General features: G+C 41.3%; 1 protein-coding gene across 1 annotated transcript; it reads right to left on the reverse strand.

The window, feature by feature from the left end:
• Positions 1-15,762: 15,762 nt before the first annotated feature.
• On the reverse strand, positions 15,763-52,907 carry CXADR (CXADR cell adhesion molecule; the record flags this gene model as incomplete). The annotated part of the gene is made up of 8 exons (XM_082336448.1): positions 15,763-15,804; positions 29,336-29,522; positions 29,887-30,025; positions 30,369-30,491; positions 32,639-32,794; positions 33,166-33,370; positions 34,045-34,214; positions 52,847-52,907. The coding sequence occupies 8 exons, from the start codon at positions 52,905-52,907 to the stop codon at positions 15,763-15,765; spliced, it is 1,083 nt and encodes a 360-aa protein (XP_082192574.1).
• Between the last annotated feature and the right edge of the window lie 19,182 nt (positions 52,908-72,089).

Consider the following 72,089-nt stretch of genomic DNA (forward strand, 5'->3'; position numbering starts at 1 on the left):
TAGATGGCGAACTGGAAACTAGATGTAAAGCTGTGACGTCAGAAAACTCCTATGATGTATTGACATTTATGATTACTTCATACGTATCATTAAGCCCAAAGACATTCAGGAGCTCAGGAAACAGAAACTACCTGAGTTGTGTTGGTTTACTTATTCTTACAGGTACAGTTTCCTACCACAGCAAAATATAAGCTGGTCACATTTTCAGCCACAGGAGGAAGCTTGGAGCAGAAAACATGCTTACTTTCAAATTCAATTTCTATGCATATCCCCAGCTCCTGAGCAGCTCTCACTCTAAATTCATTTGCCACTTCCAACGTGGAAACATAACAAGTAAGTTAACACCCAAGGAAAGAAGACGGACAGAGGTAGCCACAGCTTGTATAATTTGCCGTGATCTCACCGAGTTCAGTTCACATCAGCAGAAGATTTATGTTTAATAAGGATAGTGTTAGTGAAGCTAGTAATAAAGTATAAGGCAATATGTCTTTCTATCCTTTCACATAATATGATTATGCATCTTCCTTTGGGGAACATGTTCTACACAAAAAAACCCCTCATCTACAAGATCAAAAATACATGATACCATGAAATCCTTTTTGTCTCTAAGTCAAAAGCTAAGCCACAGACTGTGTTGTTTCTTTGCACGTATATAATATTTACTTTGTCAACCTCAGCCCAGTTATCGCGGAACACTGCAAAAAATCAGCTGTCAGACAAACAGGCATACTGTGGCTGTCTCCTTATTAGGTATTTATCTGTACCCACTACAGGTTTGTCATTCATCATAGCATGTGAATGATGGATTTCACAGAATTGCCTTCTCATTTCACCAACCTATTTGTACCTTTTGGTGCACATATCTAAGGAAGCTGGGAGAAGCTGGAGTCCAGTACAATTGGGTAATGCTCAAAAATTAATCTAATTGCTAGTAGGTTGCCATATACATCAGTGTCTTTTGTACAGATACATATATGTGTGTATGTCTATATATGTATACATATATTTGATTTTTGCTGTTTGTATAGTGAATTAACACATACTTGGGAAAAATCACATGCTGAACTTCAGACATATGATTTCAGTTAAACTGCTCATATGTATAAATCAAACATTTGCTTAGGTACACGGCTATACTGATGCCCAGGCAGCTTGGAATCATTTGCAGGGACAAGAAGATTTTATAAGCAAATCTAGTCACTATTATTATGATAACAAATGATTGCACATGCCAAGTTTAAGGTGCCTTTAGCACCTTGTCATGTCTTGGAGGAATTTTAGAAGAAGCAGATATATTTTATAAGAATCTGGTGTCATCTCTTCCTCTGTCATGTACACATCTACAGGTTTCCAATCTGTCACAGGAGGGAAACTCATTAAGTCTTATTTGTTATTCTTCTGAAGTTTGTTATTAATGTTTTGTAACAATGTTTTCTAAATACAAGCAGGTTAACAACACTCCTAAAGCAACCAAGGAGCTTGGGTCCTGTATCGTATTCCTTCTATCAGTTCTTGCAAGCCTGCATTTCCCTGTCTTTGAATAAGTATTTATTGTATTAAAAAGACAGATTCTGATGTTTGCTTTATGGCAGAAGATCATTGGTATGTTTCCGTAGCAGCACGCTGTAGATGAATGAGAACATATAGAGTAGCATTACAAATATACATAAAAGACAATATGTATTTATACTGCTTATTGCGAAAACATACCTGAACATCTTTGTCACAGCCCCAGTGGATAAAGAGGCTTTCGGTGGAGGTTTTGACCAGGAAGGGTAGAATACATACACGGTGTGGCCAGCCAGAGCCTTATTTTAAAGGAGGATTTCTCCAGCTGATGTAATGCATTTTGCCAAACTTGACCTCATTCCATCCCAGCAGTTTAGAGGTGTAAGTCTCCCTGTCACTTTTCATATTACTTTGTTCATTGCTGAAACTGGTGTCTCACCTAGGACAGTAGGCACCAAGAAAACAACCTTTTTGCCCATTTCAGAAGAAGCTTCAAGAGCGATTGCAATCTTTTCTTCTCACTTACTTCTAGCCTACTGCACAGTCTGAAGAAGAGATCAAGCTGATGATACAGGGGAGGAAACCTCTGACGGCACGATGAGTTTGGGATTGAATCAGAAGCAACCGCCTGACCTTTAACTGGAGCAGGGAGCAAGCTTCCCAGTGCTTGTTCAGGCTTGCTCTAAAACACAGAAACAATAGTGCAAATTTGCCCTTCATCGGTGAATCCCAAAGTTTTATCTTGCTTGCACCTCTCCCCGGTGTGTCAGGGGCAGGGGCAGAGCCAGGACTATGGTCTGGAGCTGTTGCTGTCTAAACAGAGGAGACAATAGCACTGCTGGACCTGGACTGGCCTTAATGTAAAGCTGCCTGGATCTAGAGCTTCAGCACGTGTTTACTTCCATCATCACAACAACTGCTGGCTACTTCTGCTCTTCTTCCTCAGGGATTTTATACTGCCCAGAAAATTCGAGCTTTCCTTGAAAGCCTGCCTTCCTTGCATATCAAAACAGATACCATTTCATACACAGAATATGCACAATTTCCCCCCCTTTTAGTGCACAATGTCCAAGTGAGTGCTTGTCCTTCATTTCTCCCTTTACAGCCCCCCAGAGCCTGGCTCTGGACAGATGGTGATCCTTAAGCCAGCAAGCCAACTTTGTGAGGTGGGCAACGTAGTAATGGTTTTATCTCTATTAATAAATGGCCAGAACCTAGGTCACCAGGGAGGTGGCACACCAATTTATTGTGTAAAATAATGGCCTCACAGCTACAGGCATGATGGAGTAAAACATTAAACGGGACATTGCTGTTTGTATATGAATAGATGATGTTTCTAAGCACCATGTTGCTTATATCATGACAGCCCTACTAAGCTGAAAGGCAGATTAATTTAGCAACATGCACTATCAGTAAAATGGTAATAAAGCTCTTTTTCAAGCATCACAAAAATATGAACGACTTAAACTAGAGAACCAGTGGGACTGAACCCTGGCCAGATAGCGTTGTCTTCTCCCTGTCTCACAAACCAAGCTGTAGGCTGCAATGGACGATTCAAGGCAGAACCTTCAAAGCAGCGTCTAAACCTACATGCAGCTGCTGTCAGCCAAAACGCAGCTTAGGCTGCTCCCTATCACACCTCCTCCCTCTCCCGAAATCTGAATCTGAATTCTCTCAGTGCCAGGAGGCACACAAGGCGCGAACATCGTTCTTCCACTTCAATCGGTCCGCGGCTGCGTGCTCTGGAGTCAAGGGCCACAGCGCAGTCTTCCGTCGGTTTCCCCCTCAGGACACGACCGATCCAGCTCCATCTCCTCCTCCTCACTTCGTTACCGATTTTCTCCATCCCATCGTCGTTTCTGCAACTTTTTATTTTTTTTTTTTCTGGGAGGAGGTAGTTGGCCTCCTGCCCAACCCCCATGACTTAGAGGGCCAGTGGTTTTCTGTCAGGGTGGCCTTCCCTTAGGCTGCGTTGGTTCGCGGCACCTTCTTCATTTTTATCCGGTGCACCCTCCAGAGAGGGATCCCCTATCCACCACCCAGGGGACGCACCTTCTAGCTGTGCAGCCCCAGCCGAAGGCCTCTCCCGAAAGCCTGGCCATTAATTTCCAGTTGCTTAGTAGTGTGTCACATAATCTGTCTTCTAGACACAAACACTGTCAAAATACTGTTAATTAGTGTACGAAAATCCATTTTTATAAAATAATGTTCTTGAAAAAAACCCAAACCACGAAACAAGCAAAGAATTGGCTCATGTTGGAGCTGTCTGCTGCATTACACAAAGTGCCTGCTTCGCTGGACAACTAATCCAAAGTAATCCTCTTCTGAGATCACTGATTCACCATCTGATTTGCACTGGGAATGCCTGCTGCTGCAAATTATTCCAAAGTGGCAGATTACTTTGTTTTTCGCTGCCTACACTTTGATCTCTGGAAACTGAGAGACAGCACAGTCTTTCCAACAGCTGATGAAAGAAAACAGAAAAAAATAAGATCCACACATTTTTATAAAGTCTCCTACTGGAAATAAACCTGTAATAAACATCTTATTTTGGCAGTCATAGCTCAAATATATATGAAGGGAAAATTCATAGGTTAAAAGCTTTGGTTTTCGCTTTTCCATAATCCTATACTCCAGCTTCCAATTTTGTCTTTTTACCTAATGACTTACAATTCTGTCAGTCATTTCAACTAATGCCTAGGTATACTTTCTCTTCTTTTACTTGTACAGCTGGCATTGCTGGAAGAATGCTGATCTGGTGAACGCACTGGACTTTGATAGAGGAAACATGGTTTGGGGTTATCTTTCTGTTGCAGGGCTCCTTTTTGATCTGTGGTATTTCACTTAACCAACCTCTGGCTTGGTCCCCCCTCTGTAAAATAAAGACAACCATCTGCCCACCCCTTCATCTCTCAGCATTTGGTTGCTTTTACTATAAGGTTTTATAAAGTCTATGTGGTAGGATGGGTTTCTTGCTGTTTGCCCGTAGTGTCTAACACAGCGAGGCCAGTCTGGGTCAGAACATTTAGACTCAACCCTACCTAAGTATAGCAGTTGCACATTATTTGCTAGTGGTAAGAGTAAGCATGTTTAACATTTTAACATTTTAACCAAATTAGCACCTGAAAGAAGAATATTAGTAGGTTTATTTTTCACTACATTCCTATTCCTTAACTACATTCCTATTCCTTAACTACATCCCTATTCCTTAACTACATCATAAAGGGTAACAATATTGTACATGTGAATATATGTGTGAGGTTTTTTGTGTATACAATGTTGTGGGGCTTTTTTACTTTTCATACTTGTTTCATATTTTTAATCAAATATTCTCCCAATAAATTGCCCTTTCATTAACTAATTCCAGCAGTGTCCTGGTTTTAGCTGGGATAGCGTTAATTTTCTTCCTAGTAGCTGGTAGAGTGCTGTGTTTTTGATTTAGTATGAGAATAATGTTGATAACACACTGATGTTTTAGTTGTTGCTAAGTAGTGCTTACACTAGTCAGGGACTTTTCAGCTTCTCATGCCAAGCCAGCAAGAAGCTGGGAGGGGGCACAGCCAGGACAGCTGACCCAGACTGGCCAAAGGGCTAGTCCATACCATACAACACCATGCTCAGTATATAAGCTGGGGGAGTTGGCCAGGGGGCAGCGACCGCTGCTCGGGAACGGGCTGGGCATCGGTCAGTGGGTGGTGAGCAATTGCATTGTGCATCACTTATTTTGTATATTCTTTTATCATCATTGTTATTATTATTTTCTCTTCCTTTTCTGTCCCATCAACTGTCTTTATCTCAATCCATGAATTTTACTTTATTTTTCTCGATTTTTTCCCCCATCTCACTGGGGCTGGGTGAGTGAATGAACAGCTGTGTGGTGTTTAGCTGCCTGCCAGGTTAAAGAAAAACAAGCAGGTAGAGGCTAAAGTGGAAAAAATGTGAAATATCATGAGATACAATAAGACTGCAGAAGCTAGCACTTTCTTCATATTTGTATGTGCCATTTCATAATCAGGAATGTAGAACATCAAAATAAATCATTAAGGAGGAAAGTTTTGCCATGTGTTTTTTTTCTCTTCAGTTACACAGATTAAGTTAACATTAACTAAGTCAATAAGATAAATCAGGATTACAAACTGAGAGAGGAGTACAGAGGAGATAAAAGGACAAACGTTTTCAGATTTCAGAAAGCTTTCAGTTCATGGCTATGACACTTTGCCATATCTAGTGAATACACAGAGTGCTGGTCCCCACTTGAGTTTCTGGATGATGTAGAGCAACAATATTAACATTTAAAACACATCGACGTTACTAATTAGCTTGAGGCTAATTTCATGAAGCCTGTCAGGTTTCTTAGATGGCTGTATGATACAGCCAGCAGAACTGAATATTGGCAAGAGGCTATTAACCACATTTCTCTCTTCTGTGTCTGCCAAAATACATTGAAAAGTCAATGGATATTCCCTACAGTAACTTCCAAAGAGCAGCAGTGTTCGAATGCACATAACCAAAGGCAAACCAGCTTCCCATTGCAAGCCTTGCTGCCCCCGTAGTGAATTTCAGTGACCTGACTGAAACTGCTGCGTTTGTGACGCACCCAGGTTAGATCTCAGAATTCGATCAACACAGATTTCCAGAGGCAGCTACAGTACAACCTTTTTATCGCTTCTAATGAAGCTGCAGTTTTCATTCTTAGCTACATCTTGTTGCCTGAGCAACAACGGTTTGGATTTGGCTTGCTTTGTTTTTCAATTCTACTCGATCAAACTAAATGGGGGGGGGGGGGGGGAATCATCATGGAGCTCAGCAAAAAGTGCCGTGCTTTTCTAGCCGCACCTCCCTTTGATTCAGTGCCTACCCTGCCCACAAGCTGTGCCCCAACAGAAATCAAAAAGAAATTAAATGGGTAGTTGCTGCACAAGTTTACAGGCACAGAGCTTCATTAGCAGCATCCATAACTTATGGCATACATTGACTCTAATACTGAAAGTTACTTGACAGGGAAAATTAAAGAAAAGGAGAAAGACAGGAAGGTAAAGAGGGGAAAGGGAAAGTGGCCAGCAGAGCGAGCAGCAACAGGCTCCAGGAGGCTTAGGAGGCTCTCTCCCATGGAACAATTAGCAATGATGAAGATGATGATGCTTTTTTGCCATGCTTTTCCTTTGGTACTATATACCAGTTCTTACTGGCCCAGCACTCGTGACCAACAGTCACGTCGAGGGGCCTGCAGTGGCTGGAAGAAGGGGCCTCTCTGGTGAGGTTACCTGGCCAGCGGGAACCGAAATGAGAGGCACACACAAGCTTCACACAGGTTTCCAAGCAGTCTTCCAGTGGCATCAGCGCTTGCCTTTCATCCGCTTAGACAGAAGTCAAACTGACAAGCTAAAGACAACCACAGTCTTATTTGTGGTTTTGCTTTGTAAATCTTATTTTTCAGGGCTTGTATACCAGAACTATGTTGTCATGCCTGGGATGCTCACGATGAAGACAAGAGCTGAAATCTGAGCAGAATAACTATTTCTAGCTTTATGTTTGTGGATTGCCACATTTTTTTTCTCTCTTTTTTTTTTTTTATTCTTCCAGAGGAGTGAGTTCAAATGCAGATTGTCTGAAAGTGTCTGTTTAAGATTAACATAACATGCTATTTGGAAATTAGGCACTTACATACAAGTGAAAATCTTTCAGAGAAAGCTTTCTACTGAGAAATATGCTAAGCTTGATGTTCCCTTTCCCTTCAGAAGAAATTAATTGTACAGAAAGAAAATCAGCCATACTCAAATGCATGGCTTGTTATATCCTATGAATTTCCACTGTACCTTAAAAACAAGTAACGAACATAAAATGCATTTCCTACAGTGCTCATTGCTGGATAGAATTGATGCCAAGTACAAGGTTACATTAACATCTCTGGGAAAGCATGAATAAAATCAAAGTTGGGAAACACTTTTATTTTGCTAAATATTAGCTCATATCTCAGGAATTTTTAGATGAAGGAAATAACAGTTTGACATCTAGTTGCTGTTACGTTAACTTTAAATATCCAGCCCTATTCTTGTATTATATAAGTGTTGACATTGTACTAAAGCAAAATCATATAACAAAATTGGAAAACCACCTCAGGGAGTGCATATTCTAAAAATATATATGCATATATATATAAAATAAAATATCTAATATAAATATACATAAATGTATATATACTAGCTAAAATCAAAGAATAAACTGTATATCTAAAAACATTTTAAAAAAAGAATGAAGAACAGCAACTTTAGCAAAAATGGTCAGACAAGCAATCATAACTGCTTAAGACTTCAACTTTAGTTTAAAATCCTTTTATTAAAAACAGTTTTCCCTGCTCAGCTATTGGTTTATTATTGATTCTTACCACAAGCCTCTCTTCAGTGACGTACTCTTGAAATCTCACTCTTTGTGAATATGCACATTCCCCATACATGAATCATCTCACAGCAGGACCAACCTAATCCTTATTCTTCTGCATGAAAGCACAGTGCCAAGCCAGTACACACAGGGGACACAATGGAAGAGAAGCTGCCACCAATATCAGCATACAATATATCGTTTATCTTCTTCCATACATTTTCTTGCTTCAGGCAACCCACTGACATGCCAAAATATGGCTTTTTAGTGTAATATAATAGGACAACAATTTACGTGTGTACAATGCATTTTATGAATAGCAATAGCATTATTTTAGGTCCAATAACAGTTGGGCTTACTCTTCAACTAAAGCGATCAGTGGAGCTAGTCCTAGGAGTCAGGGAAAGTGGCTCTGAAACCCCCACTTTCCCCTTGGTCTCCTGGAGCTCCATGCCATGCGAGCCACTTTCCTGCTACTAAAAGGAAAAAGGCAAATCATGAGTTTTCCATTCACCACAGCAGTAGCCAGGGAGTCTGGGAAAGGTAAATAAGCACACTTTTACAGAAGACTTTGCCACCAGAGGACATTCAAAACCCTCTGGCCCATGCCAGCAGGATCCACCCCTGGCCCACGCCACCGGTGTCCCCTCTGGCCTGCGGCCGTGGGCGGCACAGGAGCCCAGCGCACCCGCCTGATGCCTTCCTGCCGCTCCTGGCACCCCCAAAAAGCTCACAATCAACAAGCCAGAAGGAAGATGAGATTGCTAGATCCCAAGCTTATGTGCATACTACTAAGAGAGGGCAAAGGTCCAGTCCCTGGACTACAGCTTGTCCACCTTGATTCCTTTTTATAGCAGAGTTGTCTTGGAGACACCAACTGGAGCATCCAAAATAGCACTAGGGAGTGAGCTTCCTCCCCACCCCAGGCAATCAGAGATCCAGCACTCAAGTTCCTTTCTCTTTTGCTTAGAAGTGTACATGTACCCTGGGCTGCACGGGGGAAGCCATCATCCTCCCTTCCAGTCCCACACTGATTCCTTGTGGATGACCACTTTCGCTTCTTTTCACAAATAATAATAATAACGTGCTGCAGGAGACAAGGCGGCAGCTTTGTTTGGATAGCGTGCTCTGTAGCGTGGGTTTAAGAGCGTGTGCAGCCAGCGACATAGGCTGTCCATAAGGGGCCACATTGCACCAGAAAGATAGAGAGGGTGTTCGTCACACCCATGCTCCCTTAGTCCCCTGCGTGCAGCAAGTACGACTGCTGCATTCTCAAACAAGGTGCTCAGCTGACCTCCGAGTCCCTGAGCCCAAGTGTCCACTGCGACAGATCACACAGCACCTAAGTATCTGCCAGTGGTACAATCAAGCCACTCGGCTGGGATCGAGCCCTGGGCTCGAGCTGCCTGGCACACAAGCGTCAGTGGGATTCTGAAATTAGGGGACTGCCGTTGCAAGCATATGTTAAAAAAATCATGTTCATCATCAAATAAACTGATAAAACCCTACTGAAAGAATTAAGAAGTTTCTTTCTTACATGCTTCAAAACTTTCATAAATGAAGAATAAATTATTACAATTTTCTCTTGTGAGCAGCTATTTAGAAAAGTATGTGTGGCTCTTCGTACAACAAATAGGGATTTTTATATGTTACCATTTCCGTTGCTTACTACTATAGTTTATATAACTAGGCCAGTAGTGGCTCTGCAGAGATGCTGCACAACAGTCATTAGAATTTGTATCGTGACAGCAAGTCAGACCCGCTGCTTACCGCACCTTTGCTCTACGCAGGTGCTTCCCAACGGCACCTCCTCTTCTGGATCTAGGCAGAGCAGAAGAAGATACTACCTACCCACCAGCTCCTTTTTACTGCCAGATAATTCTGCTGGCATAGTAGAAATTGTACACGCACACCAAATTTACTCCAGTGAAAGCCTACCCAAGCTCATTTAATCCATCCTCATTAGCTTATTGCACTGAAGCCAAAGCCGAGGCCCTAGAACAACAAACAACTGTCGGACGGTCAAACACTGGTCATTGAAATACAACACTAAGACATGATAGAAGACTCCTCTTGCTTTAAGAAAAGAAGAAAAAAGCCAAGGAAGGAGAAAAAAAAAAAAATCTTGAGCAAAATATAAGACAGCTGTTATGTCCTAGGAAAGTAACCGGCCCATATCCCCAGCCTTCCGCAGCACATAGTCCAGGGCGAGAGACCAAGGGCTAGGAACTGCCTGTAAACTCAAACTTCTTACAAAAGGCCAAGATTTTGATCTGGGGGAGAGGGAGAAGGGCAGAGAAAAGAAGTCCCCCACCTCAGCTCCGGTCTCCCTGCCCAAGAGCTCTCAAGCCGCCACACCCTCACCTCTGGGACTAAAACCGTCCGGGACAGCAGCCAGCACTGCTAACTACCGGGCATCGGGTCTGTGGTTTGGGATTGCATGCTCGCAGGTAATCCAGGGTACGACTGCTATAGACCAACGCTTTGCATACATAGTGGCGATGACTGCCCATGCTTATTGTTAAAGACAGTCAGTCTAGTAAAATTTTGCTCTAAGGTTTGAAACTAGCCTAGCTTCTTCTAAGCACTCCCATCATGGAAATGTCTAGTTCCCAATTTAAGTTATAAAAAAATATATCAAAATTTGGATTTGAAAGTATGAAACTTTTCTGTCTGTCATAGGACAGGCTTTGGTGTGTTAGTACACTCTTTCCCAGCTTCAGCAACTCACGTATAGCTTCCTTTGAGGAGTCCTACAAGGCTTGCACGCACTTCATTTCCATGTTAGTGCACGATGTAAGATTTATTAGCATTACCACCTTCTTTTCTGTTAACCTCAGGAGTAGGACTATCAGAGCCTTTGGAAAAGTTTGTTTTCCAATAAGAGGACTGCATGGAAAAAGGTTCAAAGCTGAGAAAAACATATGTGAAGGGAACACTATTTTTCTGCAAGGACAGCAAATACTTGTTGCATTAATGATGCCTCAATCATGAGGACAGAGAGAATAGACATTGGCAAGTTAGACGCTCAGAGACGGTAAAATGCAGCATAACCCAGTGTTAATACAGAAGGCAGTAGTTCCACTATTATTTTTTTGTCAGCCAAAACTTTCATGGTTTATGTTGTGATAATTGTAATCAATGCCATTTACTTTGTAACTGGAGAATTAGTTATGAAGAACACAGTACCTACAGTGCATTGTGAACACTTTTGCATATTCAGTATCAGCTCAGGCTCCCGCTCACATCTAGCTGCTTCCTGAACGTTAACACAGCCTGCATTATATTATATAAGGAAGCAATTCAAAATAAATTACTTGAGATTCTTAACGTATCACATTTTCCTGTAAACAATGAAATTCATATGAGGAATACAAATGAACTGGAATAAACCACATTAAAGTCGTAGCTATGTCATGTTAACGGTCACGTTAAAATCCAGTGAGCTGGGCTTCAGGTATGCAGATTTCAGCAAGCAAACTTTGAACACGGCATCAAATTGTAGTGAAAGATGCTGGGGTTTTCTTTGACATAATGGTTTCCCTCTTTACCTTCCATATGTTACGGGAGTTGAGATTGAAGTAAGCTATTCCTCTTCATTTGTATTTGATCCATCTATATTTTGTAAGTAACACAGGGGACCTGGAACCTGCAAAGAGAACTGCAGTGCCAGTGACCCATCTGCACGGCCACTGAAGCCAAAGGTGATTTGCCCACGTGAATGTTTCACAAGCTGCCTTAGGAGAGACTCAGAATTACTTCAGAGTCACATAAAATAACTGCATACATTTTTGCAAGCTCGTAGTTGAAGACAACATCAGCATTATCAACTACCATCTCCTTTAAGTATTGAAAGTGGCAATGGTGTGTTTGGTCCCAACACTGACTGGAGCAGGATGCCCTGGGAACACACTCTGGGTACCTACGGACACTCGTGAAGGTTCATACGTGTGGTAGCCAACGGGATGCACGTGCAATACAACACAAGCTGTGCATCCTATTCAGACTAAAGGGTTTCTGAGCAGGATAGGAGGCTAGAGGTACCTGGAAACATCAGTGTCAAAAGCTGAGGTGTCTGTAGTCTTCCAGCACCTTCAACTTTACACAGCAGCTGAGGATCACCATTTTTTGACACAGAGAGAATTTGGGTATGTGCATCTTTTTCACAGGATCACAGAAGAGCTGAGGTTGGAAAGCACATCTGGAGTTTGCCTGGTCCAACCCCCTGCTCAGGGCAGGGCACTCGAGTGCCTTCAGCCCTTTTAGCACTGCTGCTGAAAGCAGTTGTCTGCCTTTTTTTTGTACTTTAATCCTTGTTTCCACTTTCACACTGCCTCCTTCCCCTGCTGTCAGCACAAATATTGGTGCAGCCGCCTGCTGAACTGAAATGATGAACATACCTGAGTTAAAACTACACTACACCATAGGTAAGCAATTTTAAACTATATCATGTCTCTGATGTGGCTCATGGCAGCTGCACCAATGCTTATGCTGACAAGATAGGAGATAGCCCAAGGCCAGGAAAGAAAAGCCAAGAGCCAGACAGGCTGGGCCAATTCCTTCTGTAGGATGCTGAACTCTGTCATTCACAATGCATATGCTAGAGTCACGGTTTGAGGTTTCTTAATTTTATGCAAATACTTACCAGGATATAAATTCAGGCATGGATACAGCTGTAGCAATGTGAAATTGCCTTGCTCTGGCATAGATTTTCCCATTTCTGAGCCTGTTGCAGCCATACTGCCTGTACGGCAAACTTTGAATCCAAATCAGCCCAGAGACCATGGGAAAGTTCATCTGGTGAACTACCTGGCTCGCCCTAAACCCTAGACAGCGTGCCAGACACCACCGAGGCAGTGTGACCTCACATAACCAACCTCAGTAACAGCTGGCAACGTACATTTTCCAAAGTCTACATCAAACCTAAAGGTCTACATGACTGCAAGGCTTGGTAACCACGAAGATGCTGGTAAGCGCGAGAATGGACAAGCACAGTGCTACTCCTCAGACGTCTGTAATTACAATGGCTTATGAAGAAACAAAACTGAAGTGGTCTGAACTAAATGGAGTAAAGTATCAGCTTGATCTAACAATCCCCATTTGATAGAACAACATATTATGCAGAGATGGTGGGAAAGCACTGCAAGTTAGTTTATCTGTTTTGCAGCAAAGATGCAGGCTACTGAGTATAGGCGACATTTAGACTTTGTCTGACTCCAGGTCCAGGCCAGTTAGCTTGCATATAAAACACCAGATGAGATAATTTTGGGTGTGGACAAGAGCACAGTTACCTAACAAGCACCGGCCTGAACCCTCCTGTGAAAAGCAAGCCCTAACAAGAAGTTAAGGTATGTGAAACGCACTACTTCTCATTGAACAGTGTTGGCACAAGAGCCAGGGTGTTTTCCACTTGCTGACCATGCATGCCCAAGCTATTCTGCATATTAGATACAAAGGATAAACGGTTGAAAAATTCATCTATAACCTAGTAAAAATGCCTCCTGACATCTACAATCAGTCCTAAACAGCCACCTGGTCACAATAATCTATACAGGCATGACCTCCAGGCTTCGTTATTGTCTCTTCCAAGCCCGAGAAAGGTGGCAGAAAGCAGATTGAGAGTCAGACTCAATCTTCAGACTTTCTGTGTGGCATCAGACAAGCTTTCAAACTTGTACCCTGCTTATGCCACAGCACATAAAGTTAACATTTCCTTGGTGACCTCATTAGCGTAGACTTCTGGACTAAATACCCAACACACAGTACCTTTCAAAAGACTCCAGTGTTGGTATCTGGACATCTGGTAAGAACATGTGGATTAGCCAAGCAACTCATTAGACAGATGACAAAGTAGTTGTGCAGCTACTAGTTCCTTGAAGAAAAACTAAATGCAAATTTCTTTGCAAAATGGACACACATTTAACTTCAATTACAGCATTTGTTACATACTTCTTTACTTAAAATATATAAATATTAAAAGTTAATTTAGGTAGGAATTTGAGTACAAAAAATAGTTTATTTCACTTGTTCCTTCAAGAACACACTTTGGTGCATCACGTTATGCAGATTTTTTCTGCAAAAAAGGAGTTCTTTTACAAAACTCAGCTTTTAAACAAAACTATAAGCTTGCACAGTAATTCCTACCTTTCTCCTCCCTTCCTAAAATACTAGCAGTTAAGCACTTAGATGATGGTAATCATTAGGGGGTGAAAAAAAGACACTCATTCATCTTATATGGAGCACACTGTAGCAAAAAAGATAAGTTTTATCTATAAATCATTACCTTACAGAACATACACTAAACAGGTAGTTGCTGCTTCTTGACCAGGCAGCTTTCATACTGGTCCCAATGGAATTTTACCCTGATTGATTACTTGCCAGATTCACTTACAGACAAGTTTAGGCAGCATGGAGTCAAAGAAGAGAATGAGGAATGTAATGTACTGGCATAAAAACAAGTGCTTCTTAAAGGCAAAGTATCTTGTCTGTAATTGTAAGATTGAACTTAAATTAGATTTGGATTGATTTTTTTTTTAAATTGGCTACTGAAACCTGGGACATTTAGAATCCCTCCTCTCATTTTTCTCATGAAGATAATACTGGTTTCTTAGATGGCTTTATTTGTTTTTTCATGCACAGTGGCAAAACCGATTATATAGATCTTTTGGTCAAAAGTTTTGAGTTTTTTCTAGAATTAGCTGCACTCCTCTCAAAAACAGAAGCAAAAATAATTTAGTAAGTAACTTATTTTTTCAGCATTGTAACCACCAGTTTCACCAATAGATTATATGGTTGCCTTCAGACCACAGCATAACAGATATTACTGGATTAAGGTTTAAATTAGTATCTACATATTTACAACAGTAAAAAACCAGCACGTGCACATACACCAGTATTTCTCAAGAGCACAGAGAGATGTAGTTGATCAAAGACAGGTTTAAGTTTGCATATGCTCACTGTTACTTCCTAAATGCTGTGGTGTCCTTCAGTGTGATATGATTTACGTGGACTGTAACAAGATAACGAGTTATCAAAAATGCCTGAGTACCAGTGGGGTACCAGGCTCCGAAAATTAATTACTAAGCTCCCATCCACGGGATCAGTCTACAGTGGTCTCATCCTTACATGGTTAGGTAGATTAATATTTTCATTATGAAATCAATACCCAAAGTCTCCACATCGCAGGAGGCAACAAGGACCCCATAACTAGCCCGGTTTGAAGAGCGCGCTCTTCTTCCCTCTGGTCTCCTGCAGGGTAAGCTGGGGAGCAGAAGGAATGAGGCAGTGTACAGACATGAATTACCACAACACCTGCATTAACAGATTATGCTGAAGCATGTATTAACTGTAACGTTCAAGTACATTTTATTAAGTGTTAAAAAATATATACAATCTTAAAACACAGCGCATTTCACAAACAGGTTGTAAGACCTCATTGGTATCACTACAGCATTGAATAGATGATACACTTCCTATCAAATCAGCAGACCAGAAATCTAGGAAAAACCCAAACTACTCTATTTCAGATTACAATCTCTTTCAACGCCCCACTGCTTAAGGCTATATTTTCTACTACCTGAGTTGATTTTGTTAACCTCACGAGCTTTTGAATCTCCGTGGTGGTGGGGCAGGGAGGAGTGATTGTGCACGCTTTTCAAAACACAGAACTAGCAAGAAAAACATTGGTAGTCACTTTGTAAACTTTGCATTAAAAATATGCAAAAGAAAAAACTTGGTACTTACAAAACCGAATACAGCCTACTTAACAATCTTGAATCTAAAGTGAGAGTAAAAAACCAGCACTTCATTTCATAATGTACTTCAGTTTCACCACACTTGAAAGTCATGCAAAAAATGATGCCTGTTTCTTCATGTTTATACCACTGTTATGTCACCAATCTTGTGTGCGATGTCATACTATAAAAAGAAAGAATATCATTAATCTATATTAACAAGAGGCTAGATACTGTAATATACAGTAATTAAATGCACGATTCCAGTGATCACCCACGTTACGGTCATTCAGGTGAGCGTTTATACCAGTGTCTTGCAGAAAACCAGTGCAGTGATGTAGCAAATTGACTCCATTTATCACTGGACTTTAAACGACTGTAAGCTTAACTTAATAGCAGATTTTCAGTATCTTCACCTAGGTTATTTGAAAATCCTCCTGGACTTCCCAGCGCATACCTACTGCCATCAATTTTTAAGGTATCTGTCAAAGTCTGCTTAGATGTCTCTCTCCTCAGTTTCATACCAGTAACTTGAATTATCGAAGAACCACACATTTTTGTTGTTTACTGCTATAAACACTCAGTTTTCTCAAAGAATCCAGCGACCCATCCCAATCTGGATACTTGGCTGTTTCACCGTTTCCTTAGAAGTCAGTTCTAGTTCCTTGACTATTTTTGTTGAATTTTTCTGGGGATACTTTTTTGCAAAAAGATAGTAAAAAATAATTCTTTATTCCAGTTACAGTTCTTTATCATCTCTGTACTCTTTGACTTAATATTCCAAGACTGATATGGTAAGAAAAACGATAACTAAGCATTTCTGCCACCACTCCGTGCTGCAAAACTGCCTCTTCTATACGCTGCCTGTACTTAAACTCTGCTGACAGTCACCAATATTAATTTTCCAAACATGACATTCTAACAGAAAATAACTCTTCCTAATTAATAATCCAGAAATGTATATGGATAGATTGCATTTACTGGAAACACCTCATTTTCTTACTCCATCATTTCAGCTCCTTACAGGCTTCTGTATTATTATACCAGTCCTCACAGCTTTTTAAAACATGCCTCAATGCCACAACAGTTTCTCTGTAAGACCAGTAATTAAAAACAATTGACTCAGGAGACCTCTGTAACATCTCATTTTCTTCCTTGCAAACTGCCACATTGCAATTAGCATTACACATCAAATAAACTCTTCCAGTTGCACGTGACAGTAAAAATAATTGAGTACCTTCACAAAACCTTGCTTGGAAGCATAACTCACATCAGTACCAAGTACTGCTTGGCATTAAATCACCACATTTGCCTTCTTTGTATTTAAAGCTATTATCTAGCATGAGAATCTGTTTTACAACTTCATTCTGGCTATTGTTTATATACTTATTCTTTTAAGGAATGTAACAGTGTAAAAGTGTATTTTCAGGATCATTTATCTAACATTTTCTCCATTTTGAAAGATTTTGGCAGCATTTTTTTTTTCTCTCCTGGAACTTATTTTCCACCCTAACCTAATACATCTATCCTCAGCTCTAGTATCACAAGAACAAGAACTCTACTATCAGCCTGAAATTGTATTTGATCACATTAAGTAATACTTATATTAACTGGGACTGAACACTGAGGCGAGAAGTGTCCCTTCTGTCTGTATTCCTGTCTTCGCACCACAGCTAAGACAACACTCCTATTTCCAACCTCTTGCATTAATCGTTCTCACACAGATAACTAGTTAATAATTAGTAAGCATATGGCTACTAAATAAAGATTAAGCTGTTCCGCACACAGTTCATCCTATCCCACTCTATTGGAAAAGCCTGAAGAAACAGAGCTCTTACAAGCCAAGACATTTATAAATCTAGCTATTCTCAGGGAAAAGGCAGGCGTGCGAGTAGGGGCTCACCTAACGACAGCTCTCCATCAAGCACGTCCTGTTCGCTCCCTTTCATGAATGAGTCAAGAGACAATTAACATACCCTGCTTATGAAGAAAAACACCTGCTATATGGCACAGAGAGATGAGCTGGGATGGGGTGAGAGCTTTTGATCCCCCGGCTGTTTGGAAAAGCAAAAGTTTTTAAAAATCAGATGCTTAAATGAGCTAGAAGGGCAAAAGGAAACAAATAGAGCATAATCTGTTCTCCTTTGCCTGCACTGTCCTGATACTTTCAGTCTTGATCTTCTTCTTTCCTTCTCATCTAAGTAAATCCCTACCAAAAAAAAAAAAGAAAAATGCAGTCTGGCAAGTGAAACCTAGCACGCAGCTAGAGGTTATTCAGGTTATTCACGCAGCCGTGATAAAGCAAATAAACAAAAAAATCCACCCACCAGTGTTGTAACTTATAAACAATATGGGGTAACTCTTTTGGATTTTGCAAGAAAAAATATCAATTAATGAGAAACTTCTGTCTGCCCGGGTACTTGCAATCATAACCTTATTACATTTAAGCTGGAAAAACAGGGGTCAGTCTGAAATACAAGATATGGTGTATTTAGTTTAAAGTGCCTAATGCTTAAACCAGAGACAAATGAGTGAAACTGGTTAGGAACAAAAACTATGATAGCAAAGATCAGTAAAAGGAATGACCCTCCACAAAAGCATGTTCAGTACCAACGTACTGTACTCAGAAAAGGGAAAAACAGTCTAAAAATCCATCCTGCTTCAGTAGGGAAATAAATCCAGCAATCAGAAATAAAAAGGCAGCATGTAATAGAAAGAGGAAGGTCAGCCACCAATGTAAGTGGGAAGCTGTAGGCAGAGGAAAGTCATAGAAAAAGCCAAACCACAAAGAGTAATTTGCTGCTGACAGGGCCAACGCGACGACGACAAGAAGGAGCTCTGCGTCTCTCTTTATGTATCTCAGCCTGGCAGTGTAAGCATACGTGGCTAGGTACCTCCGATACCAGTAACGAAGAGAAGTACTCAACACATCTTGATTCTGTATTTGCAAAATAAATAGGATGAAGAGCTACCTTATCCCGAGAATGTTTTCCAACGCACTAGTAAGTGAGCAGCAGGGAAAAGGGTGGTGAGGGAGTGTCAAGCCACCCAGCTGCGCGATGAGGGACGCCAGCCCAGGCGAATACTCTCTCCTGCATGCTGCTGAGTGGAAGGAGAGGGAAGCCGCCTCCTTCGGAGGTGATGCCAAGCAGGCATCCCAGCCGGGATCTCTGACAAAGCCTCCGGAGGAAACGCGTTTCCCCTTGCATTGGCAATGGGCTTTGGGGGATCCTTCTCCCTCAAGAAGCTGCCTAATGAGATCTGCCCTACTATCATTTTTACTACAACTTGAAATACCCAGGTAGCGCTGGAAGTACTGGAAGAGTGACTACAGTCAGGACAGAATTACAAAACAGGAAACAGCAGGAGACAGAGACAACCACAGATGTTCTGACCAAGGTAACTGTCTTTCAATACATATACTTGAAAATTCTCTGTGATTACGAAAGAAGTGAAAATAAGCACTAGATGGGCAGCTGGTGAAGACTGAACAGACTCATCAAGGACAGCTTTAAAGAAATGAGAATGTGATGGGAAACTCTAGTTCCAGAAGTCCCTAAAAGTCAACAGAACTATCTCCATTCTAACAGATGTGGAATAAGGAGATGTCAATGTTAAAAAAAAAAAAAAAAAAAAAAAAATCACATGGCTAAGACATGACAAAGCCAGGACATCAACCCTAATCCTCCACTTCGTTAATCAGGCTCCCTTGCCTTGGGATCCTTTTGTTACTGTTGTTATTGCAGGCAAATGAGCTTCTGTTAGCCACGGCCAGCATTAACGATGTCCTAAGCTTCCTTGCATGTTCAGCAATTTCCCCCGTGTGTACAAACCATAAAGCTAGCAGCAAGTTAACTAGTTGCCACAGACACAGAATGTTGTCAGAATAAAATTCACGTGTGTAATATAATAACCCAGTTTTCACTGGCAGCCGGATACCCCACTCGGAGTGCTGATTAAAATCCTAGCTTGCCCAGGTAACACCGGGAGCAGGGAAATTATGCTAATTCAGGCAACAAAGAGGACTGTTGAGCTAAAGGCTCTAACACTCCTTCCAGCTCTTTCATCTAGGAATAAAGGATTTCAGTGGGTTGTCTGAGATTCCTGCCTGCCCACCCAGTTCATTCACTATTAAAAAAATCACATTGATATGCATATATCATATTTAAATAATACACCTAAAATACTTCAAGTAGCAACATAACCTTGCTTTTAAAAACATGTAATTGACGCTTAGAACGTCAATGCCTTTAAAGTACGCAAGTCTAGTGCGATCAGAACTGTACGTTATCTCTACAAGAATCACAGTTTTCCTTGTCTTGCTCCTAAAACAAAACCAACAGATACAATTACAATGTGTTTTTCTCGTGAATGAGCTGCAAATGAAGAAACATCATGGGCGACCTTAACTTCACTCTGAGGAAAACAGACATTTTAATGACTAATTCTAAGGTCTGGTCCATACCAGTCAACCAGGCTTCAGTTACACTTTTTTTTTTTTTTTTTTTGGTAAATAAAAGGGATGTAGAAGTATGTACTTCTAGCCTAGCAATACAGCATCTGTAAAGGAAACAAGAATATAGTGTTACTCACCACAACTGTTAAAACCTATCAAAAACTACATTCACACCTCAGCTGAATGTTTCCTTTAATGATCTCTGTACAGTTTAAAGCTTTTTCTCAGAGCTTATACAGAAAAACAAAATGCCTTATCTGATGCAGATTACAATAACCCTGTTCTTGCCTAAACTATGATCCTGAGTAAGAAATAAGAAAATAACTTTCCAGCACCTAAGACGGTTATTTTGCTTTCTGTTGGAAAACCTAACATTTCTTAGCAAGTCACTGCAAACCACCAGCAGAGCCGTACGGTCGCATTTAGCCGCAGAAAGGGATGCAGGCTGCCCAAGCGCCAGCAGCAAGAGGTGTTCAGTATTCCCAAACACAAAATTTATTCCTTTGTTTCAACACAAAGCACTCACATTTAGCCATAAAAAGTTTTTTTCCAAGTGGGCTGGCAATGGTATGGGAGACCATGGCATTTTTTTTTTTTTTTTTTTTAAAGTTCTGTGTTTTAAACACAGTGAGTTTTCTCACCTTAAATAGGGATACAAGGTAATTAAATTAAATAGGTTACATAAAGAGGTCACCCAAACCACAACTCAGGTCTGAAGTCAGAGAAGAAGACATTGCAATTCTTAAGCAACTTCATATTGAATTACAGAATACAAGGACGAAATCAGGGCAAGACCAAACAGCTCATTTGAAGCCGCATCCTTTTAGTGAGCTGTAATTTTTCTTGTGTACCAACAAGAAACAGGGAGAGATATATTAACGTAATTGCAAGCTTTCTTTTGTATTTTACAGCTCTTACAGCTTGGATGAACTGTTTCTGCTCTTGACAGTTGCAGGATTGGAAGTGACATGGAAGGGCATTTTATTTATCCGGATAAGAAGTTTGGTGCTAGCAGCCACAACATAAGCTTTTTGACATGTTCCACAAACCACCAGCTGTGTCCCAGAGTTGTCATCTTCTTTAGCAGTCACAAGCAATTCAGTAGCTTTATGTATTACCACCGGTTGTCTCTATTTCTGCTCTAAGGGTATCAGTATCCCTCCCACCTGAGCTATTCTACTAGTAAATGGAAATCTTAAGTAGCAATTTTATCTTGATCTCCCACAGTTAAGTAAGGCATAGCACAGGTGTTCTGACTTCAGCAAATATTTTCTTAGAAACAGCACCCGTTCAGATGAGGAGCAAGATGCTGTGAGCCGGTGCCGCTGCTGCTTGCAGAGACCTTAAACACCGAGAATGGATCCTCTGCTGCACACTAACTTCTGTGAAATTTGACTAATCCTGACTGCTGTTTCACAAGTAAAATATTATCAAGTGATATGAAATAAGGAGATTCAGATTCCTGTATGGGATAATAGTTTCAATTACAAATCACGGAGCATTCCAAATAATAAGCACTGAAAAGGTGTTACTTCACTTGTACAGCAGTAACTGGCCACAAGAAACAAAATCTGTTTCTTTCCTATTCACATGGAATGTAATTTGCAAAACTGACATAATGGGAAACTATTATACTAATGGTAGTAGATGAAATTACTTTTATAGCTCTTTACCATCTGATTTACTATTCCTTGATACCACATTCTGAATGAGTTGCTGCCTAACCTCAGTGACCACTGCACCCCTGAGATGTCTGGGCCCAGAGCACCAAGAAACTGTGTTTCACCATGTGCCCTGTGTGGGGTGTTCAGGGGACTTCAGTCTACAGTTTCTGCCTGTTTCTTTACACAGTACTGTGAGCAATAATATAACCAAAACCATCACATACAGAAATTACTTCATGCTAGGAAGAGTACAAGACCCTGCAATTTAAGCAAGGAAGATACACTGGCTACATAAGCAACTCTAAATACAAACAGTTTTCGCAGATTGTCTGCAAACCCCTAAATCAAATGCTGCTGGAAACCCGAGTAGGGAAAGGCTTCAAGAAGTTGGACAGTCCCTTTGCGCTTCCAGAATTCAGGTCCCTCCTGCAAAATTCCCCACAAACTGATCAGACTCGCTGCTTTCCTCTCCCCATTTTGCAATTAGGAAAAGTACTCTGGGGAAAGAGTTCAATACCCTTCAGGTTCAGCACTCTGCTTTCGTCCTGCCTGCCTGCCTGCCTGCAGCTCCCGGAACCACAGCATCCAGCCCCAAGAAGTGGGACAACTGTCATTGCATCACACAGCTTGGTACACTTCCCAGCGGACATACTGCCTCCAGAGGTTTTCCCCCCAAAGAAAAAATTAGATTACTGAAGGTAAAGCGACGTGCTTTCAGATGTTAATGTCTCTTCTAATATTGCTGCGTTTTAAAATTGTTACATAATCAAGTTGTGTAACCAACACGCTCAACTTCTTCATAAAGCTCTCGCCATCTAGCAATCCTGACGTCGCACAGGGTTCCTGTATATCAGTTGCACAACTTTCTTAATGTTTCCTGAATAATATGATAGAATTGCCCTTCATCTGGTCAAGGCTATCTTAAAAAAAAAGGAAATTTCAATGACTCTGCTGATCCACTAAAAATGAGGACTCAGCTAGCAGCTGCTGCCACTAAATCCTATTGACTTTGCATATTCAAAGCAACCTGGGCAGTACTCAACAGCTGAAAGTTGAAGACTTCAAAACTCCAACTTATAAGGGTGACACTAACATTGACATACAACAATAGAAAAAAATCAAAGGATCCTTAAAGGATCCCTATTTTCAGAAACTTGACTTTGAATGGAAGTCAGAAGCAGGGACAATGCAGTCCTCCGGGCCAGTTTTCTGCCAGAGTGGTTATTTTATAAAATTAAAGGTTCATATTCTTCTCCTGATAGCTGAGCCTGTACCCATTCTGCAAAAAGCCTAGAGCAAATTAAAAAAGCAACAGAATCACTGTAACTCAAGTACACAGATTATTTTTATATTAGGATGCAAGTCTTCATGTTGTGAGCAATCACCTACAGTCATCCCACAAGTGAAGGGTAATTTTAGAGTAAACTGAGACTTGGAAAGGTAGGCAACATTCTTCTTTCACTCTACTCTTGCTTTTGCTCCTTGATCAGCTGTTTTCTTCACAAGCTCTTTTGGTTTTCTTTTATGGATTTTACACACAAGAAAGCAAGGCTAAGTTGCTGGCATTACTGTTTTCTAAAACAGTCTAACAATTAATTGCCTATCAGCATTATCATAGAGCTTGAAAGAACTCAAGCTTCTCCATCTGAGAAGTAAATTTGAAATGGTAAGCTCAAAGTACACAGCCAGTCTAAGATGTTCAGAGAAAAAAAACCAGCAAGACAGACCTTTTAAGAAACTTTATCCAAGGCATTACCTAATAACGTAGGTAAGGACCACAAAGGTTTTGTAGAACTAACACACGGTAAGTGCCCGCTATTCTTTCAGGACAGTCTCAGGAAAGCACTATCTTTTGTCGGAATTCCCACAGACAAGCTGGAGGTACTCAGCTTCTCTGATTCACAATCATCTCATCTCCAAATACAAGACCTGGAGCAGCTGAGGTATGGAAGTGCCATCTCTGACAAAACTGCCACCTTAGGAAAGGACCGAAGTCTTAATGTTAAAAGGGTGTAGAAAGGTTTTGTACGGCTCTACAAATAGAGACAAATCTGAACCTTCATTTTCATTAGGTTTCCTTTTGTATTTAAGCACAAATCTTTATTTGAGATAGAAAAATTTCTAAAGGTTTTTCTACTCTTACTCCATTTAACTTCATATGCTTGTGCACACATGTATCAAACAGTTGTTTTTATATATACACAACGAAGTGACTGAAACATCTGGCGTGGCACAGGTACACGTTAACATATGAAGATATACGTTAACATATGAAGATATGCATACATTATGAACAAAAGTAAGCTAATTAGGCCTCCAACAATATAAACATAATACATGCCATTAATGCAAACAGAGTCCATGCCAGACTGTTTCCTAAAACTAAATATGTGCCCAAGACGACACTGGAGAAATTGCATTAATCTTAGGTAAAATTACAAGGACAGTAATCAGTTGGTTTGCAAGGCCAAGGGCTGGGGAGTATCCCAAGTCAACTTAATTTGAATCAAAAAAGATGCATACTAACTGACAATATAAAACCAAGAATTTTATCAACATGCTTTGAATACTGTAAATCTGCTTGTTTGAATTTTAAAAGACAAGAATTTACCAGTTTCAGGAATTTTTGGTTCTACCTATAATAAAGAGGGATGAAATTCAACCTAAAGTTTGTTTCCAGCCTTAGGTTTCGGAACAACTGTTGAGATTGCTCCGGTACATTTTTAAAATTGAACACTACATCTGTGCATCTACAATTAGAAACCACAAATAAGTGCACATTTTAAAATATCTAAAGTTTTACTTCCCTTAGACATTAATGGGGGGGGGGGGGGGGGGGAAAGCAAGCAATAAAATGGTTAATGCCAGCGTGGTATACACAGCCATATTTATTAGTTCACTTCCAATTACATAAAGAGAAAGCTGAAGCAATACACAAGTGCTGCTTTAAAATAAAGACAGACTACTGTTTTCTCCAACAGTTTTATTTCAAAAAGTACACAAGTCTGTCATGGAACTACAGCATTTTAAAATTTTGGATTTTGTTTTTACAAATTCACTCACAATACTTGTATTTTAAAATACCATTCCCCCAAAAGTGTGAATATAAAACCTTATGCTGAAATTCATAACAATATTCAAGTCCATGCTTTGTGCATGAGAAGCGTAACGTAACATCGTAACATTTTGGATTCCAGGAAATATTATTGCTCCAATTTCAATTGAGCTGTGCCTCAATGCTAGAGGACCAATAACCAAAGGGTCCCATAAAGCACCTATCAAGTGTATAAAACAAGGTTTAAGTGACACAAGTAGTATTATGTCTTTAGACTGGAACAAAGATCTAAAGTGATCCAGAATATACACTGTTAAGAATAAAACCAAAAGCCTGTCATGGAAACCAGTAATATACAATATTCAGCATTACAGAAAAACTTGCAATTAAGAAGTCTTACTTGAACTATTAAGCATGAAGCATACATCTAACATGAATGCAACTATCAGAATTGATAAAGATGTATGCATTGTACATTTCTTTCAAAAATCATGTTTTACCCCTCCAACAAGGCATTTCTGTACACTACACAGTTTTGGAAGAAGTATTCATTTTTAGGTAAAGAAGTTTTGCACAAATATCTTTAAACATCCATTTCAGAAAGTTTATGAAAACGCTTGTAATGTATGGACAAGTGTTACGTAAAGCTCTACAGTATTACAAGTCTAACACTTTATTCACACCATGCTAAAATTGAGGGGTTTTTTTCTATATATATAGTAGTCCTCAACAGGCAAGTTTACAGTCATGACATTAACTAGAGGTTTCTTGAGTTCGCTTAGAGTATTTACATAATGGTACCACCCCACCCCTCTCCCCCCGACCCCCCCCCCTTTTTTTTTTCTTTCCATAAAATGAGACATTAAAAATGCCACCTTCTAACTGGTGTATCAGCTGCCATTATTTCCTAGAAGAGTTCTGTTAGCAGAGTTATCTGTAAGATCGGACACCTCATGTGTTTAACCAGCTCATCTCCTACACAGCTAGAAACCATTGCTAAACTATAGTAGCTGCTTTTGAGAATCATAATCCAGTGTAAGTGAACAATCTATTAACTAAAGAAATAACTTATACTAGCAGTATTATGTTTTCATAGTAGCATTGTATCCATTCAAAAAGGCATGATGATACCAACTTGAGGCAAAGTTTACCCCAAGTCAGAGGTTCTTTATTTCAGATAAGGACTATGTCAGATTCTATTTCTTTTATTTTCCATGCAATTACATAAATAGACAGACACTGTCAAGGCTGCTAAGCCTAACAGCTAGGCTCTGAGCGCACATCATGCTGTCCTTCTGTTCTGTCCATTTACTATTTTGTACAAGCTAACAGAGCATTAAGTATGTGTAAACTCTGCTCTGTATGCTTTAGTGAGATAAGTTTCTGTTCTTGAGTGTCCTAGGGCTTACCTGACTGAAAACACAGGGTCTCAGGCCAAACAAAAAAAACCCCAAAACTAAACAAAACCAAAATGACAACAACAAAAAAAACCACAAAAGCAAACAAACAAAAAAACAAACCCCACATCTGATCTCACGTACATCCACAGATGGCTAAGAACCAAATTCAGTAGGTTTGTTGCCTGGTTGCTTAGGTTTATAGCTATCTCTCAGTCTGTGATTCAGTTTAGTTTTGTACTCAACTTGTATTTATAATAACTATACCCTTTTCATGAAGGAAGGCCTTAGTTTCAAGGTAAACAATCAGTGCATGATTAAAATCTCAGCAGTCTCTTCTATCACAATAATTGGATGCAAGAAGATGTCTCCTCATCTATTGTTCTTCATAAGCATATGTTTGGCACAGTTACTAAATCTATTATTTACCACACAAGTAAAAGTCAATCATCTATCTCACTGGTATAACAACAGAACAGTTTTCAGGAATATACACACTTAGATCACAATTAGCAATTGAAGGAGTAACTGACATTTTGAAATGCAGAACAATACAGAGAGAGCCACTGAAGTCACATCCAAAAATAGGCATGAAGAGGTATAAATAGTACATAAGAATCAAGAAATCAGATCACAGTGTCATGTTTTAAGAACTGTACCATCATCTAAGCACCTGTTCAAACAGTAAATTTAGGCACCGGAAATTTCATTAAAACTGAAGTTACAATCAGGCAAAGTTTATTGAAAAGGCACACATGAAAGATAAAAAAACTGATCTCTAACAGTATCAGTTTACAATCTAAAAAAGTCCCAAATGTGTAAAACTAAGTCTAGAATACTTAATAGCCACTCAAGTTTCTAAATTCAGTATGAAGGGTATGTTCTTTATATTAATAGTGTCAGTCAAAAATTGTGCCCCTAACTACAAATAGGACAAACATTTAGTAGTAAGCCAAAGAATTTATCACAGATCTATAAGCAGCTACAAAAAAGCAGACACTAAACCTAGAAGTTTGGAGAAATGTTTTCTCTCACACTGTTGCGACATCCAGATAAACCTAGTATCTTTCAACAGGCTATTCAGATACTTCCTTCATCAACATCAGTGCCACATACTACATGCCTTTAGAGTTATCCAAAATACCTTGCAGTTTAACATCTATAGCTAGAACAAGCTGAAGGGGCTCCCCCCTCCTGCCTCCCAGCACAGGATGAGGAAAGGAAGTAGAATAGGAAAGAAGAAAAAATCCACAAAGATTCAAACTGCACTAAGCTTTAAATCCAGCTTCCACAGGTATATAATATCAGTCATCAGAGGCTATCAGAAGCATGCGTGAAACTAAGATAAGGAATTGTTCTGTTCCTCCTGTAATGCAACGCTACAGGCTTGGGGAAGAGTGGCTGGAGAGCTGCCTGGTGGAAAAGGACCTGGGGGTGTTGGTCGACAGCCAGCTGAATATGAGCCAGCAGTGTGCCCAGGTGGCCAATAGCATCCTGGCTTGCATGAGAAACAGCGTGGCCAGAAGGACTAGGAAAGTGATTGTCCCCTTGTACTCGGCACCGGTGAGGCCGCACCTTGAATACTGTGTTCAGTTTTGGGCCCCTCACTACAAGAAGGACACTGAGGTGCTGGAGCATGTCCAGAGAAGGGCAACGAAGCTGGTGAGGGGTCTAGAGAACAAGTCTTACGAGAAACAGCTGAGAGAGCTGGGGTTGTTTAGTCTGGAGAAGAGGAGGCTGAGGGGAGACCTTGTTGCTCTCTCCAACTACCTGAAAGGAGGTTGTAGCGAGGTGGGGGTCGGTCTCTTCTCCCAAGTAACAAGTGATAAGACGAGCGGAAACGGCCTCAAGCTGCGCCAGGGCAGGTTTAGACTGGATATTAGGAAAAACTTCTTCACTGAAAGGTTAGTCAGGCACTGGAACCGGCTGCCCAGGGAACTGGTTGAGTCCCCATCCCTGGAGACATTTAAAAGACGGGTAGATGTAGTGCTTAGGGACATGGTTTAGTGGTGGACTTGGCAGTGCTAGGTTAACGGTTGGACTTGATGATCTTAAAGGTCTTTTCCAACCTTAACGATTCTGTGATTCTACTCTATGATTTTAAGTTTGTAAAACTGTGAAGAAGGGTTTTTAATCCTGAAACAAGAGATTCATATCACCAATTCTGGATAACTATTTCCTATCAGATTCTGGTAGCATGAAACTCTTGCTCTAAATGTCTGTCAATAAGAATATTTAGGGCTGTTGGAGAAGCAAGGAGAAATGAGCTTTAAACTTGCAAATTCATACAGAAAGATATCAGCATCTTAAGTAAAGGCTAACTACCGCTTACATGTATATGGGAAAAGATGTTTCCAAAGTGATGTTAGAGCAAGAGGGCAGATATCAAGTTCCAGTTACTTAACACCTTTCATTAAAACCCCATGGAGCTTCTAGGTAATCGGTTTGGAAAAAGTAAGAGCACTGCCTTAGAATCTAAATAGGCTTGGGAAAATGTAAGGTATAATTAAGACCTGTATCGAGATAGAAGTCAGAAGAAGTGCTCCAAACAAACATTACCAGGTTAAAGAACTGCATAAATACTCAGAGTTTGAACAGAATTCAAAGTCATCCTCAGTATTTCAGCCCCCTGCAACTACATCACACTTTGGCCAAGTTAAAATATTTCTGTTATTCTAAAATTGAGGATAAAGTTTCAGGAACTCTGAGAAACTTCATGGTCTATGTATGAAATGCTTTTGTTACTTCTCACTTTTGTCTCACTGTTACATATTCAGAACTGCATATCAGCTGACAGCGTCTCTTCAGCAACCTACCAGAGGTCCAAATACCTTCAGTGTCCGATATTTATTTAGGAACTTCAATGCTTTTAGCAAACAGTTCATCTGTCATATGCTAGTAAGTTTAAAATTAAAAATAAGAATTGGTGGCTTTTCAAACTAACTTGTTCATTTTCTTGAAGGAGAATTGCATGCCATTGCTCAAATGAGGGATGGGACACGTAGTTTTCTCTTAATACTTACAATGAACACTTAAAAAACAGCATTTAAATTAATAATATTTTATACTATGGACCCATCTTTGCTTTGTGCTGGAATCATCACAGGAACAGCTCCCATTCTACTTAAATTAGGTGCAGCTACCTTTGAAGGTGCAAAGGTTGGGTTTTGACCAGGAGTACGTTCAAAGTCTTCACTTGGGACTTGGCTATACGGAGTTTTGGTATATCCTTCCATATTGGAGGGAGACATTGAACCCAGAGAAGAACGATTGCTGCCCATGTAGCTGCGGGCTGTTGAACTGCGACTTTTTGGAGGTGGAACATCTTCTCTGAAATAAACAAAAAAACAGTTGCAGAACAAGAGTTCAGTCACTGTCACTATATGGGAGCCTACAAAACAAGTTTTCAGTATGTTTCTTTCTATTCTGACACAGTAGCCAAAATAGGCTCACATATTACTTTAAGTTAAAGAAAAACTCAAGTATTCATTGCCTTTAAAATCTTCACTGAAATTAGACATGACTATCTACACCATATTCAAAACAAAAAGTTCTCTGACAAGCTGTTAGTATGTTAATAAGCTTTCCAGATTAAGAGAGAAATCTCAACTGTTAAGTATCTTACTTGCAGAAATACACATTTAAAAGTTAATCTTCAAATAATACTGCTCAGAAATTAGAAATATGTCATTACCTGATCTCATGATGTACTTCTTTCTCGTATTTCTTCTCTCTATGTTTCTTACAGCAACAGAAGATGAGAAAAGCCAGTACAGAAAGACCCAGCAGAGTTCCTATAATAGCTCCAGCAATTATACCAGCTGTATTTATAGCTAGAATAGATAAATAACAATACTGTTTGTTAAGTGTCAAATTTATACAAACAACTTCTTTTCTCTCAACTCAAAATTAAAAACAGTATGTTTCCACATGATCCAGGTTAACAGTATATCACTGAATCGCAGTGGGTATGCTTCAACCACATGCATTTAAAACAAGAATAAGAGTTACAGCTTTCTGCATAAAAAGAAACATTTTGGGAAGTGAAGACTTGAAGTGGCAACCACTGGTTATACAACAGGGTTGTTGTTTTAACCTTTTAGGAGTTTAGAGAAACAGGATTATTCAGTTTTAATACAGAAAACACTATGTGACCATTACACAGCAAACACTTACGAGGGGTGACATTCAGCTCAACAGAACATTCATCCGTGCCAACTCTGTTTGAGGCAACACAACTGTATGTACCAGAATAGTCTTGAGATGCATTTTTCAAGAGAAGTTCCCCTGTATTTTTATCTACAAACAACAAAAGGTAAAGGTTTACTATTTTCCAAAGTTTAATTCCCTATTCAATACTACAGAATTATTAATCCAGCACACAGATGAAATCTTAACTAAAAAATACCATATTAAAAATAGCCAAATAAAAACAAGTCTATTGCACTGAAAAATACTATTATTTGTAAAAGCCTTTTACCTTGTCAGAAATTTATTCCTCAGTATTTGACTTTAATATTAAGCCTACAGACTAACTGCTCTGTCAACGGAAAGGAACAGATGCTTAAACTGGCAAATTCTCTCATGCTAACATAGAATTCTACAATACAAAAGATTAACTGCATCCCAGAAGTACCTCCTTCTCTTCTCTCTCTAAACCAATTCTACAGAACCAGCTCAGATGCCTGCAGAACCTGTGTTCAATGTGAGGTGGATGTAAGCTAAACACGGCACTCCAATGACTGACCCATTAAGTCTAGCTATGCTGACAGAGTAGGAGGCATGGATTAGTGAAAACAAAAAGAGCATTTCCGCAGGTCTTCCAAAGCCACTGACAGCTACTTTTGTGAGATTCTAATATGTGAACTTCAAATGGGTTGCATGCTTTAATTGCCAAGAGATTTGCCATCAGCACTGCAAAAGACTACATCACGGGAACGAAGCACCACACAAATACTTTGCTCTTCCTGCTGATCAAGAAATTAGGTAGTATCTAGGGTCTTGAGAAGAAGTTCAGTGTCCCCGAACTTCACAAGCCCAAAGCAAACATTGTTTTACGGAGCTACACGCCACTTTTGCATACTTTGTCAGTCATTCTTGTCCAGCACTGATATTGTCAATTGATTTTTTTGTTACCACGAGAGAAATCTGGGATGTGGAGAAAGAAGGGGAGTAACAACAGAAGCTTAAGATCTTGAATGGTACAGAGAAGGACATTAGCGATCAACTGTTCACTGTCAGAACAATAAATAAGAGATATCAACCAGCACTACCAGGAGGCAAGATCAAAATGAAGAACAGTACGAGACTCTTCATACATAGCTGATTTTTAGAGATCTGTGCTCTAAGATATTACAGATTCTAATAGACAACAAAAGTTTAAATGAGAGTGGAGAAGTTCACAGAAGTCAGTTTTTGTTTTAAATCAATCAAACTGAAACCACATGTGAATTTCCTGAGGCATAAGTTAAGGGAAGATAGGAGACCCCTATGAGGAAGAACCACACAAGTTCTTAACTCCCTCTCCCCTAGACATTCACTTTGGCTACTTTTAGACACAGGATACCACTTAGCGCTGTATGTCCTGCACAACCCGAGTTAAAATATATCTATTTGTAAGCAGATTCTTAAACTGCTTAATCTGCAAGGAAAACGCACCATCTCAAGGTTCAAGGTTTTCATACCTACAAAGGAGATCAAAAAGAATTGGTACTGAGCAGTACTTTTAAAAAAAAATATTCTGGAATAACTTTCACAAAGCCAAAACTCACAAATTAACCTTCTACAATTAAGTTCTCAAAATAAAAATCCAATACCACCACTATAATAATTTGGGATCCATCAGTCAAAATTCATAACGTGTAACTCTTTCCTGGATGTCAGCTCTTGTGAGAAGAGGTAAGCCTTCTCTTCTCCTTTACTCTGGACAGCTTTTCTTCTAAAGACTTGTATCCCTTTTTAAGGAAGAAGTTCTGTCACTTGATCAGAAAGTGAAGACCTCAATTCAATCTCTAATAAAATTCAAGCTTTTTATCTCCACTTCCCTGAAAGCAGCTCTAGTCACTGGTCTAGACTCTGTTCTGACTCTTCCCCACTGTCCACCTGAGCACAAAAGCAGCCAATATTCTCAAGCAAGAGAAATCACAACATTCATGGCACAGATGAGTGCGCTTCTGCAGCCCAATAGTAAGGATCTCAACTTAAAGCTTGAAACATTTCCCACTGTGAATTAAAAAACAAACAAACAAACAAAAACCCCAAAACAAAACAGCAAACAACTTGCTTCAAAGTCAGTTTTAGTACCCAGTGAGAGGGTAGAAGTGACACTTATCTTGACTGCTCTATACTAAAATTAAGCATGAGATGCTCACAAGTCAAGATAAACCAAAGATACAAATACAATCTTTCTTAAGCATTTCAGAATAATAAATAAAGTGTGACAGTACTCAGCGTGGAAGTGGCAGGAAGTTCTTGTGTGCCAGATACTCTTCTCCAGTCATAAGACAAAAGTGGGGATCCTTCTTGTGATGCACATTTCAAGATAACGTCTTTTCCAATCTCCTGTGATCCTTCAATGGAACATTTAGTTCTTGCTGGCTTTACTAATAAACAAAATATTATTGAATTAATAATAGTCACAATAAAAATGCTTACTAGTTGTGTTCTAGTAGGTCAGTCCATTCTGCTAAAGACAAAGCTTGTGCAACAAACCATTTCTATGCGTGGGAAGATTTTCTACGAAATATAAGCCACACACAGAATTTTTTTAAATGCCTATTGTTCTTAATATTATTCCCTTCATCTCCCAGAAGAGAATGATGCCCACCCCCCCCAGTGTCTCAATAATGGATCCATGCATCATCATAGATTCAGTACAACTTTGCCCAACAGAAGTTTCCATTTTATATATCAAATATAGAATGGAACAAACACAAACAGTGTCACTGAAAACGGAAGAAAAACATTATCTTACCAAGTACAGTCAACTGTATTTTTTGGCTTTGAACTCCAGGAGCTTTTTTCACTTTGCACTGGTATGTACCAGTGTCTGCTGACTTTAAATTCAGGATATCCAACGAACCATCACCAGATCTGGGATCAGGATTAGTAAACTGCATCCGCCCAGTCATAGCAGCATAATAATGATTATAAATCCTGTCTACAGCATACATAATTATCTATAAAAAAAGAAATATGATTCAGAAATCCACTTGTCATTTAAACAGTCAAAGTAATTTGGTATTTTCAGATCTTTGTCAGTTTCTTTCTACTGTTTTAAATAATCCCAGAGGCATGACATAGCCAAATATCTCAATCTTCAAAATATCACACGCAGCACTCTAAGGAATACTCCAACCAAACACCTGTCCAAGTAGCAGCATGTCAACATTGACTTCTAATTGAAAGAAAACTCTCTAAAATTGCTCTAATCTTTATTCTGTCAAACCTCTCTACTAAAAGGAGTCATCTTTTTGATAAGGCTTCCAAAGAAAGGAAAGAGTTAATAACTAACAAAAAGAGTTAATATATTTAAAAATCAAATTCCCATAAATCAGTTTTCAATCAGGAAAATAATGCAGGTACAAAAGCATAGTTTATTTTCTGCAACTGAAGCCTTTTTAGAGTTCTCATTTAGAAGACAAGTTTACAGTGAGAAACTTCTTCACATTTCACACTTAATCTGCTATTCCAAAACTTCCACTGTATTTCATATGACTGGTGCTTCAAAGTAATTTAAGATCACAAGAATCCCAACCTAAAAAAGTGTTACTGACTTTTTAAACCTCCAAAGTTCATACATTGACCTGCTCAAATAACTGAATTAACACGGTCCAAAAAAGTCTCTACTTACTATTTGTTCCTTCTTTTGATTATCTGCTGGTATCAATACCCACTCAATATCTAGTGGGCCTTCATCTTCCGCTGAGAGTACAAAAGTACATGGCAACGTAACTTTCTCTCCTTGTGCTTTTTCAAACATTGACTGGTCGACTGAAGTTATGCTTAGGCTTCTTGTTAGACCTATAAAAAAATAATTTTGTTTTAGAAACACTTCACATGTAGTTTTCACTGTAAGTGTTCTATTATATATTGGTATATATTCAAATCCATCATATACTTTTCCTGCATAGAAATCATGTCATTAGTCAGACTTGTCACCACTTAAGAGATCCTGTGCAGTATCTTACTGAACACAATGCAAACTCGTGTACTGTTCATTTGGAATCATATCCAACAGGCAGTTACAGCTTTCAAATCATACATTTTTTTTGTACCATTCAAGTCCCATACGAAGCTAAGTAAATCAAAATTTTCAGCAGCAGGTTTTTCAAGTTATTAGAAAATCACCCTACCAGTACTCCCTCATTGGTAAAATGAGAGCATGGAACAGCGATGAAGTCTGCCAAGATGGACAGAATTATTGTGAAGTCTTAGGTTAGATCAAGTCAAGCTACTCTGCCTTGAGGTATAAGGGCTGTTCCATCTACAGGGAGCGAACAGATGAATCCTTTCCAAAAATCTCAACGAGTTTTCAGATTTGTTCACCCTTTCTGTTTGTCTTACTCCTCAAAAAAAGACTGCATGCCTCTAAGCAAAACATGTCTCCGAACAACAAATTTTTCCTCAATTCAACCCTGAAAAAGAATCTATATAGTGACCCAAACAGACTTACTCAAAAGGCCTGAAGTGAGATTCACCCTTTTTTACAATAAACACAGGCTTCCCTCATGAAGCGTACAGACCCGTATATGGCAATCAGGAAGTGGAAAGCTCCATTTGCTCATTACAGAAACAGGTTTGGCATTTGTACATCCACTGTTTTGTCCACCTTGCTAGGTACCAAGCTCAGGTTTTCACAGGCGTTTTATGCGTGTAGGTTGCTGCCTGTCATAGCTAGACAGTCACACAGATGCTACCACGGCCACAACAGATGCAAGGCCACAAGAAGAGTGGCCAGTGTGAAGAAGATAGATCATTTCAGTACATCGGTAGAATCGTAGCCTCAATGAAATAAAATTAAAAAATATTATAAACAGTGCATTTATGCTCTAACTTGCACTTCTATGGTAGCTCAAGTTATTACCTGACTTGCACTTCTCCATATAGTAGAGGAGCTCTAGTGCATTTCTGCGGTAGATCAGACTGCAACAGCTGCATTACTAAAATTTTGTTGCAACAAAGACTGCAACAGCTGCCTTCCTAGAATTTTGCTCTGTATCAAGTCTTTGGATTCTTTTCCTAATGTCAAAACAAAGGGATCTTTAACAGGTATTTAAAAAAAAAAAATCATTCAGAAAGAGAAAGCACCTGACGTACTAAATTCCAAACAAAAGCCTCCAAGACAAGACCTTCACAATTGTTAGTAACAAACACACAGTTACAAATTAGGTAGGATTATTTAGCTTCCTGCCATTCATGGTATTACTTTGCATGGCAATACCTCCATTCGAGAAAAAAAACAAGAAACATCAAGCTGAGGTACAAGAGAGATTTACGTGCAATGTTTCTTACCCACCCACGTACATCTTTTCAAACGTAATTCTAACAGGTTTATATCACCTCTTTTTTTGACCACAGTAAACATATCTGAGCAACTAATTCTCTGCTACTATGTTGAATTAATACTATTTCCTAAATGATACTGATCTTTATGAATACTGGTTGACTTGCCACAGATGCTATCCCCTTCTAAAGGATCCTTTCAGATTTCCATGTGTAAAACTAGCCATTCTAAATCTTTTAAAAAAGGTCATTTGACAAGTGAAATATATTACAGCATAATCCTTAAGCTTGGTCAGCTTTGCATAAACAAAGACAGTATTACTACTAGCCATGATCTCTAGAAATGGGTAGATTTAGAGTACATTCATGTTTCCATAAAGCACAGCATCAAGGAATGCAAATTCCTGATCTGCTTCTCAGTGACTTCCATACTCTTCCATTCCCCTCTCCCTCACTGCCTCATTAGGGAACTGTAATACAATATTCTCAAGTTCACTTCCAAATTGCATTTCTGCATTTTCATTTTACTACATTAAAGGAATGAGATGGGATGTCAAGTACAGTTTAGTGACTGATGATGAAATACATTACGATGTTACTTCCTTAAAAGCCTCAAATCTGTAACCCGGGAAATCAAAAACTTATTCTGAACTAAGAGTTAATCCCTGAAGCAGCACTTCTGCTCTGTGACGGCATATCCAGTATCAGCTACTTTGTCATCTGACGTTCCACAACAGAGGACCACAGAACATACAGTTGCTTTCCCCTCCCATGAGGGGACCTGCTGAGGATTTCGGAAAGTGTTCAGTAATTCAGGAAGAGGAACACAATGACATCTGCCTCTTCACAGTGGGTAGTGGGTAACAGAATTCATATTTTGGAGATGCTACAACACATCTGTACTACTAAAAAGTATAAAACCTCAGATTTTTAGTTGACACCTGCTGAAACACACAATATGGACAAAACAAACTGGACAGATGAGTATTCATGTTGATTTTTTTTTTTGACTACTTTTCTAAACAAACAGGACTTGTACAATCAATGTTTCATTTCTCCCCCTCTTCTATTAATTGTTCATCTCTGACAATTTCAATCAAATACAAAATCAGAAATAACAGTCCAGTGCAACCAGAAGTCCCTGAAGTTATTAATTTGTTCTGACACAGCTAAGAAGCAATTCTTCAATTATCTCTTGCCTCTTCATTGCCAGACAACTCCATGTGAGCATCATTTCAAAGTGGACGTTACACAACCTGTTTCTCCTTCAGATGGCAGAGCACTGAGAAAAGGAACAAGTACACTAGGAATGAGGAAGAAAAATTATGTTAAAAGCTTGAAGTACTACATTTCAGAGATATGCACCTAGGAAACTAGGCTCCAATAGGCCTGCCTATCACTTGGCAGCTTGCTTAAAGTGCTTTAAAAGCCACAAACAGCGAACAGTTCAGTCTGAGCTTCTACTACAGCACTCATTTCTCTGATCCAAAGCACATGAAACAACATCGTGACCGTAAGACAAATAAAAGCAGAACCCGACAGCCTAAAGTGACTTGCCGGGAATTTATCCCACGTAGACGACTTGTACAAAAACTGAAACTCTTGAAGTGCGAGTAGTACGTTCACACACATTGACTGCATATAAACACATCAATGGAAGATGAAGCACGAACCTCAGGATAGCTCTCAACAATCATTCCTGCACATGAAGCTTGCAGCACACGTTAGCTGATATGAGAGGTACCCAAACATTGGTCTGAGTCTTCCAAGTCTCAGAGATTTTTCATAAATCTCAATTCCTTTCTTACTGCACATCTCCCAACACCACATTTTTATTATACTAGTGCTCCACAGTCTCTTTCTTACCTTAAGAACACAAGCATATAAAGCTATTTTCCACTTTTTCTAATTTTTTTTGGTCAATATTAGAATGGCAGGCAGAAGCAGCAAGCACCTCAATTAAGGTAGGTGTCAGAGCTAGCTGGGTTTGAACTAAGCATTAGCAATGCGAGGGAGTAGCAGGCAATACTAGTTGGAGATTCCCTTCTGCAGAGGAGACACACACATCTACTGCCAGATAGGCTGGTGAAGGAGGTTTGGTCTGATTCAGCATGTTAGAGAGATTGCCAAGGGCTCTCTTACCCTTGGACTATCAACTATTAAACTACTACCCCTTATTATTACTACCACTATTGCCTTTTTTTTTTCTTTTTTGTTTCCCTAACTATTACTATTACCTACTCACACAGGCACCCATGCTATTAACAAAGGAGACCTAGAGCAAATCAAGAGTGACTAGAAAACTCCTGTGGCAAAGAAGAACATGGGACCCCAGGTGACGTTTGTTCTCCTTGTCCTTTCACATGAAGGGGAAAAGGCTTGTGGAGACACATCCTGCAAGGATGCAGGACTGGCACTGCAGGCAGTGTATTAATTTTTATGGCCACAAATACCCCTGAGAAATGAGGGCTGCTAAGCTAGAGATGGGATCCACTTGACAAAGCGGGTTAGGAACATCCTCATCAAATCTGGTGACAAGCACTTTAAATGAGAGGTCTATCAGGGAATGGTGATAGAATTTTGCAGCTAAGGGAGGGAATAGAGATTCAGACATGTTAAGTACGTGGGCCAGGTCGGTGGGAGGAAGGGAGACCATGGCAAGGATAGAACATGTTGAAAGGGGAACCACCTCAAGTACCTGTACACAGAACTACGACACCGGAGTAACCGAGACATGTGGGTTAGCTCACATGAACGGAGCTTTGTCATGGATGCACACAGGCTTTTTAAGAAAGCCAGGAAGGAAAGAACAGCAGGTGAATTGCCCTCTACCTGAAGGAGCAGCTGGAACACACAAAGCTGTTCTACGGGACAGACAACAGGTTGGTTAAGAGCTTGTGTGTGGGTCAGGATTAAAGGAGAGGTCCGTATGGGCAACCTCACAGTCAAAGTTCATTACAAATCACCTGATCGGGGCAAGAAAGCAGATGAAGTCTATTTTAGCAATTCCAGAAAGTCTCTAAAATCACAGAGACTGGTTATTGTGGGACACTTTAACCTCCCTGACATCCACTGGGAGGGCAACACAGCAGGACACAAACAATCTAGGAGGCTTCTGGAAGATTTCAAGGAAAAACAGATGCTAAATGGGTCAACCCATTTGATACTTTCTTGGAATTGCTTTCAACAAAAAAAAGGAAGAACTTGCTGGGGATGGGATCAATGGTAGCCTTGACTGTAGTGACCATGGAACAGTGGAGTTTAAAATCCCGAGGAGTGAGGGAGGCACATCCAGTACAGACCCTGCACTTCAGAAGGGTCTACCTACCTTCTCAGTAGGTAGAATTCCATGGGACAGTTCTGAAAGGCAAAAGAGCTCAAGAAAGCTGGCAGGTATTTAACTGCTTCTAACCACAAAAAAAGTACACCCCAGTACTTGGGAAAATAAGCAGATCAATCAGCAGCTCTGCCTAAGGAGGAGGAAGCAAGCACAGTCTACCAAGGGAGGAATACAGAAATATTGCCCAGGCATGCAGCGTCGCTGCTAGGGAAGTCAAAACTAAACCCAAGCTGAAAGAAGGAAGGGACTTAAGCTCAACATGAAAAGCTTCTACTAGTACATGAGCAGTAAAGAATGAAAAAGGAAAATAGGACAGGTGATTTAGTGACAGCTGACACAGACAAGACCAAAGTACTCAGTGTTGACTCTGCTTGGAGCAGAAGGCTGGATGACTGAGGTCACGTCCAACACAAACAATTCTGTAACTGCATTAAAGATCGATATGAAGCCAAATCACATAATGACAAGATGACGTTTTCTCCCAGCTTTCCCAAGTCTCACCTCCTTCAGTTTCCACTCAAATCAGGAAGATTCAATCTCTTTTCACTCCCCTAGTATGCTCCTCAAAACATGAGTGGATCAACTGTGGCATCTAACTGTTAGTATGTAACAGGCAGACATTTTAACAAGCTGAGTGGAGATCTGTAGTTGTTTTGGTTAGCAGGGCTTCATGGATAAAGTTTCAGATCTTTTTCAGACTTGTTTTAACACACCAGAAAGATGAGCATTCCTCAAGTCAGTTATCCTGCTTATTCAAAGATGCTTAGCATTAAAATACTTGATTTTTAATTGCAGCAAACAAATCACTGCAAAGCTTAGACTCAGAAGCATGCCACAGATTCTCAAAAAGCAACTGGAAACCATCAACATACAAGTGCAATTGGTCCAAATGCATGTATGTTGTTCTCCAAATATTTTGCAAGGAGAACATGTGCCATATTCCTTTCCAATTCCAAGAGCATTGCAAACTACATTTGCATGACTGAACAAGTTTTTTTGCATGATTTCTGAAGGGGTGCGAACCAGTATACCATCTTTAGAGAAGCTCTATTTCCTTCTGAATACCTGGACGTACCTTCAAATACTACTCAAGCGGAACATAACTTAGCAAACTACATTATTAATCTTTTTAAGAATAATCTAGGGAAAACAAAATGTTTGCTAGAATTTGATGGAAACTGTTCTCTAGTGTAAAAGAATCTTGAACACAGGAAGCAGACAAAAAGTTAAAATGGAGCAAAGCTTTCTCCATTCCAACACAGATACAAACAGAGCTGTGATATATACTAACAAATAACAGAAAGCAAATTTTCATTAGATGAATTATTTATGCATTTAGTATTTTCTTATTTAAATTAAAAAAAAGTTAAAAATTCAGGATACACTGACATTCTGGATTGCTGGCATCCACAAATTTAAGTGTAAATTTAAACTTGGCATGACTGTTTCTGGCATGAGACAGTGCTGCGTTACAGAAGTGTTACGCAACCCAACAGACAGAGTCCCCCCCTGAACGGAGTCGGCTGGAACAGCAGAAGGTATGGCAGCGGACATATACCGAGGGGGCAGGAGAAGGGGAGATGCACCACAAAGGCAGGACTGCCACCAGGTCCTAACTGATGTCTGAAATGGCAACCACTAAGAAGCACAACTGCAAAGACGCACGGACTACTTCTACACGGGGTAAGAGTTGAGTCCAGAGATGCTGCTGTACTTAAAGCCATATGTGATCCATCTGCAATCTGCATTTGCACAGTACTTCAACTTTACTAGTAGGCTCTCCAAAAACCATCTTGTTTGCCAATACCTGCTTGTAAACAAGGAACGGCTGTAAATACAGAAATGCTTTTCTTCACAGAATGAGGCCTTAAGAAGTAAATAACAATGACAACCAGAAATGCGTTAGTGCTTTGAGAGATACGAGCTATAAAATTCACTTAAGAGATACTCCAGCTTAGACTCTTCTTTCAAGTACAGATTATAGCTGTAGCTGTGGTCAATCTTTTCACTTGACAGACTTCAGTCTCAAGAACCAACTCCCCCACCATCCTCATTTTACTTCTGAATATGCCTCTCATCCACGGTTACTCTCCGACTTTTTTCAGCTAGCTCTAATGATATGATAAAGCAAAGTTCCCCAACTCTCCCCTTTCCCACCTCCACTCAGACAGAAGTTCTACAACGTCTTATTTCAAACCGCATTTCTGAAATAATGCCCTGGAGAACTGAGGGAGTCAAATTTACACCCTTGGCAAGTAGGGAGTACACACCGAGGTAGGTACACACTGAGGAGTTCCCAGCTGAGGGAGACTTCCAAGTGTTTACTGGCACAATCTAAGACAAACATAAGTCTCCTTCATGGCTGAAATCCCCACAAAAAGCCACCATCTCAGTCTTCTGCTTCCTCACTGCACAAAACTTCAGTATCCTCAAGTGATGCCAAAACAAGCCTCTGCAAGGCAGCGTGCTCCTAATGACATAAATGGATTAAAAGTTGCCTTTGCAAAAGTAAAGGGAAAAGAACATTTGACATTACTCATTTTAGTGATTTTTACAGCACCCAGAAGCTGAGTCACATCAGCACAGCCAAGATGGCCACAGCCAAGAGTTTGCTTATGCTGTTTTGCCACAACTTATCATAACTGACTGCACCACCAACTGAATTCTAGCTTTACTGGGGGACCCTCAAAGGACAGAATGCCTAGCTTCAGGTTTGGGTTCTCACAGTTTCCAGCATCTTACCTCCAACAGCAAGAGCAAGGCCCCATTACAGTCATAGCTTTCTGGAACTTGGGCCAAAAATGCTATGCAGCTTTGGCACATCTAACTTTCCACATGTTATAAACCCTACAACTTCTGGCAAGCATCACCATACCGCAAAAAATCCTGAAAACATTGTGTCCCTGGTCCCGATGAGGTTTAACACAGACTGAGGCAGGGTTAACCCCACTTCAGCTTCTGTAAAAGTTATATCAGGCTTCAGAAATTCAGGCTAAGCAACTTGGGGGGACAGGGAGTGAAGGGAAAAGAGTCAATTCCAGTTTTTCAACCAGCTCTAGTCATACTTATTTTCTCAACTTCACTGTTTTTCCATGGGACACATGACATGGAACAACACAACGGAAGGTCCCTAACGAGTCTTCTTTAACTTAATAAACATTAAAGGAACAATGACAAGAAAGAAGAAAAACGTAAGTTTGATGACAAAAAAATTAGTTGTCTTCCCTTTAGAAAGCAAATTCAACAGATTTGGGGACTTTTGATGTCAGAATGAAACTCTAAAATTCTCTTTTATAGCCAAAGTACACAAATATTCTCATCAAATGTTTCAAGATAGAATCTGAAATAGGTATTAGCTCAATACACATCTTATTAATTTAATCAGGCACCTAGATACCGAAGAGTGCTTAACCTTCACAGCAACCTCACCTGAGGTAAGAATTAGCAAGAGGTGAGGGAAAGGAACAAACAAGCAAGCAACAGGCAATGAACTACCAAAAGCAAGATAATCATGCAGCAGTGAATAAAACAAGAAAAGAAAAAATGGCACAGCATTACTGCACCTGAATCTATAGCGGATATGTATCCAAAGAGCAGGTTTGGTTTTGGAGTGTAATAACTGTAGAACTCTGCAGAAAATTCAGATTTTTACGATAATCCACTGCTGATAAAAGCAAATCGCAAAGCTTTTTCTAACAAAGTACTGTCCTGCTAGTATCAAAAGTGTTAAACAGTTAACGTTTAATATGCTCTACAGCTCACATTTTTTCCCATGCTTGACACTCTGGTTATCATACAATGCTACAATACAAATTTCATAGAAAAGCACAGTTCACACTAAGTAGTAAAAAAAAAAAAAAAAAGCCATCTTAGCAAAAGCATCAAGCACTTATAAATCTAACATTCTGAAAGCTATTGACATTAACATAACTACATATCCCTCTACTTAAACCTCAAAAAGGCCCAATCCAAAAAAGTTAGAAAGAAGATAAAACCTTGCCTCTCTATACTAGCCTAAGTCCACTAGGCAGAACACCGATTAATCCCTGAAGACAGAGATTTTTCAGACAGAAGATGTTTATACCTGCATTTCATACCTCCCAGGATAGTGCTCTCTAAGGTAATCAGAGTCACACATCTTAGTGAAGCCCTTCTACTATGCAGTAGAGTTACAGTTTGTGGAGCCAGAGAAAGTAAAGACAACCCAGGAATAAAAGCACTCACCTAGAAAAGAAGAGATTTGGCTCGCAGTCCTCTGTCTCCTCCTTCCTAGTTCATTTAATCCCAGACTAAAATACAGAAATAGTTCAGGAAACTAAATCCACAAAGCAATTTCTGGGAAAAGAGCTTGAGTTTTATATGGACACTTAGTGTTCGTAGAGGCAAGACTTTAAATCCCTCTCACATTTCATCTCAGCTGCCTTACCGACAGCAGAATGAAGCTGAGTGACCAAACTTCCCAGAGCTTGGTCTGGTTAAGTTTTCAGGACACTTTTTCTACAGGTGGTGCAGCTAAAAGACTTATGTGCGCAGAGGAAGGTTCTGCCATAAGCTACAAAGAGAAGGCTGATGAAACAGCAGGAGCGCTTAAAGCAAAATACAGAAAAAAACCTGCATGTCAGAATAAGCCTGGCAAAGTTCTACCACCTGGACAGTCAACTCTGCTGCTGCTGGGTCTAAAACAGTGGGTTTGTATTTCCACACTTCACTTCCTCTGAGCAACCAGGGGGAAGCACCACTTTTCTGAGGCACATTTACTGGGCAAAGTCTCCCAGTTGCACTCACCCTTACAGTAACCCATGTGACATTAGTTCTTCAAAGCATGGATCTGCTCTCTCCCTGCCTGTTTCTGACTTTTCTCTCTTCATCTGCTCCCACAATTAAAGAGGACTCCACTACTAAGTCTTATATTCCCTTCTACTGTCTGATCCCCAGACTCACAGAAGAAACATGGTTTTCAGCAACAACTGAAATCTGACCAGTTCCAAAACCTGAAGTTTTGCCACTCTAAGCTCACAATTTCTGCAGAACAGCTCAAAAACACCTATTCCCCTTCAGAATACCACAAACACCACCTTAAGGTGATCTGCTTTGAACAGAAGCCAAAGCTGAAGCAATCCTGCATTGGTCTAGCCTGAAAAATCTAAGAAAATCCATCAATTCAACAGTAACCGTGAAGTTACTGAGTATCTACCAGAGTTCACCTGAATCCACAAACCCTCTGTCAAACCACACAAGAAGGGGAAAAAAAAAAAAAAAAAAAAAGGCAAACCCTAAGCCAACAGGAAACAGGCTAAGCTTCAAAGACAGAAAAAAAAAAAAATGTTCTTTCAGTCTGGATGTCCTCGGACAGCATTAAACGAATAACTAGCTCTAATTCATGTAGTGTTGCATACCCGTGCCCCAGTTTAAAATGTACTGCACAATTAAGTTAGAAGTCACTCATCCTCCCAATCTAACAAAAAAATTCTTAACTTTAAGACTTATATAAACAGACCTACAAATAACCCCAACCCTGCAAATACATGGCACGAGCTTAATTTCATTCCCAACTGCGATTCACTGCGATCAGCTGGAATAGTTATGCGACTAGAAAAACCTAAAAACCACGGGCTAAAGCTTTACTGATCTTTTACTCCCCCCCGCCAGCTTTCACTTCTTCCCTGACATGGTGTTTGCCTTCAGATTCTATCCAACATCCCTTTCCTTTTACAACTGTCCTTGTGCTCCTTCCTTGTTCAGCACATTCTTGAAGCTTTTTTGTTGCTAAACCCAAAGTCATCAGCCGAGTAGCCTAGCAACTGCAGCAGTTGATGACCTTACTGGAGGGGAACGTGCTTATCAAGTTGAGAGAGGGAGCATTTGTATTTCATTACTGAAAGAAAGGATACACTTTGGGGGGAGGGCAACATAAAGGGGGAGGGGACATCATAACAAAAATTGGAATTAATCTTAAGCACAGGAGTACTGTTTAGCCCAGCATTTACAGGAGATCACTACGAGCTCCGAGTTTTAACGCTTGGTCACATTTAAATGATCCAGTGTGACCTAATTCAACCTGCAGGATTAAGGGAATGACAACTTGAATACTTTGGATTTGCTGAGGTCCTGCCCTCTCATCCTCAGATTTGATCCTGTCACCTCCCTTTACGCCAGGATAACACTTTATGCAAAAAGGCAGAGCTCCAGAACAAAGAGTTGACTCCGCTAAAAACTGACACTGCACAGGAAGCTTTGCTCTTCCTCTCCTGGTGGGGTTCTGCGAACGAGAGTCCCCCAAGCACAACGTACGTGGCCCGAGACAGAAAAGCTGCGAGGCTTTGCGAGCCTTGACAAGGGTTTGCTTAGGCTGCCAGGGAGCCCCACCCGCAGAGAGCCATTTCACATCACACCTACACCAGCCGGGCTGCTGCCAGCGCTCGCTGCTCCCAGCCGACCAGCCGCCACCAAGCCCTTTGAATTCGTCAACTCGCCCAACAGGAAAACACCGCACTCCAAAAAGAAAAGTTTTGTGTCGGCCGAATGGACTCACACAGCAGCTGCGTGACACGGCTCTGGCACAAGGGAGGGCAGAAGGAACCCAGTGCCATCGCTGGAAATAGCAACACCCTGGAGGACGCATGAAGTTACACCAGATGTAACCGCATCACATCGGCAATGCGGCTAGGTGTAATGTGAAACTGCTCCTTCAGACTGCACTCAAGAGCCATTAAGGAACCATCCATAATAGTATTAAGAAGTGTAAAATGAAATGAGGGCCAACCATTACAAAGACATTTTTCAGCCAAAGCAGAAAAAAAAAAAAAAAATCAGAACCCAAATCCTGACACGACTTATTCACTCAAAAGCGTCCCTCTCCTCTACGAAGTCTACATCAACTGCATGAGTTGTTTTTGCTTTTAGCCCTGCAAGTCACTTATTTTCCAACTATAAACTGATACTGAAGGCTTATACAGTCACTAAGCAATCAAGTCACATGATTCGATTTTTTTTCCCCTGCCAATTTGATGGCATTTAAAAGGAAACTGAATGAAGCAGCCCACTTGCAGTGTGAACGTGTCAGGCACATCTGTCAGTCAATGCATCAGGGAGTTAAGTGCAATCAAACACTTAACTGAGCAGCCATATTATTTTCACTTGAGTAAAGGGGTTTTGGCTCTTCCAAGCTACTGAACAAGCAATGCTTTCTCCCAGTACATGCAAGTTTTGCATTAAGATTGAAAATTATTTCATTCAGTAGTACAAGGTTGGGTTTTTTGGGTTTGGGTTGTTTTGTTGTTGCTGGTTTTTTTAAATAAAAAGGTGAAGCATGACAATGACAGAAAGAAGTGGCTGTCTGCCTGCTTTTGCCCCCCCATGTAAGAAACAGCCAGAAGGTAATAAGCTCAAAGAACTAGAATATCCACCCTAAATAGCCACAAAGTTAACTAGTCATTTAAAAATTTAGGGAGGCTTTAAAATACATATACGCACACACACACATTATTTTTACATGCCTTAAAACAACTGAGATGAAACATTCCTTGTAGCTTATGCTGTTAATACATCTAAAAGGAAGAACTGAAAATGCAGGATCAGTGAATATGTGAAATTTCAATTCCCTATACAAACTGCACAAGTTAAAACGATTGTGAATTTATGAAATTCATCCTTCCTTCCACACACACCAAATATTTCTTGTTGATTAATCATCTTTCAACATACTAACTGCAGGTTTTAGCTATAGGGCATGAAAAACATATCTATTAAAAAATGTAGCAGCAAGTGGAACTGCAAACCTTGTGACCGTCCAGTACCTCAGATGCTTCTTAACAGTCCTTCTTAACTGAAGGACACCACAGCACTGGTGAATGCCTCCAGCCCACAGCCAATAAAGCTCCAAATCTTGCCTCTCTATCACAAGTTTTGAATACACGATCCAGTAAGTGGGTGACATTAAAAAAAAAAAAAAAAAAAAATCAATAGTAATATACTCCAGCCACGCAGGTTTGAGGTTCCAGCTGAGTCTCTTTTGTTACAACTCGGACTTGATCTCACCAAGTTGGATCAGGAAAAGCAACAGGTAGAAAACTGACCTTATAAAAATTTAGTATTTTTCTGACTTTGAAACTCCCTGAACTGGCTCGCTATGAAGCCAGATGAATGCGAGGTACAACATAAAATGGGACGCAAAAATAATCTTTGAGGTAACATCTAGCCATTCAACTGATTGGCTGATGTAGCAATATAGTCAGACTCCCCAACTAAGCTCCCCCCAGGCCAAGGTTATACAGACATTTCTCTCCTATGGGAGAACACTGATAAAGCAGAATGGCTTTTCCTCCTAATGCTCTTCTGCCATCCTTCCTGTCACTCATTTCTGCCCTGTACCAGGACAAGTTGTTGGCAAAACTCTCTTGTTTCAAATCCCGCAATCTAACCAGTTAAAAAGATTAATGAAAGTTTTAAGCAGCCTCAACTCAGACCCATTCACCACACACTCACACAATCAGGGCAGTTGTGCAGTAAAGGAAATGACCAGCAAGGATGCAGGGGCTGCTTATGTTCAAGCTGCTACTGAAACAGGTTTCCACAGAACTATAGCTTCACTGCCATTTACTCCCATGGCAACAGGCTGAAGTGGCTCTTCTTATAGCCATCCCCTAAAAGATGCAAATTAGTAAAAAGAGGAATTCCCTAAAAAGAAAGAAGACAAAAAGAAAAAAAAGAAAAGAGAAAAAAAAAGGGAAGAGCCATCATAAGCTAACTGTATATTTAGCTAGCAGTAACTAAATTGATGTAAGAGGCAGCGGGGGGGGGGGCACATTCTTAGAAGCTGGTGAGCCACACAACTGTTGAAACTTCTCCTTATTTATAGTTTCACATAGCATCTAAATGCTCCATGAAATGAACCAGAGGTTACAACAAGAGCAAAAAGAGAATCCCTGCCATTAAAAGTTTATGAATGCATGCAAGCAACAAATGATTAAATTAGTTAGGAAGTATGATGAAACAATACTGGCCCCAAAACCAAGTTCCCTCATCTGTACAAATCTCTGTGGGCACTGTGGCAAACGCTCCAACACTGAGGCAGATTCAAACATATTGACAAGGAATTTCTCGAAGCATGAATGGAATCAGTAGCAAAGCATACTAGTACTCGTATGGAAATATAGTTTTTGTAAAGCAGCAATAGAAGCTAAACCAGCCATTTAGGAGTGGTAGTTTCATCTCTATATTAAGTGGACTCTGCTTTGGAAGAGGCTGTGACAAGCACTGGAAGTGAAGGCAGACAGGCAGCTGAAGTTTGATGCAACGCAGGGAAGCCAGCGCGGGGCGGGAGGGGAGGCAGTTAGGGAAGACCAAAGCAACGAGCTATAATAATCTTTGCAGCAGCATTCTGAATGCATAAAATACCTCCTGATAAACACAAGATTAGTTAAGGCAAAATGACTGTAATTCAAATCTCATGGTCAATGTCACAGCAGTAACTAGTTGATAAAGTCATTTTTAAAATAAATTCATACTTCCTGAAGCACGAAGATCTGGGACACCTAGGAAAGGAGTCCTGAACTTCATATAACTTTTAATGTCAGCGGACACTTAAGAAGAACTTGAACCCTGCAAATTGTTACAATTACTCTGCAATGGGTGAAGTGTACCAGGTTTAACAATTAACAGACTGGGATAGGAATGATGATTTATCTCCTGTGGTAGTCAAATTTCTCCTAATTTAAGCTTCTGTAAGATCCTGTTGCATGCATAAAAACATGAACAGGCTTAAGTTCCTTATTATACATATCTGACAAAGTGTACTATCCACCAAATGCTGACTTACCATGTCTGCATTAGGTTCTAGTCCTGCATGCATGTTATTAGAAATACTTTGCAAGTTTTATGAATACCACTTAATGATAGGGCAATAACCACAGACTTTTCTCAAAGCTTACCTGAACTTTATTTTTATTTAAAAGCTTAATATTCTATTAAAAAAGCATCACACATTGCAGAATTTCAATACAGTACAAAACTACCTCCTACCACTATTGTTAGGAAAAAAAAAAAAAAAGAAAAAAACAACAACAAAAAACCCGCACCACCACAAGAGCAGCAATAAGAGGTATCACTACAGACTGAAGAAATTCCTGCCTAGTTATTTACCTTAAAACGCTACTCAAACTCTTATCTTCAATTTGAGCATTTCTGTGCACAGCATTACTATTTTGTATAACATATCTTCTGAAGGCTAAATGGATCACCACAGATGTAATCACTTTTTTATACCTATACAAAGATAGATACTAATCTGGCTATGTTAACATTTCATAGTTATTGAAAATTTGCATTCTGCCATTACACATTTTTAAAAGTTTAACAGCCATAGGTCACTATCTTATTTGTTAGATCAGGACCACAAGATAGGCAGCTATATTTATTCTCAGCCTTCTAAAACCCTACACAAACTTGAATTTGCTGAAAATGGAATGAGATGATTTCCCCAACACTGTAGAGCCAGGAAAAGGTTACCACTATGTACACAGTCCCCCTGAAGTCACAGCATAGGCAAACACGTGCTCAGTGCCACTGACAATGAGAAACAATAGGCTTTCTTTATATTAGCTCTTGAGATGACCATGCATTCTGGAAAGCTTAGAATTAATAATAAAAAAAAACAAAGAAACAAAAAATAAACCACATACACCAGTTTACACATCCATAAGACCTAGCAAAATCTGGCAGCACTTAACATCACAACTGAGCTTTCCTCTTCAAACCAGAATTCTGTATTGCCCTGTGGAAACAGTTTAATATCAATTATCTCAATAAAATATTCCAAGATCTGAAGAGGTACATCATTTCTATTACCCTATTCCAGGATTTGTTGATGACAGCTATACAGTGTTCATTTAAGCTAAACAGAATTTGCAGAGTTTGCAATCCCAAACTACTTATCATAGAATACCAGGTTGGAAGGGACCTCAAGGACCATCTGGTCCAACCTTACTTGAAATGACTGATCATACTTAACTACAATACACACCAAACAGCCATCAAGTTCTCACTCACCACAGCCGTGGAGTGCATTCTTAGATAGAGAAAAATTAGTACAATTAGAAAAGCTGTTATGAGTGCAGAAATAGCCACCCCAATGTAAATTCATATCAGAAGTCTGCAAGACAGCAGAAGACCGAATTTCACTACGCCAACCCGTTTTGTGGTCATCTTCCAGAAGCGCCAATGCAAAGAGAAACTGCCACAAGTTATTTATCAGTTGTACAGCCATGTAATACCGAGGGCGCCACTAAAATTAATTAATTACTAATTACAAAGAGCCGAAAAGAACTGTTCTCCCCTAGTACTCTGAAATGCTCAAGGATGAACTCTTCCCTTCCTACAAGGGAAAGGAAGTTCCCAATTCAGTTATTTATGACTGTGAAATTGACCTTAAAGAGGGATTAAACCCCTGAGCAGGGTTCAGGGACAGCTTAAATCCAAACACTTTCCTATTTCAACACATAATGGTATAGCCCCATTGCCTGCTGAAGGGGTATTTTGTACAGTCAAGATAAGACTCCTTATTTATACAATATCAGTTATTTTGAATCCTCTACTTTCAGTGATAGTGAAACAAGGAAAGTGAGTAATACAGGGGGGAAGGGCGGGGGTGGGGGGGAAAGAGCTGTGAAAATAGCACATAGCACAAGCCCTAAAATACCATGACAAATTATTCCAGTACCACAAACCCAAGTAAAGACTTCAGCACCTAGACAATCCTCCACTGCCAACAGCGTTCACTCAACCGCACACAAACTAGCTTCCTTCCTCTCAGTTTGGTCCACACAGGGAACAGCAACTTGCTGATATCCGTTCCCTCTGTGAAGGAAGTAATGTCTACCTGGAACACAGACCCAGGAATATTATTAACTCAATCTAATGGAGGAAAAAAACACAAGCAAGCTCAGATGATCTATCAACTCCTATGATATACAGATTATTGAATTATTTCCTTCAGAGGACTATGAAATGTGTGTGTCTTTCAGGGCACAGTCATCCAAATAACCATGCAAAAGATATTCTTAATCAAAACACAAATATATTACTTTCTTTACGAAGTCATCCAATTTCACAGTGAAGTCTGAAGACACCTGTATACTTCAGTAAAGTTAGTGTAAAATTTTGTTCTGGTTTTACATTTCATCATATATTAATTATTCCTAGCTTTATAGTATCATAGCCCTTGATATCCTAGCAGTGATCTATCTTGTTCGCAGTACGTGCAATAATTCTACTCACAACAAGCTTTTTTTGCAACTTTAGTTACATAAAGTGTTTCAATATAAATCTTAATCACTAACCCGGTCAACTGAATACTAGTAACTCATAGTTCTTAGCATCTGTCTTGTTTCTAACTCTGCTTAGAGAAACGGAGTTAACACTGAACTACCGATAACCTTTCATGCAGGAGATCAGAGTTCTTCCTTCCATTATAGAGGCAGAATTTTGACCCCATGAGTAATTTCCCAAAACAGCAGAGACATCAACAAAGGCATTAACATTTCAACCCGAACAAAAACTGGCCTCCTGACACCGCTGATACACATTTTACTGTGAACCTGAACCTCCACTGGTGTTTTGTCATCTTTTGTAGTTTCACATAAGTTTGGGTCAACTGTAGTGGAAACTTTTTTTTTAAAGAAATTTTTAGGAAACGTTAACATGGTACTCCAACTGAGTTCACTACAGGAACCTAATAACATCTCATGTTTGAGATGAAGAATATTTGCCTACTTTTTAGCAGCCCAGGCACAGTTGCTTTGGTTTTGGTTTGGTTTTTTTTTGTTTGTTTGTTTGTTTGAGTATCCACTCCTTTGTTTTCTCTCAGCAAGAAAAACAAACGAGTTTAGATCCATCTAATTCAACTCCCTTCCCCCCAGCCTCAAATTCTCTCATCTTTTCTCCTCAGAGTCCAGTCACAGCCATCGACCCTGGGACAACTGGGCTGCGAGGGCTCTCTGGCCACCCAGCCCCTTCCACCCTCTCAAAACCGGGACCGACCTTGAAGTTCGATCCAGATGATACTAGGGAGGTATTACAGCAGCAGGGCTGGTTTTCGTTGTCTGGCTTTTTGTTTGGTTTACTTCAATTTTTTTGTTCTTTTGACTCCGGTGCTCAGGCGTGGCGCTTACTCCCCGTCCCTCCCTCCCCAGCCGCTCGCCCCGCCGGCCCGGGGAGCGGGTCGCCCCCAGAGGCGGGTCGCCGGGAGCGACACCGGGCGGGCAGCACGGCACCGTGACGGACAGACCCCGCCGCCGCCGCCGCCTGAGAGAAAAGGCACGCCGCGGGAGGCAGACGGAGCCCACGGCGGGGCGGATCGCCCCCAGCCACGCCGAGGGCTGCCCGGGAGGGGGGCGGGCAAAGGCAGGGGGGAGGAGGGGGAAGAGACAACCGCGGCAGCGGCCGCCCCGCTGGCGGGCGGCGAACAAAGCCCAGGTCGGCCCCGCAGCGCGCCCCAACCGCCAGCGCCCGCCCGGGCACCGCGCCTCCGGCGCCGCTACCCGGCCGCGCCCGCAGGCGGGCAGGGACCCAGCGGCGACGCCCGCCCGGGAGAAGGGCTGGCGGGGACGGAGCCCCCCGCCCCGCCGCGTCCCCCCCTCAGACACGGGCGGGGCGGCCACACGGGCGGGGGTGCGGCGGAGCAGGCGGCCCCCGGCCACCCGCGGAGAAGCCGTGTGGGCAGCACCCCCCGCCCCCGCCGCCCTTTCTCCCAACCCGACAGAGCCGCCGCCGCCGCCTCCCGCTCCCCTCCCCTCCACCTGCGCCCGGCGCCCACCTGCGGAGCCGATCAGCACGAGGGACACCGACACCACCACCAGCGGCGGCGGCGGCGCCATGGCGCGGCGCGAGCGGCGGGCAACCGGCACCGGCGGCTCCGTCCCCGCGACTCCCGCGGGCACCTCCCCCGCCCCACGCGCACCGCCCAGCAGGTGAATCACTCCAGCCGTCACTTCCGGCCAGCACCCGCCCCAGCTCCCCCAGGCCGTCGCCGCGCGTGCCCCCGCCCCCCCCCCCCCCCCCCCGGGCTGCTCGGCGGCGACCGCGCCCGGCACCGGTACCGGCACCTGCCGCCGCCCCCGGCCCGCCCGGGGCCGGAGCGGGGCCGCCGGCAGCCCCGGCGCGGCAGCACGTGCCCGCCGCCTCGGCGAGGGGCAGCCGGCGAGGAGGAGCGGGGCGGCGCCTTGGCCCGAGCGCCCGAAGCCCGGGGTGAGCGGGCGAAGCGTGTCCCTGACCGCCGAAGCGACGCCCGGGCGGGAAGGGCGCGGGGCGGGCGGGCCGCGGAGGCCGGGCACCGCGCCCCGCGGGAGGCGCTGGCCCTTGCCGTTGCCCTGGGCGCAAAGGAGGGGCTGGCCGCACCGGTCCCCATCGGTCGCCGCCGCACGGCTCGTGCCGCGTCTCGTGCTGGCCTTGTCCAGCGCGCGCGCGTTTTGTGTGGAAGGTCGGGCGCCGGAGAACGGCAGCGACCCAGACAAAAGGGGGATAAAAGGGTACGGGCAGGCTTCCCTCTGCAACGCGGGGCAGCTGCACCGTGCCCAAAATGGCAGCCCCAGCTGGCTGCAGAAAAGCACGGTTTGCACTCCGCATACAGCAAAACCGTGGGTTACATTCATCGTAAGATAAAGCGGGCTTGACGACGTTTATTCTCCGTAATTGAGTGCATTCTATGAATTTATAGCTATGCATATCTTACTGTAATGGCAAAGCTGTTAACTGACATAAGCGTGTTTCTGTCGCTATGGTTTATTCTTGTAGAGTGGTACCATCTCCTTTGTTGTGTGCACAGCTCTGTCTGTATTAAGAAAGTGTCCCCGTAACCAAATATTTATACAAATGCAAAAGCCATGTAATCCAGATTTTGCAGTCCAAACAAATTTCGAAAGGAATCATATTACTGTTCGTTATTTTTCTTTGATGTCCATAATAAACAAAGTTCAAATACATTTTTATATGATTATGTTCTGTATGTATGAGATGAGAGGTTAAAAAACAAAGCTGTTTCTGCCCTTGTTGAAAACACTGGATCAAACGGGTGACTACTCGTAAGGGTATTTTCCCAAATACTTGGCTAAAAAGGAGGTGTTCCGCGTTTCATTCAATAAAGGATTCCTAGTGATGAAGTCGGCGGTGTCTCCATTTCTGCTGGGATAATGAATGTATGAACATGCACTGAAGTCTTGCAAAATGGCTGGTTACTCTAAGTAAAGCAGCAGCTCTTACGTGACAGCTCAGAATTAGTTTTTTGGTGAGCAGGGCAAATGCATTGTCATGTTCCATGGAGGTACGGGTAAGTACCGCTTACATCTGGTAAGGACATGATGATTCACAGTGTCTGTTAGGTCTCCTTTTAAAAACAAATCTACCCAATAAGATGCTAGATACTATACGTGAAGCATAGAATTTTAAATTGGGAGATTTCAAGCATTTTATTTAATGACAGAACAGAATGGTCTTTCTCTTCTATCAAGAAAATATCATTCACGTAATAGTAAGCTAAAGGAACCAGAACCTCAAAGTGGCAATATTCAGGTTTTGTTTTCGTCTGTTGTTTTATATGTGCTGCAGACTTGTCCTTTAAAGGGTAATCCGAGTTGAGTATCCTAGGTTGACTGGATGAGCGAGGTTTTTTGCTGTACATCTGCTTGTGTCAACACAGAAATTATATAGCATGGAAAGTATAATGAGGCAATCACAGTCATTACAGAAAGAGAACATGATTCGTCATTAGAATGGAGATGCTCACCGTTCTGTGAAATAAGTCCTAGCTAGTAATTAAAATAAATACTGTACTGCATTTAGGAAACATGAGGTCCACACTTTGTCTAGCCTAGACAGACCTATTCCCGGTCTCATTTAAATAAATCAAAAGCAACACGGATGGAGTCATGTTCACACTCCTGAAAATTGTTCACACTCCTGTAAATTAAGAGTACATCAGAATACAGTGTTTAAATAATAATTATTTTTTAAAGGCAAAAAATCCCCGCTTCCCCACTGCAAATGTTGGTCAGGCTAATAAGGCATAAAGCTACCAGATTTATTAGAGGATATGACATTCTGGAGATTTTGAGTGGCTGCTACTTCCTGGAACACTAAACACAATGAGGGAAAAAGATAACTGTGAAAATGACCAAAGCTATTCCACTGAAAAGGAAAAGGTCAGGTTCCAAACTTTTTCAACAGATTTCTACTAATGCCAGCATTTTGGATCAAGCCCAAAAAAGGCTCCAGGGTGAATGCAGAATCCAGTCAACACGGAAGAGAGATCCACTGGAGCAGAGGCTTACAGGCTAGACCCACATTTTGCAAATGGATAGTTGTTTAGCATTTCTCTTATGGAGAATGCTGTCTCATGCTCAGGGATCTTAAGATTTATGTTAAACATTAAAAATTCGTTTCATGTGTTTAAAGGTAAGAAAAACTTCGGTATGAGAACCCCTATATCAGTGTCAGCCTAAATTTATAGATATCTTGAAATAAAGCAATAATATCAATACAATCTTTTTTTAAAATCGGTTTTTACACAAAAAGGACAAATTCAGAAGTAATTTTAAAATAAGTTTACAAAATGGTGTGGTGGTACTGTTTGGTATATCCAAAACTAAACTTTTCAGAACTTGAATATAATGGTTTGCATATTTCTGCAACTTCCCTCTACTTCTTGAAGGGAAATGATCTACCAATTTCAACTTCAGGTTGTGAATAATTTGTGTTCCTTGCTTTGGAAACGCTTCCTGATCTGCCTGACCTTCCACAAAGTGAAATTACTATTGGTTTGTTTTTTTGAGGGGAAAGGTGGAAGAGTATCACCTGAAGTTACCCATAGGCTTGACCTACACAAGCAGTGAAATGGAAATCATCCATGCTTGCGTTACACAGATCATGCAGGACATGACCATGCCGTACAAGGGAAACGGGGTTATTTTCTGTTTCAGTTTCCATCCTGCGTTGGAGGAGCTGCTGTGGTCAGCCACCACAGTTCTTGAGGGAAAATTCCCCACAGGGCTGTATATTTGCTAACATGGATAACAACACGTCTCAAGAAGGGTAAGAGAAAGAGATGGGGAAGAAAGATAAAGAGAAGGAGCAAATAGTACCCTTGGGACTTTGGGTCTCGCTTTCTACTTGTAAGAGGGAGCCATTGCTTTTTTTTCTGGGACACATTTTCTTCCGGATCAGCAGACTCCCATCAGTTTACTCTGTAATTCAGGCCAGAGCCAGCATGAGGGGGGACGCAGGGGTATTTGGCTGGGAGAAGGGAGATGGGGTAGGAGGACGGGACCATTTCTGTTCAGCAGTTGCAGGCTGCTGCTGTTAGGTGTGAATCCACCTGGAGGCTGGTCATTTCAATTGGAGGTGCCACAGTCCTGCTCTCCCCCCAACCCCAGTATTCCCACCTGTGCTCTTGTGCTGGCACTGGAGCTCATGACACTAGCTGATAAGTTAGTTTGGGAAGCCAGGCTGGCCAAAGATTAATACCTTTTCTTTTTAGCCAGCTGAGCACCCGGAACTGTTTTCCTGCTTATTTGCCTGAGTGCCAGCTGGCATAAAAAAGGGGAGGCTGTGTGGCAGGCCGGGAAGGGGCAGGACTGTGAGTCAGCCGAGATCAGTTTAGGCTGCTGTGGCACGACATCTAGAGCTGTAAGAAAGGGAAGGCCTAGCTTGCACAACCATTTTTTCCAAAGTAATTTTCAATATTGTTTGTCCATTCTTTGATGCGAGGAACAGGCACTTTTGTACTGCTAAGGTTTTTGGCGCTAGCTGTCCTTATTGGCATTAATTAAACCAGCCCAGGGCAAATCAGGCTGATATGCTGAAAATAGCTGCCAGAGTCAAGAGATAGTCTACATTAAGGTCTCATCAACACAAGGAGATTACAGCAAAGGATTTTAGAAGGCAAAGTTACAGAGTGCTAAGTATTTCGTAATAAAGCTTTGAGCGCAGGCTCTCACATTATGTCCCAACTGGCAGAGCCCTGAGCAATGTCGCATTCCTGAGTCCAGGGCGTGCAGCCTTCCAGCTTCCCCGCTGGGACGGGTCCAGCGAGGCATCGCCACCCCCTTCCTCACCTCAGCTTCCACGGGGAGAGCACCCGGTGATGCCTCGGAGGAGTCACTGATCTGCACGCACAGGGCAACCGGACGACTGGGTTCTGCCTTTTTCTTTCACAACCGTGGGCTGTTTCCAATTAAGCTTGTTACCTTTTCATAATGATAACTAAATGCAATCCATTACTGAGGAAAATAAGAAATAAAGGAAAAATTAGCTAACAATAGCTGGGATTTAATTATCCTTAATTCGGGTTCATGTTTTTCACAGACTGTCTCGTTCAGAGTTAAAATAACAGCTTTCACATTTAGCACCTCAATCAAGTGACAGTTGCTATCAGGGTAAAATTCACACCTTGCTGCGCTCCTCTTTTGGAGAGACAATTTTTAGCAAAGATGTTTTAAGAGGGCAGCAATTTACATCTTTGTGTCCCTGTGATATTAAACTTTAGAAATAATTGAATTTAAATTTAAATAAATTAAATTTAGAAATAATAAAAAAAATTGCCTCAAATAATCTTCTCTCAGAGGTTACTTCAATGTTTGCATCATTTAGACACAAAAACAGCAGAAAGAAGAAAGAAGGAACACTAGTTCCCTAACGATGGCAGTGAGAGTTGACCCAAACTTAAAGCTACATATTTACGCTGTAAAAAGGAAGCAAAATCCATGTAGTATAAGATAGATTTGGTTTGTTTAAAGTCCAGAAGAGAAGTGCATCGTGTGATTCGTCTTTATAAAAATATTAGTGCTACACATCTTTTATCAGTTATATATTGGAGGGTTATTTATATTGAAACTTTCATTCTATATGCACATGGCAGTAAAAGTGCAAAGTCTGTTGGCTGGAACGTTAATATAGTTGACAATACAGATCTGTCATGTAGCAAACTATTTTTCTGAGCTAATAGTCACCACGGTGACACCTTGATTGAAGAAAATTCCCCTTAAAAGGAAAAATAGATGTGATTTCCTGAAGTGGTGAGGAAGTGCTTCTTGAGCAGCTGATTGGAAGATTTGCTGTCTTCAAAAAAGGTGACATTCACATTCCTCTCCCTCTTTTCTCTCTGTCTCTCTCTTTGCATTGGATTTCAGCTGTGACGTTTGCTGATGCCTGTATGACCAAGCAACAGCATTTCACAGAAGCACAATCCCAATCCCCTCTCCCCACTTTCAGCTTTGCAGTCACCAGACTGACCCTTGTGCCAACATTGACAGTCATCTGCTAACTTAGTGAGCTAATTTAGCTCACCAGACTAGCAAATAATTACTCCCCTCCACTTTTTTATCAGCTTGGTTTACCTGCAGAATAGATTACTGACCACTGCTGGTGCCACAAAAGGAGCACAAGCACAAGCTAGGAGGAGGTGAAGTTGTGAGAAAGGATTGGAAGAACAGGCCCATGTTTGTTGGTTGTAGCAATAACTAGATCTTCTCAGCTGCCTCATGAAATTTGGCTTTTAGAGTGAAATTAGCTGTATCACAGGGCGGTTGTGTTGAAGCACAACTACACTTGTGAAGAAGTGCTGCATTCCCCCTCCTACAACTGGCTCCTGGTGGAGGGAACTCGGCATGGACACCTAGCATCCATCCAGGGGTTGTACCCCTAACATAGATTTTTCAAATTACAGCCAGAGAAAGAAAGGAGTTTTGTGCTTCCTTGCAGGGTTAGCATGGGCTATGCTTGTTTTGGGCTGTATTCACCAGCCGGAGCTGCTCAGCACTGGGGGGGGATTCTTACATAGCCAGGCTGGAAGTGATCATTACAGAGCTAAAAGGCCAAAGGAAATAGGGAAACCACCCATAAATAGGCTGAAAGGTGCACTGTAGAAGCTGGCATCTGTGGATAGAAGGAGGGTGTCTGTAGTATGTTTTTCTAGTGCCAAGAAAAAAAGGATCGTCTTGTGAAAATTGAACAGGTAAAACCAGGAACAGGATCCACACTTGCAAAGGAGAGAGAGGAGAAACAATATCTGAAAACCAAGAGCATTCATGAGCAAAGAATAGTGGGAGGGGGTTTCTCCAGCGCTTCAGGGAGTACAGTTGAATAAGAGGATAATCACAGATATGCCAGAGGCAATGGCATTTCATAAGTAATCCCAAAATTAACTCACGCCAGTTTTAATAGGGCAAAACTAGTAGCTGATGGTGGCTTGGACTGCATCATGAACTTTCAGATTATTTTGTTTGTGCAAGGCTTTCATAAATGGTGCTTTAGCACTTACTAGCCTCTTTGGTGTCTATCTGCCACTTAAGGCACCAGTGATATTTTCTGAACTGCTGCCACTTTCCTACTAGCCAGACCAGTTTCTCCTGGTTGTCACTGCTGACATTGCCCGGTCACTAGCAAGCTGCTGAAAGCCCTTTCCTCAGATGAAATCGCCGAACCCCTGAGGCAAGATCCTCCATAATCAGGGGAAATACCCTTTCACACCAAGCTTGAGGCATACGTGTTAAGTGGTATGAGGGTGACCTGGAGTGCACAAGCCTGCTATGCGCTATTTCTAGTGACTGCCTTAACAACTGTGTTGTGATACAACCATTAGCCAGTGGAAGAAGCAAGAAGGTGCACTAAGGCAGGAGCCAACTGCATGTAACGCTCACTTCAGCTGACATGCATTTGCTTATTCCACCAGTGAGACCAGATCCCAGAGGCATGCCCAGATCACTCCTAACGTCTGTGGCCTGCCAGCTCACGTGCCTGAAGGTCTTGGGTACGAGCCAGTGGTGGATGGAAGAACAGTGTCAGCACAAAAGACAGCGGGAGGAATAAAACAGGGCAAAAGTAAGAGCTAGGGAGTGCAAGTACAGGATGGGAAAACAAAGTGTTTCATCTCGTACTGGCAAACCGATCTTTGATGCTGATGTAAGGGAGGTGTTCGTAGCTGAAGATCTCAAGAACAGGTAGGTAGGTGTCGGTGCCATTTCAGGTCCATCAGCTAGTTATACGGAGTTAGTTGCTTAGATGCCGCACACTGAACTCATTGTCCCACACTTCCCCTTCCAGTCTTTACTTGTGTGAGACACTCTGTGCTCAGCTGGCTGCTTTCTGAAATATTTCTTGCATGGGTGTCTGGTATTCCCCTTCCCCAGGGAAGCCTGGTTGGTTAGCTCAGGGCTGTAAAATCTGCTTGTCACAGGAGTTTAGGTGTTTTGGGATAACTGCAACAGCTCTCACAGACAAGCTTCTCCAACGTATCTCAATGTTAACTGCTGTTGTTTCCAACAGAATAGTTAAATAACACTGAGGATCTGTATGTTGGGGCTCACAGTTATGAAGATTTTGACAGTACCTCCATCTAATACCTACAGTCACTATATGTGATATCATTGAAGAATGGCAATTATTCCCAATTGGTTTGAAGCCTTGTCCTGCTCGGTCTTTTCTTGTAAGGCATCAGCTTCTACTGTCATGAGAAACAAAACTTTCATTGAAAATGAACAAATATCAGCACCTGTTTGCAGCTGACTGGGAAGAAGACGTGCAGAAATCACGAAAAAAAAACCAAATAAAAATACTCTTAACTTTACTTTTTTGAAGATTTTTTTTAATGCAGTCTCAGTATTTGGGGGTGTGGGAAGAAGGGATTTACTTAAAAATTTTTGGTTGGCAGTACTACATAATAGGGTTTCCTAGCCCATTCTGAGATGGATGCCACCTCCTCCTCAGCATCATCATTTCCACAAACTCCTGCCTTTTCTGGTTAACCCCCAACCTTGCCTCTTCATGTTCCCTTCCTTAGATTCCATTTTTTCTCAGGACATGTATCCAGGATACATTTAAGTATGGCAATCCCTAAAATCCTGGAATTTTGTCTAGCAGTGCCTGGGAGCTTCAGAATGCTGAAATTGCTGTTGTGAGTCGCTGATAGATGTCCCTGCTCTAAATTATGCTGCGTATCAAGGGGGTTCCGTGCAAGCAGAAGAATGGATGTAACTGCCTAAATAGCAAACTGCGAGTAAAACAGTCGTACTGTTGGCCCCATGTTTCTTCCATTATGTTGTCCTCCATCTCCCTTACCCTGGGTACTGATCGTGTACCCTCAGAGTAGGGTGAGACCGGCTGACTGATACATTGGCAAGTGCAGCATAAACCACCCTTTGCCCTTCATTGCTTCCCTCATTGCAGCCACACCCGCTGGGAACAGCAGGGACTTTGGCCCAGGGATTCCACATTTTTTTTCCAGAGTAAAGTTTCTGATTGTCCAGGTTGCTCTATGGAGGCAAAAATAAAGGCCTAACACCTTTCCATGCAGAACTTTACCAGTTTCTGGAAGGGAGCGTATGACTTGGCTGCTTGAGATAGCAATGGGTGTTGCTCGCTGACCTGAAGAGAAGCCCTCGCAAAGGTGCAGGTGGCCTTTATTGAGATTTTTCTTCCCTGCCCAGTGCATTTAAACAGCGTCCTGTTGTAAGGGAGAGTTCCAGTTTGTGTTCCAGGTTGACTTGGATGCATTTATATGTTGCTGGATCATTTAACATCACACTGCTGTAAAATCTGTAAAAATTTCCCTTGGTGAAGGTTTTCTTTTATGGGGTTTATGGCTATTTTTCTAGGTAGTGTTATGTAAGTTTCCTTCCTACTGTATAAACAGGTTGGGTTGGTTTCAATAGTGCTTTGTAATTACATTGGCTCAGGAAAAAATGCTGACAGTGTAAGGAATACATATTTTTAGTGATAACAACCTTTGTAATGTCTTGCGTAACTATTTACAGTGAAACCTGTTTTAAATGGCCTCCCAGAGAGCCAGTGAAAAGTATTTGCCCAGTAGAAGTAGTCTCTAACTGGAAGTCTAGCACTGTTTTAACGGCAAACTATAATAATGCCATTGCTTATTGAAAGTGGCGCTTATTGCAGAATTGTGGTGTACTTGGGGACATTCTGCAAGTAGTCCTCTATAAAGAAATGAAACTACTTTTCAAATTCTGTAATTTGTTTGTTCTGGAAGCATTTTTTCCCCTTTCCTCCATGGTTTCAGCTTATTGCCTCTCGTTAAGGCAGATTTCAGTGGTGAATGTCATCCTGAATTACATTTTAATCTTTCATCAATTAGGGAAATGCTCCAGGAGGATGAGCAAAATGTATTTAGGGGTTCAAAGCCAAATGGCGTGATATGGAGAGGAGAGCGGGGAGGCAGGACAGCCAGAGTCTTAGCCTTGCTGTTTGTTGAAATCTCTGGGCAATTTGCATCATCTGTCTGTTCCTCAGTTGCTTCATCTGAATAACTGTATAATTAAATATTTGCTTGTCTGAAACGGACAATATGAAAAACTAAAATCAGTACCTTATACTTGGCAAAACACTTTGTCCTACCCCTTCATACAGGAAATACTGGAAATGCAAGAAATGTTATAGGTGCTACAATGTCCATTTCATAGGACAATTTAAAGCATTTTATGACCTCGCACTGAAAGTTCAGAGATCTGTTTACAGTACAGGGTGGCAAAGGCTGGTGCTTGGTCTGCAGTGACATGAAAAGCAGCAGCCCTGGTCCTTCCCTTCCCCCATGCTCTCACTGCTCCGTGCTGCTCCTTTGTGCTTGGGCAGCGTTCATCGCCTTGCAGCCACTGGGGAGGCAGGATCAGGCAAATCCCACAATTTAGGAGGAAGGAAAGAAGCACCAAGCCAGGACAGATGAGGGTTGGGGCCCGCCTCTTGCAGCAGCAGCAGCAAACTTTTAGATCTGCTCAGCTGTCTTGTGAAACCTTATCTTGAGACGGCACGTATCAATGAAAGGTATGGATACTTCATCTAAGTAAAGGCTGCAAGAGAAGTCCTGGCACTACTGGAATGAAGGGCCCAGCTCCCACCGTCAGAGCTTCCCCATGCAAGGTGTGGCTTCCTATCAGCGCCCGGGCAGCAGCTTGGGACAGCGTCGGCAGCTGCCAGCACAGCCCCGCTGGTGGCAGCGGCCGTCTTTACCCGCTTGCTGCATCAGTTCCTGAATCACTCACCGCTGGTTATGAGCACGCATATGAGGATCTTATCGCTCTCTACAGCTTCCTGAAAGGAGGTTGTAGCGAGGTGGGGGTCGGTGTCTTCTCCCAAGTGACAAGTGATAGGATGAGAGGAAACGGCCTCAAGCTGCACCAGGGGAGGTTTAAATTGGATAGTAGGAAAAACTTCTTCACTGAAAGGGTAGTCAGGCACTGGAACCGGCTGCCCAGGGAAGTGGTGGAGTCCCCATCCCTGGAGGTATTCAAAAGATGGGTAGATGTTGCGCTTAGGGGCATGGTTTAGTGGTGGACTTGGCAGTGCTAGGTTAACAGTTGGACTCAATGATCTTACGGGTCTTTTCCAACCTAAATGATTCTATGATCCTGTGATCAACATATGTGTTCATGGCATCATCGCAGGACAATAATTTTTGCAAAAAGATGAGGATGACCATGTGGCTGGGATTATTACATCAGCCAAAGTGACTGTCATTTTAGCTAAATCTGCTATTAAAAGACTGTCAAAACTATGTATACTGTTGTCTGTTTGTGCCACAGCAGTGTCTAAAAGCTCCAGTTATGAATCATGGCTCTATTGCACTCAGTGTGCGTAACAAAATGTTGATCCATGTCCCAAGTAATGTGTCTGCTCTGTTCTCTGAAGCTATTGTTTCTTTTTAGTGCTCCTAAAGGTGCGTAATTAAACTGTCATAATGAACCCAGCTATTTCAAGATACATTCTCAGTGAAGATAAGGCACTTTCATTTTACCACAAAGTAATATTACTGGGATGATAATTGACCTGGCATTGTAACCTCATGCCAGGTCAAACATGATTGACTTTCAGTGTGACTTTTTTTCATAATAGGTCCTTCTTGTTATGGCTGTAGCTTCCTAGCATTTTTTTTTTTTGCAGTCATTTAAGATGGTACTATTCCGAATGTTTTTTCCGATACTGTTCCAAATCTCTGTCAGAGATTACTACTCCAATAGCAGAAGCAGCAAAACAGCAAGTGTATCCACACCTCAGCTTCTCCAGTTCGCTGTTTGGAAATCCACCACATCAAAGAGCTTTCAGCTCACCAGCTTCAGATGAACGGCAGTGACCAGAAAAGGGAAGGAAGGAGAACAACCCTTTTTTTGTTCCTGCTGTTGCTTCCTGATGTAACTTTTGGCAGCTGGAGGCTACAGGGGGGATATTTTAGTGGAGGGAGTGGGGCAGGACACTCTATCCTTTTTTGTTTAAGCAAATGTTTATCATTTTCTTTAGCTGGCCTGAAGCTAAGTATTTTATACGTGGCACCCCTTAGCAGTGCAGACAAATCAGAACTAAACCCAGGTATTTATAGTCTTGACCAGAACTATGGAGAGTACACTTCTCCCTACAAATATACTTAATACCATAAATTAACTGACTGTTTGTGTAAAAAACAAAACAAAACAAAAAAACCAACAAACAAACAAACCAACCCCCAAAAAACTAACACAAGGTATAACATAGACTTGTAATTTAGTCAATGTATGCAAAAAGTTAAAAGACATCTAGTGAGGAAAAATACCAAGTGCCTCTAAGGTAAGTATGAAATGGACAGGAGGAAATGGTTATGATACAAGTAATAACACCTAACTGCCTACTTACTAGAAAACTATTCATGTTTCCTGGGAGAGAGAGGCTTTAAGCAAGGAAGTGGAATAAATTAACTTAGTAGCCTTACTTTTTTTTCCTTTTTTTTTTTCCCCAGGGGTGGGGGGGCTTTGATGCCACTGAGGATCAAAAGAGAAGGCAGAAAGGTGTTATGAGCAATAAAAGATGATGCCACCTGACAAAGCAGAGGCCAGAAAGGTGAACAGATTGAAAGATGTAAAAAAATACAGAGAGAGTAGATCTCAGCCAACACAAGAGCAAATCAAGTGATATTTGTGACATGGTGGAAAGAAGGAAATAATGCAGAGACACAAAAGCAGAGGTGGTATGGTCAAAGTGATGAGCCTGGAAGAAAGCTGTGTTATACTAGAATTTAGAAAACAAGAGTGTATGTGCTAAACTGGGGGAAAAGTGATGGCAGCATCTTATCTACATGACCCTGCTATAACATAAGATGCAGTTTGTAATTTAAGAAAAGCTTCCCATGAAGTTGCACAGCAATTACTTATAACGCAGACAGAATTTGCCACTAGTTGAAGGCAGAGAATAAACTGAGCCTCAAGTGTGTCTTGGGCTACAAAGACTCCTGCGGTGCCCTCAGGACGGGGATAAGTCTTTGCGCCACCTCTGTCTCGTCAGATCCCTTCCAGATGCCTTATGCTTTCTTCCAATGAAATCTATTGCCTTTCTCTGTAGGTGTCTGTCTTTTACAGCATTTTAGAAGTGGCTAGTACCTCTTCAGATAGCCAAAACAATCCTGGCATTTTTATGCACTTACATTTTGCTTCATGGATTTAAAGTGAAGACCACACAGTCTTCCCCTCACCAATTAGTATTCAGGTATCTTTGCCCCTATCGTGTTCTGCTCTCTCCTTGCTCACACCCAAATGGGAACTGGGAGGCCTACTATGAATATTACAGTATCTGTGTATTTCCCAGCACACAGCCGTTACTCTCACCAGCCTTCAGGACCTCCACTGCTGCCAGTAACTATCCGTTGCTGGCACAGGGACAGTTACCTTTATGCAGAAAAAAGACTTTTCTCAGCACCGAGTCCAAGACTCATTCCTCCAGAAATGCTCCAAACCTCCCCATGTTGGCACAAATACAAACCTCGTTGTTTTCAGTTCTTTCTTTCTTCAGTATCACAGCTAAAATATATATTTACTAATAAAACCAAAGAAATAAAACCCCTCAAATGCTATCCTTTCTTGCCAGAGAGGAAAAAGATTGAGCCAAATGCTGATCTTTATGTTTCCACTGCTTATCTCTTATATTTGTTATTGGTTATAAAATCATCAAGTACCTTAGAGCTGAGCAGAACACAGCCATGCTACAAACATCAAAGGCTGATCAGGTTGTAAACAGGAGAGATGATTGACACTTGTTTTAAATGCACTGGAAGCACACTATGACCCTGCGGAACTTCCCCGGATGGAAAGTGCTGCCCATGTAGCAGTTGTGCCACCAGCTGAGGACCGCCCCAGGAGAGGGCAGGCTGATGAACGCTGCTGGCCCAGCGCAAAGGCTTGTCCCAGGATTTCCAGCATACCCGATGATGGTTATCCCACCCATTCTCCCTCTCTGGCCACTGTAACTACAGGTGTAGGATTCAGGAAGATATTTTAGAAGAGAGAGACTTCACTCTCTGGAGGTTAGGCCATTGACGTTTGACAGGGGAAGGTGCAGTTCAGTAATGCTGAACAAATGCTCCCAGCCCCTCTGGTCTTAGCCTGCACCGCATCTCCCTCTTCTTTAGCTGATGTCTTTTCAGGCAATTCTGTTACAAAACAACCCCTCAAAAATTTGCCCCAGCACTACCGCAGGGACAGTGAGCTGCAGGACCCCCCGGAGAAGCAAACAGCAAGAGGGAAGGGGGCAGATGAATGAGAAGCTGCTTAGGGCTCGGCTGGGGAGCGTGGCGTATCCCTCAGCTGCAGGAAGGAAGAGTACGCTGGCCGGGGCACGGGAGAAACCAGAGAGAGAAGAGGAAGAGAGGCAGCCTGAGAAAGCGGTTTTTCCCCGTTAAGGACAGTGTCAGTGACATTTTTAAATAGATGTGGAGGTAAGGTACCCAGTTATAATCTCTTGCATTTGAAAATGTTGACCACAGGCGATACAAATGAGGGATGTATTAATAGGAGCAAATACAGCTAGACAAATAATGTTTGACACTTCCCTACATCCTCTGCTCAGCTAACTCGGTACGTTTCTACATTCAGAGAGCTTGTTCTTAGCGATACATGGGGGACAATCACAGCAAAAAGTGCTTCAGGTGAAACAGAGTAATAAAGGCAAACTGGACTGAGTTCAACAATTTAAGTGCATTTTGAGCACTAATAAATTCATAAGTGCTGGTGAAGACATAATCTTTAAACAAAGTGAGGCAAGTAAACAAATATAAGAGCTAGGTTTGTAGTTACCCTACAGGAAGAAATAAGAAACAACCAAATGAATAAAATAGCTCTTTGAGTTAAAGAGCCTGCAGGGACCATTTAAATTCAAGCCAACACAGATGCCAGCTTCAGTTTTTAAAGACCAGGAGGGATGCTTAGAAATGCAAACCTTTTTTAAAAAATATGATAATATTCAGAATAATTCATTTAAAGGGCTTCTTTTCAGAAGGTCTTCAGGTTCTTAATTGTGTCTCTGAAGTGAGTGAGGCTATTTAAGGAAAAAATAAGATACAGAAACAGAGTAAAAGATATTGTTCAAAAAGTTAATAAAAGAAAGATAGCCTTTAAAGATGTAAAAGAAGCCCAACGTTCCAAAAAAAAAAAAACCACCACCAAAAAACCCCAAACAGCTCATAGAAATATTCCATTGCATGCAAAACCAAACAAAGCAATTCTCTGATATATGAATCAAACTGTGATGCTGCTTAATTTGTAAACGTCACTTTCAAAACAAAGGGATGCTCTAATGATTTTGTTGTTGTTACTATCATCATTAACATGGGCAGAAAGGATTTTTTTAAAAAAATGTGCCTGTTTCTTTACATTAGGAGTTCACTGCCTACAAAAAAGACCACTCAGATTTTCAAATATATGTTAGGAGTCCACAGCAAATATTGTTTTAAAGTCCGTTTTCTTCTAAGTATTAGTCAACATTTTTGTCACTTTATAGTGGCACTCTAATTATACTATTTTGTGCCAGTGTAACTGCATTCACACAAAAAGCTACAGTGATGCAAATGCTCTTCCTCCCCCTCCTCAAGTGCCTATGTTCAAAAACTACCTTCCAGAAAAGACAATTACAGAGAAGACCAAAGGCAGGAAAAAAGGAACATTTAAAATAAAAGATTATCTAAAACTGCAGGCCTTAGCTATACATTATAAAAGAAACAAAAATAAATAATTATATATAAAAATCCAGAGTGCTTTTAAGATTCTGAAATGCCTCAAGCAGCATTGCCAGCATGAGCTAGTTCTGTCATGAACTACAGCAAGAAGCAAAAGGTGAAAGTTACAGCTGTCTTCCAAAGTAACTTTTTTTTAATACAAAAAAAAGGGGGTTTGTGAATTTCAGAGATCTAGAGAAGTGCTTTCTTCAGCTAAAACCTGAAGTCAAGAAGTAGAATCCAACCTGAAGTAAATCAAAGGTAGAAAAAAATGAGTGTAGGGCAGCAGCAAAAAGAGAATGAAAATTAATACAATGGATGGAAAAGTGGAATTAAGCATGGAAAAAAAACATTAGCTGAATTTTTTTTTTTTTCCCCTGGTCTTTTTTTGTTTCTCTTCTTCTGAATGGGATTAGTCTTCCTAAGTATTCAATTTATTTTACCAGGCAAAATCAAACACAAAGAGAATGCAGGGCAGTCAGGAATGTAGCACTTTCACACTGAAATCTGATACCACCAAGCTGGATGCAGCCTCCGTAAAGCACTTTTTGGTCAAAGGAGGAATGATTAACAAAATGAATCTGAATCACATTTCATTGTGCACCGTTCAGACAAAAAAAAAAAAAAAAAAAAAAAAACGAAAAAAAAAAGACAACAAACAACACTAGACCGAAAAGGCTACTAACTAACAGCTTGGTGAAGAAGAACAGAACGAAAATAAAATATTCAAGAGATATCACTGGAAGAGCATGTTGACCATGTGAACTTATTATGCAATTTCTCAGATTCTTCTCAGACTTTTTTGCACAAAAACGAAACCAGCTCGTTGAGACCTCAACGTGCAGTGGCTATATGGGCCTCTATATACAGAGATAAAGCTGACCAGACAAAAACTGCAACAGCCTGCCAAAACACTATCATCTTCTAGGAAAACAAATGGTCCAGCCTGAAACCAAAGAACTTCAGGCAAATCCTGCCCCCCTCCCTCCCTCCCAGCCCCTGCACACCCAGACACAGCCTCGGGCTGGCAATTCAGCCATTGAAAAGGTGCAATCCATAGAATAACAATGCTGCTATTTTCCTTTGGTGCCCATAATGAGATATGAGGCTTTCTGGGAATTTTTATTTCCGATCAGGGGAAACAATGATACTCCTACCTCAGCAATTAATTAACGAACTAGCTTATTTTAACGAAAATGATTGTCTCTGCTGTATGTGCCTATATAAATCTACATGGACTAAAAATAAGAAGAATAAAATCGCCCTGAGTAACGACCCCGACACGTGTCAGAGTAAAACGGGCCAGAATGACGACGTTAGCGGTGACCCAGCACCCAATTACCACACATCCAGCTATCCCTTCCTCCTGCAGATCCTCAAGAAAAAGGAGGTCAGTGGTGTGACTTGAGGGTTAACAAATGCAGCCTGCGTCTGCCGTCAAGCGAAGCATGCGAGTACCTGGCATGCATTATTTACCATGTATTAACTATGATAACCATGTTCACAGGCTGTCACTCAAGGTTTGCCTGTGCTAACGCATTTTTGGCCTCTCGCTGTCATTGGCAGCAGCGTTATTGGCTTCACCACTCAGGTACCCTTTCTTGCGATTCAGCTATAATAAGCATCAGAAGAGGGGCTGCTCCTATCAGCCTCTTCCACGCAGCTGTCTGGCAGCAGCAGGGCTGTTTGCAGTAACAGGCATTTGCTCTTTACAGCATCATTAGCACCAGATAACAGGAGCAGGGCCAGGGTTTGGCTGGTCGTCGTCTTCCCCCTTATTTTTTCTTTCTTTCTAGCGGTGCTGCCCAGAACGTCAGAAGGAGCAGAAGGAAGAAAAACGTGGAAAAGTAAAGAGAGATTGGCAATCAAAATATACAGGAAGAAAACAAAAGAGGAAAGAGACAGAGGAGGAGGAGGTGCCGTAACGAATTAAAATAAAAAAATCAATTCACACTTCATTCCTACTGTATGGGGTGTTTCTTTATAAAGCTTAAATATATTGCATACGTCCACCCGTGTCTCCCAGTGTCTGGTAAACTGCTGCATTAGAAAATACTCCTGTCTCAAATAAAATATGAAATGCTTTTGTTAGCTAGATTCATATTTCACAGTGCTATAAAGCCATTTAACAATTTAGGTTATATGTTACCATATAAATGCTGAAAGTAGCCCAGGAGTGGGTGTGTATACATTAATTTCATTTAACTGGTTCATCATACGTTGCTGCTTATTTGCTGCCTTTGTCTGGGTGGAGCCCTATGAGAACTGGTTCTTTCACAAACTTCTCAGTTCTGCTGCTTGTGAAATGTATGTAACTCATCATACAGACGCATTTGCTTTCTAAATATACCTCTCTGCCCTTTGTTATTCATCTTAACCCAGCAAGAGCTTCCTTGATTTGTAAGACTGATAATATGATCCTTACATTTAATGGCAATTTCTCACGTTTACAAACTTTCCCAGACAACCTTTATGAGTCAGAACCAGGGATGAAAGACAGCTGAGTGCAGTTTTGCTGAGCTGCTGATGCCGGCCCTGCCAGCCAAAGACACTAATTGCGCTGAAGAAATTAGAAAACATAAAACAGATTAAAAGGAATGTGGACTTTTATTGCATAGTGTCAACATCCTGGGGATTGTCTATTAAGAGAGAAAGTGTTCTTGAGTGATCAAGTAGTTCTGCGTAAATACATTTTATTCAGCAAGGAGTATTCAACCTCTTCACGGGGTATATTAGTAAATACTGGAAAACCAGCGTTCAGATTAGAGGAAAATGTGGGGCAGCTGCTATCTAATGGGTGAATGGGAACAGATGTTGGGAGGAGAAGAAAACATTATGCCCAGCCGCTGGTGGGAGGCAAGCACAGTGCCTGTTTGAGGCACAGGGTCTGGAGGAGCGCAGCGGGAACACAGGTAAAAAGTTGCAGCATGAGAGGTGGCACTGCCTTTCTGCTGTCAGTCCTGCACGCAGGGGTTAGGGCTGGCCGCTCCCCTGGACCCCTGCGTATGTCCTCTCTGGGCTATAGGTGCTACAGACCACACCGAATGCCGGCGTTAGCGGAGTAGAAGCTGCCCCTCCACAATTGCCTACGCTGCCTGGCCTCCTGCATGAGGTCTCTGACCTGTGGGCAGCTGGGCTGGGCTCCTGCACGTTTTGCACGTAGAGGTTTGGGAGGGAGGCACCTCCTGCTGCAGCCGGAGACTCCTGAAGTCTCCAGTCATTGCCTGGGCAGAGCGGCCTTACCAAGTTTTGATTCTGCACGAGCAGACACGCATGGACATTTAACATGTGGAGGCCTTGCAGTCTACAGGTTCTGTACATTGAAGCAGTACTCCAAAGGCACTAGGTGATGAGGTGGCATATAATCTTACAGGCTTGTTTTCTTCGTGCTGCAAAACAGTCTTTTAATGTTGGAAGAAAATACCGGAGGAGAGATTGCTGCTGGTGGTGTTTCACAGCTCATCATTTGTTGTGGTTTATTTGGTCACTAGATCAACAAGGAATCTTGCTCTCTATTCTCTCAAAATAATTTCAATTATAAAAGGACTTACTATGAGGAAATGAGCACTAGTGTTTGGGCAGAGATTGCTGAAACGTCCGGTCAGCTACACACCAATTAAAATCATCTTAGTTCAAAATTTCATGTATAGGAGTTCCAGGATCTGGATATTTCCCACTCATCAGAAGACTAACAGTTTGGTTTATATTAGGAAAATGTATGAACTTACTGACTGACAGTTAGACATGCCCAGTGTAGCTTCTGCACCACGTCAGAAAAGTGGGAGTAACTTAAAATTGAACTTCAGGTGCAAAGAAAAGGAATGTGTCTCACTGAGTTGACAGTACAACTTGAAGTTGTCCAACTTTCAGTTTAGTTTATCCAATATACTCATTGACACAGAAAGATTTAATAAAACACTTGGCTGGAACTCTCCACGTTTTTTAATAGTTTTGTCAATCAGTTTCCAATTAATTGGAAATCTTTATTAGACAAAACAATTTAGTAATTCAGGTGATGGTGGAGTATTTTCAAGTAGAATCAGGAGATAAG

The sequence above is a fragment of the Platalea leucorodia genome, assembly GCF_965183815.1.
Source record: "Platalea leucorodia genome assembly, chromosome: 2".
Taxonomy (NCBI): Eukaryota; Metazoa; Chordata; class Aves; order Pelecaniformes; family Threskiornithidae; genus Platalea; species Platalea leucorodia.